The sequence below is a fragment of the Cupressus sempervirens genome, chromosome 2, assembly GCF_028749045.1.
Source record: "Cupressus sempervirens isolate cs-2001-9-10 chromosome 2, ASM2874904v1, whole genome shotgun sequence".
NCBI classification, from domain to species: domain Eukaryota; kingdom Viridiplantae; phylum Streptophyta; class Pinopsida; order Cupressales; family Cupressaceae; genus Cupressus; species Cupressus sempervirens.
In genome coordinates this window covers 644394329-644466417 of record NC_143119.1, presented here as the reverse complement: position 1 = coordinate 644466417, position 72089 = coordinate 644394329, and the positions used below count along the sequence as shown (strand labels likewise).

Here is a 72089-nt window from a genome sequence, read left to right as displayed (position 1 = left end):
TTTCATACAAAAAAGTTCTCTTTTCTCTCTGGTGAGGTGGAGGGGTCAAGTAGTTATTTTGGTTTTGCTATGAAGTTACCACTTTAAGGGAAGTTGTTCAAACTATCAGCTTTGAGACCAAGATTTAGGGAGAAGGAATAATAGAAATCCCAAAGGTGAAAGAAAGAAACAATAGTACTCCCCTTATGTTTTACTTTTTAAGGACCATGGCAACTGGTTTTTGTGTGGTAATGGAAGACAATGTCTTGTCCATGGAGGGTTTAGTTTCATTGTACCTGGTCAAAAATTGTGTTTCCTCTTTGAACTTCAAGTAAAAATTTGACCATACACATCTCTAAAATTTTTGGGGTTGTTGGCATGGGTTGGGTGGAAGAATGGGTGTGTGCAAAATTGAAGACTAGTCAAGCCCAACCTGGCATTTTTTTTGTTCTTGTTATTGTTGGAGGAAGTTATTGAAAATAATTACACTTATTAGGGCATTCAATAGTCATCTTCAATTTGAATTATAGTATTGTTTACATGCAATTTCTCTCTTTTTTTCTATTGGTTTCAAGCCAAAGATAATTATGATACTTGGATTACTTATTTTTGATTCCTTGTAATTAATGATGGTTATTTGTAAGTTTGTAAAGATCATGTAATCACAATTACATGCATATATTTTGATCCAAAAGGTTAGTTAGGTGGTAGGGATCATTTAGGATGGATTGTTACTTACGAAATCCATTGTACTTAAAATTATTAGTTTCCTTTGATGTACTTCTTCATCTAATGTCCTTAATGTTTCAATAAAATCTAGAGAGCGAGAGAGAGAGAGAGAGAGAGAGAGAGAGAGAGAGAGAGAGAGAGATTTTCTAGATTTTTCTTCTCGTGTCCTTTCAATCCTTTCTTTGGTTTCTAGTTCTTTTATATATGTAGTTATATATATTTATATGGTTTTCATACATTTTATCTCCTTTTAGTTCTCATGTCTATTAGATTCTTTGTTTGGTTAATTATTCTACTATGTTTATCAAACCCTTTACTACAAGTTGTTCCACTTTTCTTATTAGTCCCTGCCTTTGTAAAGAGGCAGGGGACTTATGTTTTTTTGTACCCACCCACCCCACCCCCCACCCCCCCTCGCCCCCCCACCCCTGCTAATTAAAATTTGTAGCAAAGTATTTAAATGTCATAAAGTTTAAGTGCATATATTTAAAAATTCTATTTATGAAATGGAAATTCTAGAATTTCTATTGGTTGAGAGGTATTTTACTAGGGTTTTAGTGATTTTTATTCGCTATTTATTTTATGGTTGTTTTGTGGGAATTTGGACAAGGGTAAATAGTCGTCGATGATAGTAAATAGAAAATGGAAATAGTTGTCCATCATTAATACGCATTAATTGCATTTGAGAAATGTGCAAGTTGGTGAACAAAAAATCTATGTACTTAATAAAATGGTTTAATGGACAACAAGACAGCCATTGTATGCAGGAAATTGAAGAATTTGAGTATGCCCATTACTCTGGAACAAGTGTTAATAGTGTCCAGATAAAGCAGAAGACCAGGTACATAGATAAAGCGGAAGACCAGGTACCTAGCTATTGCATTTGTGCATTATTTTCCAAGTCTATGTGCAATGTATAGAATTAGGGTTAGATTTATCAATCTAACAGCCATTGGTCTCGTTAGTCTTAAGCATTTCCCTATCGTGTCGTATTTCTCTAGGTTATCATCTGGTGTGGTATTTGTTTGAAAGACTTGCGGCATGTTTTTAGCTATTTTTGTAGAGGCCAAAACGTTTGTCAACAAATATAAAACCCTACAACTCATTCTCTTTCATGGCCTCTTTGGTCGCCAGCAGAGTGTTGTAATGGTTTGGGTCATTCCTTGCCAAATACTGCAACAGTGGCTCCATAGCCTGCCCTATGAAATAGTCCCCCAAAGTCATTGAAACCCCTATATTAGCCCCCTCAATCATAAACAAGGGAACCCCCATGGGACCGACGACCACAATGCCGCTGCTAACGTTGCCATTTTCTTCCTGCTTGCTGAGATGCATGTCTGCCATTAAGTTCTTCCTCTTTTAGACACACTAATGATTGGAGTTCTTCCTCTTTTAGACACACTGATGATCGAAATTCTTATGCTTTTTAGATTAAAAAGAAACAAAGAAAACCCTTTTGCGCTAGAAGATATTTTGTATGCTGAAAGCGATTTTTGTATTAAAAAAAACTAGCTATCAATTCAACTATAAAAATTTGACATAGAGGTGAATGGAAAACATAACCTTAACCAGAGCCCTCTCTACCTATTTTACCATTAATTTACAATCTTTTTTTGAAATTCTTCATTACGACGGGTGCTACAATTTGCATATCTTAAAATACGAGCTATACTTTGCATCTTGTTGCAATCACGCATTCACTAGTAGTTCATTTTGAAAAATGAATTACTTTTGTAGAAAAAAATGAAGGAATTAATTGAATATGTGCAGATGTTGAGTTTGCAAGCATTCTAATTTTTCTTCTCGTGAATGGTGAATAATCAGGGTTTGAATAATCAGGGAACAGGAAATGATAGAAAGGGAAGAAAAATTCATCTTCGAGTTTGGGATGGATGGAAAAGAAATCTTCACTGAAAATAACGAAATAAAATAAATTCCAAACATGTTAAAAATCAACAAGTGAGAGGAAATAACTATTGCGCACTGTCTGTCTCAGGTCCCTGTTTAACCTAGTTTAGTTGTTTTGTTGGTTTCAAGTTTCTTTTTAACCTGGTCGTGCTTAATGGTTTATCTTTCTCTTAGATGTAAAGGGTTTCGGGGCCCCTTCAAAACCTACTTTTACCTTAATCTAAAACTATTGCGCACTGTCACTTAAATCATGTCGCTTTCAAATCTTTTAGAATATGAACATAATTATATTAATAAAAAAAGAAATGTTCAACCAATGGCTGGCAAGGTTAATGGCTTTAGAAAATGGAACAGAACAATTCCTCTTTATTCTCCTATACGAATTAAAAAAGAATGCTCAACCAACAGTACAGAGAAATTTTCTCTTTAATAATAATAATAAGTTCATGTTCGTTCATGTTCTTTTGCTTTTGCTTTTACATTCCGTTTTCCCACTTTATCACAGAACCTAAATAAATAATAAAATATATTTGATTATATTATATGGGTAGAGGATATTTTATTTAAATATTATTGTTGATATCCTCGCTTTTGGTTTAAATAAGGTCATATTATACAACCACAAAACTAACATTATTATTATATTATAATATTTACTACAAATATGGATGCGCAATATTTAACAGATAAGAGGCACATCCCTCATTAAATAGTTTTTAAAAATATATATAGATAGTAAAATTTATTTTTTATTAATCTATAAATTTATTTATTATTTAACTAAATTAAAAAATTAAAATATTATATCTATAAAACCATTCAAATTTTGTGTTGTATTCAGAATTTTCCAATATTTATAATATTTATCAAATTTTAATTTTTGGTAAAAAATAAATATCAAGACAAATAAGTCTAATATATTTGTTCATATTTCACAATCAAAAGTGAATGAAATATAAAGAATATGCATTAAGTAATTAAATACATAAACAAATATTAGACATATTTTCACAAAAGTGATCAAACATTAGATCATATAAATATAGTTTTTTCATTAAATGATATTTAAAATAAAATATTTTTTTATAAATTTTATTATACTATTAATTATTTCTATATTTCAAGTTATGTTGGACAAGAGAAACACAAATTCATAAGTATTGGAACATTGCATCGAAATTACTTTTTCTCATTAAATAAATGAGATCTGAGATTATATGGTTACAATTATATAAAATAAATTAAATTTGGTTTAGTTATAAATTTTCTAGTGATGTGCATATTGCATCGTATCTAGATCTTAGTTTTAATATCTACAATTTTATTTATTTTGTCATTTATAAATCTATTTGAAAATTGTGTCATGGTCTTGTTTTATTCGTTTTTAAGATATTAAATATTCAGAAAATAGTTCCATCATGCTTGTTCTAGACTTTAGGCAATCAGTACGTTATTATTCAGTAAGCTTTTATATTTGAATCATATTTGCTGATTATTTTTTCTTTCAACACATTTGTTATTATCCTTTCTTTGTTCATGCTAATTATGTTATTTCTCTTCTCTCATATTGCTTTCTTACTTCTGCAAGTGATAGTCGTGCAATTTTCTAGGTCATAATCAAAAGTCACAAGCAACATAGAACACAATTTTCCTTTAGGTACATTACCTTAGCAAATCTCACTTGCTCAACGTCAAAAGTTTCATTTATTTATCATCTATTGCATTCATGCTTGTGTTTTTACTTAGTTCAACAAAGCTTTTACCATTCAAATCACATAACACTTGAAAAACATTGAAATTATGATTCTAAAAATTCTATTCTTTTAATCTATTCTTTTTGCAACAGCTTAGTTTCAATAAATTCTTTCACTTTAATGCATATACTCTGCTATTTTCATCTATTTTATTCATGCTTGTGTTTTTGCTTAGTTCAACAGATTAGGATCATAAAACGACTAATTTGTCTTTCACTCATAAGTCTATCAAAAAATGGATTGCATAATACCTATAGTGAATACATCTCATCAGAATGTAACAGCGTACAAACAACACTAGGTACAATGGTACCTGCAACATCATTCACTGTCTCACAGAACATAGAATTGACACCAACAACATTGCAGCCTACAAAAAATGCAAAGTCATTGGGATGCTTAAAACATATAATACGTCGTAGCATGGGCAAACAAATAACAAACAAAATTGTTAAAGAACAATCAGAATCTTCTAGGACAAAAACTAGTGCACCTCAATTACAGTCTACAGCAACATGTATCCATGTATCACAAATAGGCCTACAAGCAACACAATAATGTCATCATGAAAGTAAGCATTCATTGCATCACTTGAAAGATCTAATATGCAGGACTACAAACATTGCCACTGTAGTGCAGAACAAAAACCATTCGCACATGCATTTGAATGAAACTCCAAAAAAAAAATGTAGGACTACAAACATTGCCATTGTAGAGCAAAACAAAAACCATTTGCATATGCATTTGAATCAAACTTCAAAAAAAAAACATAAACGACTATCACTACATAGAGAAATCTTGAAATCAACACAAACATATCAACGCATCATAAATGACACACCGATAAATCCATGCAGCATCTGTGAAATGTTGCACTTCCAAAAAAAAAATGCAAAACATCAACCAAACATTTCTTGATGCTTTCAACTATCTTCCAATATCACATGAACAGAAGAAAATTGAAATCACTAAACTAGTATGTATGGAATGCTTCAAAGTTGTTATATCTGGCAAAGTTCCTCCTTTTGCCACACCTTGGAGGACACAAAAAAACAAATGTATTGATGCAGTGCACATATTAACCTCATTAGAAGAAAGGCTTGTCTCTTTGTGCATTGAATTTGCACAAATAAGGCAACTAGGTTACAAAAGTTCACAACATGGCCTAAATGGAACAATCATCAATGTTCCTGTAGATATCGATAAAGTACAACGAGTATTGCCTCGAGAACTTGATGACAACAAAACAATTGCAATAAGATTAAAGCGCAAACTAGAGTACCAAAATGCATATGCCCAAGGCAATATAAGACCCTTATGTGTAATGAACGCATTAGCAAGTCTATCAAAAACACCATTGTATATTAGAGAACGCAGTCATAAATGACCATTGGGAAGCTATTGTAAGGGAAAAACAACATTAAATGCATCTACTAAACAATATAGAAATGGAAGACTCTAACGACAATGAAGAACTAAACAATGAACCTATCTCAAAATCTCTTATCCATTGGTTCAATGACACTCATTCAATTAGAGATCTTGATACAATGATAATTGAAATCACACCATCTAAAGGAATTAGACCTCTTGGAATATTTCAAGATGAAAACTCAGAGGAAATGAACTTCCCAACTCTCTTCTATGATTATCCAAGACCACAACATGTTGTCTCTAATTTCTCCTTCCAAAAAATAGTGAAATGGGAGCTTATGAATCTTGCTAATGACTTTAGTAGACATATTACAGACATTTTCTTAAAGCAATAAAGCTTATCATTCAACAAATCTCATCCATTGCATGGGTTTGTATAAGGAAAGCTAAGTTAAAGGGTAAAACATTGTTGGCAAAAGACGTCCACACCCCTACAAACATTGAAGAAATACTATGATCACCAATTGGTTTTAGATCATTGAAAAGTATTCGTACATCTCCTGATTACTTGGACAATACAAGGAAGAACATATTTGCCATGATAAGAGAATTAGAACCACCAACATTCTTTGCCACATTGACAAGTGTTGAGCACTTGTGGACACCACTAGTTGAAGCATTGAACCATACCTATGTTGAGTATAACTATAAAGACATTGAGACTGTAGAGGATAGAAATTTAGACTTTCAAGTAAGACAAAATCTAGTTCTATGCACTCAATATTTCAATCATCAACTTAATGCATTCCGTAGAATGATGTCAACAAACATAAAGTTGTTTGGAAAGGTGTTTGACTACTTCTTTCTCACTGAATTCCAAAATAGAGGAAACGAACATGTGCACTTTATGGTTTGGACTCAAAATGCACCCATATATGGACAGTCCACAAATCAAAAAATTGAGAACTTCGTTGACAAATATATCTCTTCTAGCTCAACACTCCTAGATGAAACACTTGTCAAAATTCAAACACACCATCACACAAAAATCTGCAAGAAGTATAGGACATCAAGTTGTCGCTTCAACTTTCCTATGCCTCCAATTAGAAAACCAACTATTCTAGAGCCTCTGCCCCCAATAGATATAAGAATCAAAGAGAAAGCAAAAGAGTTCTTCAAAAAAGTTGAGCATAAACAGTACTCAAGAGATGTGACATTTGACCAATTCCTCAATGACTTTGACATGACTGAAACCAATTACATCTTAATGCTATGAATGACGTTGAAAAGAAGAGTGTTGCTACTCAAAAGAAACCCAACTAACACTTGGACAAATGCATTTTCAAAGCAAGTGCCATCGCTATGGTATGCAAATACTAATACATAATTCATTCTAGAGGCTTATGTTGATGTGTCTTATTGTTGCTCCTATATGACAAAGCAAGACACAACAACAACTGCTTATGACAACGAAATAGAATTCATACACAAACTTGGAAACGCATAAACTACCAGCAAATGTCCAATCATCAAGTTGTACATATTGCATTGTCACTACCATTACGTAGATCGTCATGAAAAACTATGTTCATCAACACCGCACCATCAGAGAGCAGAGTTGTTATGCTTAAAAGTCCAAAACTGCTAGTTAAAGAACATGACCACTATGAGAACATCATGTATCCTTCTGCAATAGACAAGTACATATCTAGGCCAAGCACATTATAGAATTTATCACTTGCTGAGTACACTGCACTCTACCATAATAGATCAACTAATTTTCAAAAAAGACAAAAGGCACAAATTATACGCTTTGTCAAATATAATCCACATATTGACTATGACAACTATTGCAGAGAGAAACTCATGTTGTGCATACCCTTTTGAGTAAGTGAGCAAACTTTGTTATTAGAGCACAAGACATGGCCTGATGCATTCAATGCTAAAAAAGCAAAAATAGAAAACATTGAAAAAATGTTCAATGCGCAAATTGGTTATGGATGGGGTAGCATAGATGAAGTACAAAAAGAGCTAGAGAACAATGAAAATGCAACAATGATATTCCATTGCCACTTACAATCCAATGACACATCCACAACAACAAAACAATATGACTTAGGCATTGACCTAATGAACAATAAAAAATGCAAACAAAAGCAAACTATCCACAACCCACTCTTTTCACAAATTGCACATCCATTCTTGCAAAGCACCCAAGAATACTTACAATGCGAAGACAATCGAACAAAGAGCAACAAACAATACTAAAAGATGTTATGACAAAAAGACTTCTTCCACATAAACCAATATACTTATTCGTAATAAGAGGACCTGGAACTGGCAAGACCTTTACAGCAAAATTGTTCTATAAGGCTTTAATCTGCCTATATGACAAACAATTGCACAGTGATCCACTCAAACCAAAAGGCATTATTGTCGCACCAACAAGAAAGGCCGCATACAACATAGGGGGTGTAACTACACATTCCATATTTCACCTACCATGCACTGCATTGAAAATGGTGCCATTAGACTTATACACCTTGGACAGCTTAAGCAAGAGACTAGACCAGCTTCAACTTCTCTTAATCAACGAAAAATCACTAATAGGCTCAATAACCTTATACAATATGGACAGAAGACTACGTCAAATAAAACACACACCAAATCAACCATTTGGTAACATAGACATCATATTTTGTGGTGACTTCTACCAGGCACAGCCAGTATGTGATGGCTGGATTTTCGAAGCACCAAGAATTAATGGCGAGAAAATTTCATACACATTTTGGACAGATAACGTCAAATACTATAACTTGGAAACTGTAATTAGACAACGAAATGAACAGTTTATCAAGATTCTCAATCGTATACGAATCTGTGAGCAAACAAATGAGGACATCTGGTACATAAATAGAATATGTCACAAGCCTATACCTAACGACCCAAGATTTCTAGATTTGTTCCAACGCAACCTTGTTTTTGATGACCACAACCAAAAAATGTTAGACCTCCTACCAACAAAATAATACAAACTCGAAGCAATTGATTAAAAAGATACAAGTTTTGAGAAAAACCCTTATCAACTAGAAAGAACAAGTTTACCATCAACTATATTCGTAAAGCCAAGAATCCTGATTGAGCTTATAGCAGGCAATCTTGACACACAAGATGGCTTGATCAACGATGTTGATAGTACATTCCAACTACATACAAATGACAAAGAAGACATTGTTTGGATCGAGGATCCTAATATTGGAAAACTAAGAAGACAACAAATGCAACATGTCTACAAAGATACAACACCACTTACATGGACACCATTGACATGAACTACAAGAAGGATGCGGACATTAACAAACATAGTTATACGATCACAATTCCCTATACAACTTGCATCTGCAAGAACTATTCATAGAGCACAAGGTCTAAAAATGGACAGTATTGCTTTCGACCCCACGAAAGTCTATCATGGCCTTTCCTACACTGCTCTATCTCACATAAGAGACATAGAAAAATTGTACCTGATGAACAAAATACACCACAATAATTTCAAGATCTCCTAGAAAGTTACACTAGAAATGCAACAACTAGAAACAACACGACAATGGCCACTATGCTACACTCTATCGCCTACATTGCCAACCACCATTACAATATGTACTCTAAATACCCGAAGCCTACAACTCCATGCACAAGAAATAGACCACGATCATGATTTACATATTGCAAATGTAATTTGTCTCCAAGAGACAAGAACTAAGCACATTGACCAACTACCACTGTTGGACAAGAAATTTGTCTTCTACCCATCGTACAATATTCATGGATTGCTAACATGTTGTAGCAAAATTAGCACAATCAAAAACATTGAAACATATGCAACAAGACATCTTGAATCAATCATAATCAACATCTTCCACATTCGAACATCCTTAGACATTGTAAATATATATATGACACCAACAGCACCAACAAATGAACCTTTCACTTTCATGCATGCCATCACTACAACTCTACCCGAACATTCAAAACTACTAATCACAGGAGACTTCAACATTGACACGCTAAAGACATCAAGAAAAAAATCACACCTCTTCGACATCATGCAACAACACAATCTCAAACTTGCAACCGAGAACACAACAACAAAAATAGGATCCGACCTCGACCATATCTGGATACATAATCGCGACACTGAAATAACAAGAGCAACTATTTTAGAAACATACTGGGTTGACCATTTCGTAGTTGCACTCCAATTGCACATGTAGTAAATGACTCCATCATTTTTCTATTATATCATCAACCAAAATGAATGTCATAAATTACACCTAATCATTCAATACTGACTACATGTTCACTGTAGCTGCATCTAAGATGGCCATGGAAATACAACAGAGCGAACACTCTCCAACCACTATCCATGACAACAGGCAAAAGAGGCAAGTACTCTTAATGCTTTCATACTCATTCTCTTCAATGCATCAACATAAATTAATCATACTAAATGCAATTGAAGCTGATGTATCAAGTTTCACTGCAAACAAAAGCTGACCACCAGTTTGCAAAGTCCCATATTTGACATCCGTAACACACCGTCAGCAACAGTCTTTGAAGCTGACATTCTGGCTACATACAAACTAGCTTCGAAGAGCTCTGCACAAAATGAACAAAGATCATCAATCGCATAAAAGAAGACCATGACACAATTTTCAAATAGATTTATAAATGACAAAACAAATAAAATTGTAGATAGTAAAACTGAGATCTAGATACGATGCAATATGCGCATCACTAGAAAATTTATAACTAAACCAAATTTAATTCATTTTGTATAATTGTAACCATATAATCTCACATCTCATTTATTTAATGAGAAAAAGTAAATCCAATGCAATGTTCCAATACTTATGAATTTGTGTTTCCCTTGTCCAACATAACTTGAAATATAGAAATAATTAATAGTATAATAAAAAATTTAAAAAACAAAATTATTTTAAATAATATTTAATGAAAAAACTATATTTATATGATCTAATGTTTGATAACTTTTGCGAAAATATGTCTAATATTTGTTTATGTATTTAATTACTTAATGCATATTCTTTATATTTCATTCACTTTTGATTGTGAAATATGAACAAATATATTAGACTTATTTGTCTTGATATTTATTTTTTACCAAAATATAAAATTTGATAAATAATATAAATATTAGAAATTTCTAAATACAACACAAATTTTGAATGGTTTTATAGATATAATATTTTAATTTTTTAATTTAGTTAAATAATAAATAAATTTATAGATTAATAAAAAATAAATTTTACTATCTATATATATTTTTAAAAATTATTTAATGAGGGATGTGCCTCTTCCGTTAAATATTGCGTGTCCATATTTGTAGTAAATAATAATGTTAGTTTTGTGGTTGTATAATATGACCTTATTTAAACCAAAAGCGAGGATATCAACAATAATATTTAAATAAAATATCCTCTACCCATATAATATAATCAAATATATTTTATTATTTATTTAGGTTCCGTGATAAAGTGTGAAAACGGAATGTAAAAGCAAAGGCAAAAGAACATGAACGAACATGAACTTATTATTATTATTATTAAAGAGAAAATTTCTCTGTACTGTTGGTTGAGCATTCTTTTTTAATTCGTATAGGAGAATAAAGAGGAATTGTTCTGTTCCATTTTCTAAAGCCATTAACCTTGCCAGCCATTGGTTGAACATTTCTTTTTTTATTAATATAATTATGTTCATATTCTAAAAGATTTGAAAGCGGCATGATTTCCTCTCACTTGTTGATTTTTAGCATGTCTGGAATTTATTTTATTTCATTATTTCCAGTGAAGATTTATTTTCTGTTCATCCCAAACTCGAAGAGAAATTTTTCTTCCCTTTCTATCATTTCCTATTCCCTGATTATTCACCATTATTCACGAGAAGAAAAATTAGAATGCTCGCAAACTTGGCATCTGCACATATTCAATTAATTCCTCCATTTTTTCTACAAAAGTACTTAATTTTTCAAAATGAACTACTAGAGAATGCGTGATTGCAACAAGATGCAGAATATAGTCGTATTTTAAGATATGCAAATTGCAACACCTGCCGTAACGAAGAATTTTGAAAAAAGATTGTAAATTAATGGTAAAATAGGTAGAGAGGGCTCTGGTTAAGGTTATGTTTGCCATTCACCTCCATGTCAAATTTTTATGGTTGAATTGATAGCTAGTTTTTTTTTAAACAAAAATCGCTTTCAGCATACAGAATATCATCTAGAGCAAAAGGGTTTTCTTTGTTCTTTTTTTATCTAAAAAGCATAAGAATTTTGATCATTGGTGTGTCTAAAAGAGGAAGAACTCCAATCATCAGTGTGTCTAAAAGAGGAAGAACTTAACGGCAGACATGCATCTCAGCGAGCAGGAAGAAAATGGCGACGTCGGCGACGGCGTTATGGTTGTCAATCCCATGGGGGTTCCCCTATTTATGATCCAGGGGGCTAATACAGGGGTTTCAATGACTTTGAGGGACTATTTCGTAGGGCAAGCTATGGAGTCGCTACTGCAGTATTTGGCGAGGAATGACCCAAACCATTACGGCGCTCTGCCAATGGCCAAAGAGGCCATGGAAGAGAATGAGTTGTAGGGTTTTAGATTTGTTGACAAACATTCTGGCCTCTACAAAAATAGCTAAAAACATACTGCAAGTCTTTCAAACAGATACCACACCAGATGATAACCCAAAGAAATACGGTACGACAAGGAAATGCTTAAGACTAACGGGACTAATGGTTGTTAGATTGATAAATCTAACGCTAATTCTATATTTTGCACACAAACTTGGAAAATAATGCACAAATGTAATAGCTATGTACCTGGTCTTCTGCTTTATCTATGTACTTGGTCTTCCACTTTATGTGGACACTGTTAACACTTGTTCCAGAGCAATGGGCATACTCAAATTCTTCAATTTCCTGTATACAATGGTGGTCTTGCTGTCCATTAAACCATTTTATTCAATACACAGATTTTTTGTTCACCAACTTGCACATTTCTCAAATGCAATTAATGTGTATTAATGGTGGACAGTTGTTTCCGTTTTCTATTTACTATCATCGACACTTGTTTACCCTTGTCCAAATTCCCACAAAACAACCATAAAATAAATAGTGAATAAAAAACACTAAAACCCCAGCAAAATACCTCTCGACCAATAGAAATTCTAGAATTTCCATTTCATAAATAGAATTTTTAAATATATTCACTTAAACTTTATGACATTTAAATACTTTGCTACAAATTTCAATTAGCGGGGGGGGTAGAAAAAAACATAAGTCCCCTACCTCTTTACAAATGCAGGGACTAATAACTAGGCCACAAAGTTAGTGCCTTTTTCCTTGGCCAAGATTCCAACCTTTAATTTATAAAGGCGTAGTATAAGCCTTGTACTATTATTTCTTAATTCAAGTAAACCACTTGTCACCATAATTGCAAAATGAATGAGTTGTCACCATAATTTCAAAATGAATGAGCTTTCTTTCATACAACTAGTGGACATAATTTAATATGCATTTAACTAGTAAGGGTGATATTTTTTTTGTGTGATTTTGATTAATTATAATTGGTAGGATGTTGTATCAATGTATAATTCATGTTATAGTTTTAGGAATTTTTTAAACATGTTAGTATGTTGTATTTTTTAATAGATCATATTTGATTTAAGATACTTTCTTAAATAGGTTCCATCAACATATATTTAAAGGTTGCACATGTTAAACAAGTTTGATGATAAATTAGATATTTCTATTGATTTTCTTGGAGGATGTTTTTGAAATATAAAGCGACCAAAACTAGGGGGTCGACCCCTACAAGCAAAAAGTTGGTAACCAGCACATTACCAACAAAATGTTAATGTACTAATACTATTTATATTTTTTGTGTTTTCCAAATATTCTCAATGCATATGTATATGTCATTTAAGAGGCATGTCTCTGTAGAAACATGTATCTTTAACACTCATTGGTTGTGAATAACATTTGTTTATTATGATTAAAAAAGTTTTATATATATATATATATATATATATTCAATGGGTTTTATCTGGAGGATGTTAATGTACTAATACTATTTATATTTTTTGTGTTTTCCAAATATTCTCAATGCATATATATATGTCATTTAAGAAGCATGTCTTTATAGAAACATGTATCTTTAACACACACACACGCGCGCGCGCGCTTCTTATAGAAACATGTATCTTTAACACACACACACACACACACACACATATATAATGGGTTTTATCTGACAGAGGCGACAAAACATTAACACTCCCTCTTAGCTAGGGAGGATAAACACAAGACATATATTACACCATTGGTAATGTTAAGAATGACACATAAAGGAAATCTTTGATTAGAAGGTTTTCATTATTCTAATATTGCATTTGACATCAAGAGTATTGGTCTTCTAGAATATCAACACAAGATATTCACCAAGTGCTCAAAAGGTTTGATATCACATCTGATATCATGATTATTGGTCTCCCAGAATATCGATATTCGATATTCACCATGTACTCAAAAGTTTTGATATCATGAGTTTTGGTCTCCCAGAATACATGATATTCACCAATTACTCAAAAATGTTTAATATCATATCTAATATATGAGTGTTGGTATCCCACAATACCAATAATATTCACCTAATACTTTTTTATTAATGGCCTTATAAAATGTTGAAATTCAAGATGTTCACCAAGTACCATAAGCAACATTCATCCAGAACATCAAGTCACATGATATTGACCAGGTACTCTGTGTAATGGCCTTCCAAAACATCAATTTGTGTAACATCCACCGTGTACTCAAAAAATGTTTATAAGATATGTGCACATGCATTTTCATTATGCTTACCATATAAACATCCACTATGCAAAGTATAATCTAGCATAGTGCAAGGGAGGAGAATCCCCAAAGGAGATGTCCAAACCCCTGGCGAATCACCACATAACAGAATACAACAACAAATAACAATAATGCAAGATCTAATACCAAGAAACAACTTCTTTATTCATAAAATGATTGATTGCATGCAATATGCCCGACTATAAGGTCTTCTGAGTTAGGGCCAAATACAAACAACAATTACAATATCAATTCTACAAGATCCAACTTACAACACAAAACCCAATCTCAGCTAGTCCAGATCCACCAGTGGATAAGAACACCAAGAAGAATCCACACTTGTACTCTCAGGTCCACCAAGCAATCCTCTGGTTCTTAAGCCACAGCTACCAGCTCTTCAAAGTTCGCATCTACCCTTCATCCTCTTTTCCAAGCTGGATGATCATGCCTAAAGACTCTACAAAACCCCTTACTTATACCCAACTAAGCCACAAGTCTGCTACAACAAAAATTAAATACCCATACATAAATTTTATGCCAAAAGTTGGCCAACAAACAACTTGGCACAAACAAGAATGAAGACCAAACCGAGAGTCAAAAAGACCAAGCCAAGTGTCAGCATTCTTCCAGACATAACCAAGGACCAAGCTAACTTGAGCATCACTACAACCCAAACTATGTAGACCAAGCCAAGTTTGCTAGTTCAAGCCGAACCAAAGAACACGCCAAGTCCTCCAGAAGCAACTCGAGAAACACTGTAACCAAGCTTCATCAAGATCCTAGTGTGTGTTGAGTTCCCACAAGCAACGTCAAGCACCTTCAACAACTGAGTGCCCATAGTACATGTCGAGCACAATATATGTTGAGCGACCATCATATGTTGAGCATACAATACATAGCGAGCACATAGAACCACAACTCTTAGCCAAATACCACCAACCATGCAGGATTTATGGCAAGTCTAGGATGCTCCTGCATCATAATCTATCATGATCTTCATAGACATTGTAAGATATCCATCATAATAGAGAATTTAGTTATTGTAAGATCATCACCTTTCAATAACTTATGCAAATATAAGTGACATCATTTGCAATTTGTCACTTCCTCTTGATGTACACAGAGGATAGGCCCATTAAAATCACACAGTCACGAGGTATATTCATGAATAATAGTTCTCTTGACTGGTACAATTTATTGATCACTGAAGGATCCATCTCAACATGGTTTGCTCCCTCTAAATCAATATGATCGAGATCACCTAAGCTTGGTTGAATCATATCCTCTATTCACTCCTTCTGACGGATGTGTCGAACTCCCTCTAAATCTCAATCTTTTGAGCTCATTTACCTTTGAAAAGTGTCAAACTCCCTTTGAATCCGATATCAATCCTCCTTTTCCCACAATAACATTCTCAGAGGAAAAGATTGAGGCACGTAGCTCTTATTGAAGAATAAAAATAAAAAAGAGAAACTACAATAATACTCATGGTTAATAAATACTCATGTGTGCACATCAATATCCCTTTTCATTCCATTAAACATTAATATTGTAATCGAAAATAATTGTATATATTAATTCATTCCATTATGATAATTAATTAATTTTCTACATAACTTTCCATAATAACCATAGGTCATAGGTATTGGAATGTTCACCTTTCATAATAACAAAATATGTTAATAGAACAATATTAGGAGATAAGCATACTAGTATTAATATTTCATAATAATTATATAACCTATATACTTACCTTCTATGAAGGGGTCCTTGCCATTTTCAATGGTATTTCTTCCCTTGTAGTCATTGTTGAGTCACATATTTAATTAAAGTTGAGAACAATATTCAAAGTCAATGCAATCCTAAAATTGCAATGATGATGTCCTTTAACACCCTAAGGGATATACAATCTTAACTTCCAGTGCTTTACAATATGTAAGTCGATATGTATAGGTGTACTATTAACCAATACTTCTACAACTGACGGAACAATAACTTTACAAGTGGCTGAAGTCTACAATACTTATGATTATTATCTATTTTCCAAGTTTCTTGGTAAGTCCACCATCCATGTGGAAAATCTTTATTTTCTACACTCCATATACTCTCTCCTTTGCATGTAGTTTATGTTACCTTTTATAAGTGAGTTAGATATCTATTCAACCTAACCCCACTCTTTTGTTTGTCACTTACATGCTTGGATTCGATATCTCCTTATCAACAGTCTTCCAGGTCCCACCTTTTAGTACTTGTCATGCATCTAAGTGCAATGGCCTTCAATCGTATGTCTCATTGCATATTATGCATTTGGGAATATTTAAAACTTCAAGGCCTGGTAATGAACTTGATATGGTACCATGTTGATTTCCTAGACGATGTAAATGTAGTAACATTGTTTGTAATTTTGTGTGTGTGTGTGTGTGTGTGTGTTCAATGAGATTTATTCAACAGAGGCTACAAGACATTAACAATTTCAAATCAAGTTTTGGTAAAGAAAAATATGATTGTGTTCTAATTTTATCTAGAAGTTGACTTCATATAATGTTCTAACCTTTGTAGATAAAATAAGATAAGATAAATTTATTAATGTTCAACAAGAGACTGCAAGGGTCTATGGGACTGAAAAGCATACAAGATACAAGACTACTAGCAGCAAGAGTGCCAAATGATGCCAAGGAAAGAAAGCAAATAGGAAAGCAAGGTGCTTGGAGCAAAATAGATTTGATCAAGAAAGGTCAAGAGGTAATGAAATCCCTTAAAGACTATCTTCAACATAGGTAGATCTTAAAATTGTAAAAACAAGGTGCTTGGAGCAAAATATGTAATATCCCTTGCCCAAACTGACTAATTTTAGTTCAAGGAATATTGTCAGACACTTGTATTGTTGCCTTTCAATGCTAAGAAATTTAGAATGTTCGCAAATGATATTACAATGCCTCTTACAATGAACTAATATGCAGTGCAGTTCTTTTGATATTTTCAATGCATATACATGGAAACTAGATATAGAATGCATACCTACAGCCAATTGGCATTTTGATAAACAATTGACATATAACTATTATGCTGATCATATATGCTATTAGACGAACATTTCGTCAAACAAATAGTATACAACATGTATCTCCTTTATTGAATTCATCTCATGTACAATGTTGCTATGAGTTTGCCAAGACAAATGGCTTACAATAATGACTACAATAATGCCAAAATCTAATTCTGAATTATCACAGCAAAATCATATGCCCTACAAAAAAGTACAATGTTAACTAGTAATAGCTGCAAGAGGAACTTGATAATAGTGATGCCCAAGGATGGAGATGAATCAAGCATAAGTATTGTAGTGTGGCATCGTTCTTGCGTACTGTAGCAGCCAACAATAAATGTATGCTCCAATTTAAACACAAATAGAACTCCTAAATTGAAGCTCTCATAAATACTAAATTCAGTGGATATTTCACCACCTCAAATGGTTGCAACACTGAAGAGTTAACATTCTCTAATGGCTGATTGAAATCGAAAACCTTAGTTTCTTCTCCCAATTTTATATCAAATGCAATTCACAATAATCAGATGATTAACAATGAAGCTCTCACCTTTATTTATTCTTTTCCTTCACCCTTCTAAAAGGAAATAAAATATTATTTAATTGCATTCTCTAAAAGTTTCCCTCTTTCCAATACAATAATTAGTTGTATTTCTAGAAAATGCACTCTCTAAAAGCTTCTCCCTTGCAATACAATAATTAATTGTGCTTCTATAAAATTAAATTAATTAAATATAAAATCACCTTTTAATTTTAATTTATTTAATCACTTTATAAGAAATTAATTTAATCAATTTTTCATTATTTCTCCACTTAGCCTTCGGAGAATGTAAAGGCTAAGAGCTCCACTGAGATGCTAAAAAGATGGGGACATTATAAAATAGATTTGATCAAGAAAGGTCAAGATGTATTGGAATCCCTTAAAGACTATCTTAAATGTGCATAGAAGCATAGATGCTCTATATAAATCAACATGATGCCAAAAGAATTTCTGAAAATAGCCTAAACCTATAACCCTATAGGTGGTTTTCATTGAAAAAGAAAGTTGTGGAGAAGTTGAACCCTAGATTCTATGGCCCCTTCAAGATTCTATGAAAAGTGCGAGATATAGTCTATGAACTAGAAGTGCCCAAGAATAATAGAAATTTGCTACATCTTTCATATTTCTAAACTTAAAAAGACATTGGGAAATATGTAGACCTATAATAAGACTTATCACTTTCGGAAAACAAAGACCCATTATGACTCCAAAATCCATTGTGGATGCTCAAGAATGAAAGTTAAAGAATAGAACCATTTGCAAGTATTTGTTGAGGTGAAAGGGTCTACCAACTAAAGATGCTACATAATGAGATAACATTTTGATGCACTTAAGTTTGATTTGCTTAGGGGGGAACAATCTCAAGGATCGAGAATTGACATGTTCTCTTTTCCATAAGACCACTAGACATTCCTTGAACATATTATTTATTTCTTAAGGACTCTTAAGGAAATGATTTTGTGATAATTTGGTGTGTCCTATTGTATGTATGTATTATTATATGGGGCTTAATCAGACCCAGAGGTTAATTTTTCCCCGCATTTACCAACTTAGTTTCCCTTGAATTTTTCAATAGGGGTCAAGTAGAAGTTTTCATTATGGGGCCCAAGAGAAGCGCCCTTAACGCACCCCCTATCATAGTACAATGCAAGGTCAAGGGATAGCGCCCCACAAAGCTCAAGAAACTTCTATTATTGTACAAAAGTGTCATGAGTTATCTTTCTATTAGTTGACATATTCTAACCCTATTTTATAACTGACATGAGTCTTGTTAAAGTGGCTTAGGGTTAAGATTTTTTAGATTAGAATTGGTAACATCATACAGTGATATTGAGTAGCAAGGGATTGCATATTGTAATCAATTTGATATAATCGATAATAAGATTGAACTCTTTATTTTGGTGGATGTAACTTGAGATTGGGTGAGCCATGTTAAGTTCTTTGTGTCTTCTTGCTCTATTTCTATTTGTTTTATTTCGTTGATTTATTAGTTAATTGTATTTAATTGTTAGATGTTTATCTTCTAAACCCTAACAGTATGTACACTTACATTAGTAGGTCCTTTGGATATCATATAATCAAGGTTTGATTTAGAGTGTTGACAACCAAGGGTGCATGCATAGAGTTTCATTGATTTATTGTTCAAGCAACTCTTTTTAATGTCTATTTGTCTAAGTTAGGGCTCTCTCCTAGTGCCTTGGGATTGTGATTCAAAGGTAGATTATGTAGTACTCCCTTGTATGTGAATCTGTTACAGCTTCACTAATCATATTGTTGTTATTGTTTTAGCACTTGAATCAACTATAAATGAGACCTTACTTTGTAATAAGAGGAATAAACAACTATTAAACCTTGTTATAAACTTGCAAGTATTTACATTCATTTCTATATGTTATGTCAAGCCTATTATCTATTAAGGTGGACCAAATTTGAAATAAGATCTAGTCATTGATTTCTCATGGAGTGAAATTAAATTGAAATATTGAACATCCCTAATCAAAGATTACATAAGATCATTGCCATGCCAAACCTAGACTTTGATTCAATTAGGGAGAAAGCTATTAACAAGGAAACTACCATTCCTAAGTCAAATGACAAGCAACTCTAAGGAGGATTAGGAGGATCTAAATGAAGATAGTGTTTGTCCCACTCGTATGGATTGTATGTGCATAAACATCTAATAACCCAATATGTTTATGACAAGTACCAAATTATTGAATGGCAATTACATTGTCATTCAATATGGTTTGAAAGCCCTATTCATATTTAAAATAGAGGCAATTATACCTATAGTGCTTACAGAATCAACAAATTTCTTAAATTTCACCCTTCAAATGGCCTAGAAATAAAGAAAATCATATTCACATGGGTATGGCTAATTATCAATGCTCCTTTTATAAGCAACACAACCCATTCAACAACTAGGATGATGGTAACACATGAACCCTCAACCAACAAACAATTTTAGTTTAATAACCTAGGTATGATATCAACAAATTTCTTCAATTTCACCCTAGAAATGGCCTAGAAATAAAGAAAATCATATTCACATGGGTATGTCTAATTATCAAGGCTCATTTTAGAAGCAACACAACCCATAAAACAACTAGGATGATGGTAACACATGAACCCTCAACCAACAAACAATTTTAGTTTAATAACCTAGGTATGATATGGTTTGCAATGAGAACAAGGTTGCATGCTCTTAATGTCATCAATTGTATGAGTAGTTCAAACAAAGTTCTCTTTCTTAAAATTCCACAAATTCACTATTTGAAAAGTGCAAATTCTAGCATTGTAGATAGTCCCTATAGATTTCATAATATCAAAATACAACTTCAAATCAACACTAGTGAATCCATTTAACTTTTTTAAAATTAATATCTTTTATTATAAATATGTTTCTTGACAAATCAAAATTTGTTCAAATACTTATTTAAAAATGAATAATTTAATTGTCATCCTAGTATTATCAAAAAGATACACTCGTACCAATCAAAATCAAACATACATTTTTTCTAAAAAAATATTAATCTTAAAAAATATATAGAAAAAGATACTTTAAAATTAGTAGTCCAAGTACAAGCATATTTCCCCCCAACTCTCACCTATCATTTATTTAAATAACCTTAAACTAAGTCATTTCCTCACAATATATTTGTTTCATTGTTGAAATAATATATGATAAATAGAGAATTCTCAACATCTATAATGCAATAATAAATAGAGAATTCTCAACATCTATAATGCAATATTTATTCTGTAAATATTTGTCATGGCTCAATCACCACTTACAAATTATTATCTATAACTACTATCACAAGTGGTGTGTGTAATCCACTTCAAACCCGTAAAACTTCATATAACATGTAACAAGCTCTTAATCATCATTATTTAGAATTTTTTTTTAAATGAAATATACAACCTCCTATTCAGCTTATTTTATAGTGGTACGAAAAGGCATTTGAATCCTTAAGATAATTGGATCATTCATTACCATCATACAAACTTTATATTTATTACAGAGTACCAAGGTTATAAATTTACGACATCTTTTTTTTGTTAGTTTTCTTATATATTAAAAAGAATCATAATACTCTCCTATATTTGAAGCATATTATATAAAAATAATTAATCTAACTAATAATTCATTAGTGTTCAAGCCTTAAAATATTCTTTAGTCAATCAATTTTGACAATTCTATTTCAAAAAAATTTTGAAGACATCAATTCTGCTTTTTGGTAATATATATAGTAAAGATTATAAAAACTCAAAAACAGATTCAACAAACAATTTCATGGGTCTACACTTCTTGCTCTTCAATTTTATGGAATTCATTTATGTATCAAAGACCAAAAAAAAAAGAAGTCAATTCTTTTTCAAATTCACGAAAACACAGCAAAATTTTCTCAAAAAAATATTGTTTTTATCACAAAATATACAGATGATGAAAATCAAATGCTGAAATTTTCTAAGGAAAAATCATTGCATTTTTGTTTTTTTGAAATTAAGTCAATGGTACAATTTGTAAGAAGGATAGCCGCATCCATACCTTATTGGTCTTCAATTTATATGAATTGCATCTTTCCCTAAGAATTCCCCTTGTGGTTTCGTCCTCTTGTGGTTTCGTCCTCCATTTGGTGCTTGGCATCTTAGCCTAAGCTTGATTACCCTTACATGACACTAACAACTCGAAACCTTATTTGCTAATATTATGCTTTTTTGCCTTTACTCAAAAGGTAATATGTAGGTTTCACTCTGTACTGCAAAAATACAATATAATGCATGATAAATTTTTTAAAGCTCAGAATTAGTAACTCCTACATTAAAATCAGCTAAAATAGCTGAAATATATTCAGTAATGACTTTGAAACATAACTCTAAACTGTTCTCGACTGATTTACCAAACCAGGAAAATGCTCCGCCTTGAATTTTTTTTTAAGTATAAGGTACTTCTAAAACTGTTCCTATGAGAACTCGATTACAATGTTGATAGGTAAAGTGAACTTGTTACATCATGTACGAATACTCTTTGGACAAAAACTGGCCGGATACTTATTCAAAGTCTAAACCCAACACTCCAAAATTCATTTCCGCTCAAAACAGTAACTAGTTAAACCAAGATTGCATCTTAACCAGGAGAATAATGCTTTCCCTTACATTAGACCTGTGAATCGTATCTTTATCTATAACCCCTTTGGACTGGCTTAACACCCAATTACAATATACTTGTTTGCCATGAAAACACCAAATGATTCCTGCAACCTGAAAACTATTTGGTACCCATATATTTGCAAGACATGTTCTCCCAGTTATCTTGCCAAAAATACTTACCCATAATATCTAGAGTACATCATTAGCTGTACATTTTTTATGAAGTTGATGACCTGAGATATTATGGAGAGGACCATATAAAGGCTTTTTAATATATGTAGTAAAATATACCAGGTCACAATCCTCCACATTTGAGAGAATTTGCAACCGCAGCATTATAGACTTACAATTTAAATAGAAATAGAACATTTTGGCAACTCTAATCCAACATTTCCAAATCTACAAAGGTCACTTTCCCCCTGAAATCTGGATAATGAAAGCATGGATCATTTGTGGAGTGTTTTCCATTTCTTACACTCCATTAACTTTCAGAAAACTATTTGAATGCCCTTTCAGGAATTTATCTGTGACCTGCAAGAAATCCCAACAAGATGAGCTTCTCTGAAAACCTAACTACTCAACTATCTTGGCTGTAATGCTCACTCCAACTTCCCCTGTAAAGATATGCATGAACTATTTTGTAGTCAGCTATTGGCAGAACAAAACAACTCACCCTCTTGTAAACTCTTAACAATGCTAAGAAATAACATCTGCATATATTAGTAAAACAATGCCCTCTTGTTGACCAGACACAAAACCCTCAATAGAAATCTACATGACCTGAATATTAATGGTCAAACCAGACAAGAGTAGAAAATACCTGTGTACAACCAAATAGGACAAGTTCTTGTAAACGAGGACAAGAATCAGCAAGTAGTCCAAGAGCCTCATCGGTCAATTTGCGGCACCAAGACACATCCAGCCTAAGCAAATTCTCAGAGGAATTACTTACAAGCGAAAGAATAGTATTATTATCGACCTGTTAAAACAGAAATCAGTAATAGGAAACATTAAACTTTACATTCTTATTCATAACCTTGCAAAATCCTGCTAAAAATTCTCCCACAAACACACATGTAGCAGGTAATTTTTATAACATTGTTATTTTTGTCTAAAACTCTATGACAATAATAACTTGAAATAGAGAAAGGTACAGCATGCATTTTCTGCAAGTTGATTTTGAATTTAAACATTCAATTAAAGCACCACATAAAATTGTGTCCAAATCATAAAATTGCAAGGTTTTACTACATAGATTTTCCTAAGAATATATACAGCAAATAGTTTCTACTACCTCATTTTTTGTTTGTTAGCTCTATGACCACGGTACATAATAGAAATGACCCAACATGTCTTTTGCAAAAGGCATTCGGTGAACAAAGAAAAGTAGATTCCAAAACGCTATATAATAAATGTGAAAAAATTTTGTATATGTTGTAAAGCATGTCTGTATGCAAGGTATATCTAAATAGAAATAAAAATGTCAGTTTTATCATTTCCTTCATGGGTTCCAACTATATATCACAGAGAAAATTTGCACCAAATATGCTTATGAACCCTGGTGCATGAGAAATGAACCAAAAACAGTTTCTATGCCCTTTAATACCTCCAATATGTTGCTCCTAGCAAGAATTTGTTTCAGATCCAATACAAGGATTCTAATAATCTCCACCAGAACTGTTTCTCTCAACTGGTCCATCTTCTTCCCAACCTCTCTTACCGGACATATTCACTCCTCGGGTGCTGAGTCCTCCATATTAATAAGGTTTACAATCCCTTTTCTACATTCTGTTAAGTCATAATAGGAGTCTCTCTTGGCTTTTTTTCCACCCATGGATATTAACCCACTTAGCTGTCTTCATTGACCTACCATTTTCATAACCAGGAGCTGTCTTTCTAGGAGTTTTATGCATCAAAGGTTTGTTCAAATGCATAACTTCTGTTCAAATCCTCAATCCCTTCCCCCACCTGACATCTTTCCTCCAGAACCAGCAACACAAGGAATGGTGACTGATAGAAAAGCGGCACAGGCCAAGGTTGAGGAAAAAAACAAGAAAAAAGACAACTCATTTCTTTAAAAGCTTTCTTTACAAATTGATATTTAATTTTGATAATGTTTATTAGTCTAGAGAGCAGACTTCAAAACATCAGATTTTATTATGGTCTGAATACTAGGGGATCTTTACGCCATTTTCATGCTTTCCACAACTTTCAACAGCATTACCGAGTCCATAACCAACAAATGGAAAGACTGTAAGCATCGATGAAACATCCTATCTTCTAAATTGAATAAAACAAGCTCCCACTCTACAGTCAAAGAACAAGTAAGCAGACTTTTTAGTCTTGCAATCGAAGGATATGGGCAGAACCCAATTTCTAAATGGAAATTCGTGCAAATGGTCAAAGAAGGGAAAAAAAAAAGTCATGTTGCCCCAACTGGATCCTACAAAGCTATCTTAAACTGATGCAAAATTAGAAAAGGCTAGGATAATCCTGCAACAGTTGGATTACAAATATCAAGACAAAAGCAAAGCTGCCAGGCAATTGCTTCAAATCAGTTAAGATTTTGCAAAATCTTAACCAATTTGAATATCTTGAGCATGAGGAGAAAGGAGCCCGCACCAGGACATTTGCATGGAAAGCAGCAACACCAAGGTCCTGTGCATAATCAAGCATGTCCAGGAGCAAAATGAAGAGTAGATATATCGAGGAAGGACAAGAAATGAACGTCCAAATATGATGTTGTCTGATCCTTCCAAACCTTAAGACATGAATCCTTTTCAATTGTGAAGCACATCTCAGAAGTGTAGAAGAATAAATCCACAAAGAGAAGCAGGTGATAAAAAGGGAAGAAAGGTGAACTTTCTCAAAAAAAAAAATCTATTAAAAGTAGCCGATCCCCATGCAACTCTGAGGGACACACATGCTACAATTAGTTAAAGGTATATGCTGTCGTAAACCCATTCTAGGAGATAGGTAATAAAATGCACTCTATGAAATATTATGTAATCTTAAATTTAATAATTTTCCAAGCTAACACATCTTTGTTGAGCTTGACAATCCATTAACTATAAGATCAAGGATGTCCTTCAAGGGGTGATAGTCACATATTTACAACACCCCCAACTTCCTTCTTCATTACTAAACACAACCATCACGGCTACCAAATCAAACATACTATTGCCTCTAAACTTGATATGCCAAATGCATATGTTGTCCAAGTTTTTGCTGTCCTTGAGGCCTCTTCTAAAGAATTTTTAATCCTTGCATCTCATATCCACTTATTCAAAGCATCAATTCATGAAAGAGGGAAAAACTAAAACTGGTTGTCTGTCCCAACTCCTAAATCATATAGCCTCCTCCAGCTGCTCCTAATTTTGAGTCTTGACTCGTCAATATTCAAGTTCCCTAGAATAGACCCTTCTAGTTAGCCACAGGCTTAATAATCCTATTTGAGCTCAATCCATCGTCAAGGAATTGAATAAGATACTTAGTACAGAGAACAAAGTTATCATGTGTATTGTTCCCTTTTTTAATCTGGGCACTAAACTGAATTTCTGTCAGCAAGTAGTTAGGAAATTAAGGTTCTCTCGGCCATTTAGTCAGATCGGAACTAAAATCTTCAGTCTTCAACTAGAATAAATAAAATCCTGTCAGCAGTTAAAGTAGATTAAGACAAATCTTAAGTCGTGAGTCTTCTGCTGGAACAATGCTAGGTAGTTCCTGTTAGTTGCTAGTTATCTTAGCAAATCAGTGGGGATTTTGTTTCAGTTACAACCACCATTTAGTGTGAGGGCTAAAGAAGCACTTGATGCACAAAGGTAATGTCTTTTAAATTGAAAACAAAAAATACTTAATTTTCAGCTACGGGTAAAAAGGAATGCTACTAAAACAATCTGAAATCTGACATTCACCCTCAAGTTTATACCTGTTGCAGCCTTGGGGATAAAAACACTTGTGTGGAACCTGTGGATACTCTGCAGGACATCAAGAACCAACAGGTAATGCTACCAGACTCACTCCTTTCCACTAAGCATATAGACTCTAAACTGCAGTTTGAACCAGTGGTTCCTCCATGAAAGCGCTCCCCCCCCCCCCAATTACCAAATATGTTCACATTCCATTCAACTAAATTGACTTATCTTTGATGGAAAAAAGATTAAATCTATAAAATCTACCAGCTGTTTGAACTTCTAGCTTATCTTTTACTTTGTGTGACAATGGAAAATATTAGACTGTCGAAATTGATGTGTAATTTTATGGAGAGGCGTGTCAGAATATGGGGAAATAACCATCAATACAGACAACAGACTAGAATAAACAACCCAAGTTGCACAAATTTATGTTGCAGTAACTATTTTCAGAACTAAGCAACTTATCATAATAATAAGATGATGTGTACCAATACATAATCATACTTTAGACAAAAATTTGAACTACCAAACTACCTCTTTTACGCTGTTGAGTGAAAGATCAGATAAGTTATTCCCAGAACCCGCAATGAATGCAGCAACAGCTTCATCACTGCCAAGAAAATAGTAAATTAAACATGGTTAAAACAACCAAGCTTTGCCTTAAAACTCATGAAAAAGACAAGCTTAGAAAAAAATTAGTCACCAAAAAAAAAACTCGAAACAGTATCTGACAATCAATAAGCTAGTATTAAATAGAGTGTAGTTATAAAGGCTTAGTAATTATTAGTTACACAAACATTTCAATTTCAAATCTACAAATTCCTTGGACAGCAGTCCGTCTTCACTTGCATTCTCCACAGAAAATACATCAGATACATTAAGTCTCAGTATACTAGAGAATATTAAATATCACAATCTAAATGTCATCCGACACCTCCTAAAGATTTGTTTTCACAGATACCTTTTCACACCTTCACCCTGATAAAATCAAGCGAACGATATCCCAAATATCCAACATACAACTTTTTTCAGAATTTCCTCGAATCCAGTGCAACAAACATAGATCAATTTGAAAATGGCAGACGGGAGGAGTGGCGGGAATTGTGGACAGCCCAAGGTTTTTGGAGGCCTGAATAAAGCCGAGGCTGATTCAGGTGATGAAGAGGACGATGGTGCTCCCTATCCTCTTTGGGGTTCTAGGTTGCAGTCTGATCCTGGCATTGGCAATCTCACATGCAAGGAAACTGCTCTTGTTCTCCTTTTGTGGTGTTGGAAATTGGTCTCATGTTCTGTGTGGATGGAGCCGAACTGCAGGTTTGCTGGTCTTGGTGTTAAAGCGGCATTGTTTGTCCCATGGAGAGGGACGTCTTTTATCAAGGATTTGATTCTGGTAGTTTGATGGGTCCCATTCTTTTCTTTTCAGATTTGGGGTTTTCCTGGGGGGGGACTTAGTGAGACTTAGCAGGAGTTTTGGAGGGTCTATGTGTCGCATTGTGTCAGAGTTTTCGGTTGCACCCACTAGGAAGGCTTATTTTGTACCCTACTTTTTGTGGTTCCTCTTGAATGTGATCCTTCTCCAGTCATCTCTATGACTTTTGACCTACTTTGTTAAGTGAAGATGCTCCGTGTTGGTGCTATCTAAAGTCTTTTGTTGTGGCCAGAGGCATCTTCTTGAAGTTTTTGGTTGGGTCCACTTGAGTTGGAGGGTTGGTTGAGAAGATCTTGGTCATTTCAGAAGGTGGGTTTTATTTGTGGGTGAAAGACGCAAGGTTTTGGATGTTTTTTGATGGAGCTCTTATGTGGGTGAGTGAGGCAAGGATCTGGTTGCTTTTTGATGAGCCACAGTGCTATTCTGATCCATTGTCTGCAGTTGAAGCCGTGAGGTTGGCTTCTATTACAGCATATACTTTACTTCAGTACCCTTCGTGAAGCCTATCTCTTCTAGTTGTGTATCTTCCCTGCACATGGGTGGTTTCCCTAAATGGTGTGAATCCAATTCCTCTAGTACCGTTGGTCCTGCTTTGTTCAGTGATGCACCGTCCATGCTCTATTTTTCTTTTGCAGGCCTCTTTGTTTCTTTGTTGGTTGCAAGATTAGCATGAGTCTTACAGCTGAAGGTAGATTTTTCCTTTCTTTGGTTGTTTGGTTTTTCTTGTTGCCGCCAGTTGGACACTGAAAATTTTAAAGGGCCCACTCTGGCCTCTGGGTGTTTTTAGTTAAGGAAGCTTTCAGGTTTTCGGGTAGCTTAGTCCCTGAATGGAGTCTCATGCATCTCTTTCCCGTTGCTTTGGTGGACTTGTATGGGCACACTTCCGCTTCTTCCCTTGGAGACTTCTATAAAGGTGAAGCCTCCCCTTGTTTTTATGAGGCTTCTTTTTGCAACTAACTGGTGGGCTGGGTGCTTTTTTGTTGTTTTTCTCCTTTGCTCTCATTTCCTATTGAGCTAGAGTCGTCATCTATGGAGGTGGAGTGTGTTTTGGGGGTGAGGTTGACCGTGGTACAAAGCGGCTTTCTTTTGTAGCTGGTTGTTGAGGGGAAGGGTGGTTTCAGAAGTGATTTTCAAGGAGGGCAATCCTTTCTTCCATCTATTCTATAGTGGTGGAATTCCCTTCTATTGAGGTGAACGGGAGTTTTGTTGGGGGATTAGATGTGTTCTTTTGGGAAATACTTGCTGCGCATAAATGGTTGCTTTGGGTTCCATGTTAAAACCCTATCTTCTAGCTGTTTTTTACAATGACCTCTGTTAGCATGAATGTTTATGATACTACATTGGGGGAGTATCCTGAGCATTGGAGAGTGTTGATAGGTTGCATTCATGACTGCGTTTGTCATTGATGTCAACATAGCATTGTTTCTATAAAGACTGGCAGAGTAGTAGACAGAGTTCTTGATGGTATGGACAATGGTTTGATTGTCTGGTCATGCGCAGTTATGGACATGTACAGCACAGTTCCCTGATGACATGATCAAGTGCACAGAGTCTAAGTCGATGGTGTACAGGAGTTGCACCTGATTTATAGAGAGCAGTTCAAAGACAAAGTATTGGGAAAGCAAATCCTGATGATTGTTGTCTATCTTACATCCCAGATGTAATGAAGTGATGCGTAGTCAAGCAATGATAGAGGACAGTTAGATGATGACATCAACGAGTGTGCAAGCCTTAGTATCGCACATGTGAAGTTTTGTATAGACTATGAGCCGACAGTGCTATTGGAATTGTAATTTATTTATCTCATTTTAATTAATTGGGAATACCTCAAGGCCGACTTAAGGAATTATTATGAAGATATGGTATAAAGGAAAGATGCTTTCGTTGATTGTAATGTGTGTGAAAGTATTGTGATCCTTATTGAAGTGCGAAGTGCGAAAAGGAGCAAAGTGCTGACTGAATGTGTATAAGCAATCCAAGGGATTATTGGATGCAAGATTCAAGATCTGGTTGTAAGATCTGAAGGAGCAGAGGTCTAGTTGACAGGACAAAGAAAGAGAAAGGAAGTATATTTCAATTCTAGATCATTTGGACAGTGGATTCAATGGTCTTGCCCTTAAAGCTGTTTGGGCAGTGGGTACAGTTGTCTTCCACAACTCCTAACAGGGTTGGAATCTCCTAACAGGGATTCAAAGTCTCCTAACAGGGACTCATATGTACTGAATGTTGTAACAGACTCCTAACAAAGTCTATCCTCTAACAAGGAAGATTTATATCAATACATCATCTTGTGGGTACCATCCCCATCAGGATTTTCCCTCTGATCAAGGGTTTCCCTAGTTAACATATCTGGTGTTATTGTGTATGAATATCTTCTTGTGGTTTCAATATACATTACTCATATGGTTAAGATTGTTTAAGATTGTTAATTGTGCTATTAGTTGGATAACTGATTCAACCCCCCCCACCCCCCCCCCCCCACCGCTATATTAGTGGACTATATATTCTAACAACCTCTTTATGTGGCTAGTTTTTGTTTGGAGATTCAAACTTTGTTATGGTTTTGGGAGCCATTTTGAAACCCAAGGTGGTTGTGGGAGGCAAGTGAAAACCCAATTTGGTTTGGCGTGCCTCTCTAAACCCATAGTTTCTACTAACTCTTTGAAGCTCTATCATTTGTGGCAGTTTCTGATCGTAGTTTTGGAAGCCGTGTTAAAACCGCATTATGTTTTGGGGAGCCTTCAAAACCCCATGGATATCCTTGATTAGGAGATTTTCTCTTTGATACAAGGCTTTGGGCTTGTATGTTCAGTTCTTGGGGGCGGCTAGTGCTTTGTATGCTAAATGATTTTGAGCTGTTGTCTGTTTGCTGGCGATCTGCAAATGCTCTATCTGTTGCAGCATCTCTTCTTAGTGGGGCTCCAAATCCCCCTCAAAATCTGTTTGTAAGGGGTTTCAAGGTCCCCTCAAAACTTGCTTTCTCCTTTATTCAAAAACATACAAGTTTTTTCATAAGAACAAAGATTTTAAAATAAAGTTATAAGGATAGAGATATAGCATAAGTAATTACATTAATGTCCAATACTGGCAAAATAAATCATTAAAACTTGTCGCAAATTCACCAATTCTTTTTAAAAATTTGAATTCATGCGGACAATATGAGAAATGTAGGACAATCTTCCAAGATTTGAAATCAGTGGCCAATATTCTTCCTATATTCATGATTCTCTTTCAAGCGTTTTGTATCAAATATCTCCAAAAACATGCAGGTGTTTCGGATTTTTTGAGTTTGGAATCTGAATAATACAGGTATTTTCGTTCTCTTTTCTGAACTTTGGCTTTTTGGAGTTTTATAAACCAATTTTCTAATAGAAAACCATCAAAATGACTAGAAAAGATCATGTGTGATTGCTTTGCATACACTTTGGTAGTGGGAGTGCACATTAATTATCTTACTAGAATACTGAACCAGAAGTCCTTTCATGTTTCAACAAACCTGAATGAACATCTTTTCAGTGACAGCTTTTTAAGTGATCTACAGCCATTAGTGAGGTATGCAAGTGATGCATCCGTCAAAGGGTAAAGATTATCCAAGATGAGGATCTTTAGTCCACAGCACACAGCACCAATTGCTTCTATAGCACCATCAGTCAACTTCCTGTATTCAAGTAAGAAATGAACATCAGCAACTTGCAAAAGCTATTAAAAAAAACTGATGTCCGCCACCACACCATTCATTAAGCTTTCAAGAAATCCTAAGTGTTTTTAAGGCATTAGAAAATAGTAAGGGCATTGTAATTCCAAGTTGAATCAGATTAAATAAGAGAAAATGTGGTTTAATTTACTGACCCACAATCTGCAACAGAAAGTTCTGTCAGATCACAACCTAAATAAGCAAGGATTTCAGTCACAAATTCATCAGTAACACTCGTTATCCCTGCAACTGAGAGTACCTCCAACTTATGCATCTTCTTTAATGCAGGCAGAATTTTGATTGCATCTAGCTGATTGCACTCCTCCAAACGTAATTCCCTAATCACCGGAACTAAATGGTCAGCTAGAGCATTAATGCTAGCTTCTGACAAGAATGAACAGCGACTTAAGTCGACGGAACTTAGTAAAGGAGCAGCCTGTATAAGTGCCTTTAATCCAACATCTGATATGCGATATGCACCATGTAATGAAAGACGGGTTAAACAAGGCAATCCCACGGAAGGGAGAGCAAAAGTAGCTTGTACTAAACGATCTGTTAAACCACGTCCACACATGCCTAACTGAAGCACCTGTTAAAAATAGAAATCCTGCCAAGTCACTAACAATTTTCCTCTTTAAAAGCCAATACATAATAAAGACCACAAAGACATAAAATTAGTCCATGATATTTCTACATAATGAAGCAACGGCCATTCACAACAATCTTCATTAAACTTTTCTGATAAATATAATAAAAAATAAAAAAATAATGATATTAAATAGACAAAAAGATTCATTGAAAAATTAATCCTGCAAATCTGGAAATCAAATGCCATAATTAGATTTACAAAATTTCCTGAACACTATTTCCAGTACTTCTCTGCCTATGGAATCAAAGTGCCGCCCTCAAAACAGGCATTAACTTCCATCATGGCCGGTGATAATATTCTACAGGGTACAGATAAAGTATACTATATCGTAGAGCCAAAGAAGTTGGAGAATATTAAGTAATACAACTTAGTACAGTATGTTTTATAAAAAATATAGGAATAAGTTCTAATGCCTGATACATACATAACAGGGTACCCAGATTGTGTTAAAAATGTAAGGTGTTAAGTAAACAAGATATATTTAAGAAGCTGCAATTTCTATTGGGAATTGAATCACAGTAAAAATGTGCATATGGTACAAAGTTTGAGGAGTTGACTAGTGGCCGGAAATATTTGTTGGTATAGGAATTTTATCTCCGCGCCAATTCGGACAAGCACTTTTCAGCTTCTCCTGATTGGATAGGAAGTCAAAAGGTTCATTTTGGGGGGAAACCACCTTTTGAGGGGAAACCAACAGTGAGCCATCATGAAAATACTGTACAAACTCTACTACACTAAAACAATAATCACAAGATTTAATAACTACAGTGTGGCAGGATGAAGTGTATAACAGAAGTACCAAACAGAAGCAGGAACCTGTGATCTCCTAATGTTGAGATTTGTGTTCACCTAAATTTGAACTGTGAATGACATTTCTTAGAAGCAGGTCATGCATGTAGACATAATCAATTGGCCAAGACATATAGATTCCAGGCAAAAGTGAAACAGTTATCAAGGTGCTCCCCATGTCAGCTACCCAAATAAAGAATCAAAGAGACAAGTTACTGCTCAAAAATTAAGCAATTGAGACAAAAAACTTCTAACTTGTTGTATCCAGATAGAGAAACTTAATCTCAAGGGAAAACCAAGCCTAAAGAGTTCCATCTAATGGATAATTTTGAAGTGAATGAAGTTAAAACCTTTGAAACAAAACTGCCATCAGAGATTATGTGAAATTAGAAAAATAAAAAATATAAAGAGACAGTAGCAAACCTCTAAATTAGTGGTTGAACATTGTGACATCAGCTCATTAAGCTCCGCCTCTGATATAAGAGAACAATCTGGAACACATATTTCTGTTTGTGACCCTGTGATGAACAATCGTAGAACCTGAGCAGTGACCTTTCGTGATGCACAGAACGCACGACAGATTTTGTTCTTTGTTGCATCAGGGATTCCTTCCAGTGACTCAATGAACTCAACATGTTTACACAAAACTCCTAAGCACAATTCTTCAAGTGGAGGTGGTAAAGTGTGGATTTTGAAATCATTATCTCGTGTAGGTGCCCACTCAATCAGAGAAGCAGATTTCCCAGTTGCAGCAAGCTTTTCATTCCGAGCAGCTAATACTGCTGCTCTTTCTTCTACTAAGCGCCTGGCAGTAGAAAATGGACCAGGCCAATCCCTTTTCTCTTCATGGCTTCTACCTTCAATAGCAGACTCGGGCCTTATCTGAGAAGCTGAGTATTGTTCATCATCAGGCTTGAAGAAAGCAAAATGTGCAGCCCTTTCTCTTGCTATTGCAAGAAATCTATCTCTGGCCAAAACTCTATTAACCGGTTCCTGAATTTGATTTTGGTGAATGGAATTCTCTTGCATCAGATTTTGCCCTTCTTGTCTCGTATTATGACCCTGGTTTCGATTTACAGAAGCTGCATTTTCTGCAACGTCAAGTTCCACATCTCTGTTATTACGATCCTGGTTTTCATTTTCTGGAGCATTATCCACTTCCATTACATCTTGCTCTGGAGGTTCATTATTTTGTCTTTGTTTTTCTCCTGTATTTTGTTGGCCATCTTTACCAGTTGGATGTGCTGGTTCAGCAAGAAAAAGAATTTTATCACCTACATGGCGTACTGCATTTGAAATAATTTCTTTATCCCTGTAACATTCATCTGCATGATTCCTCATTTCCACACTGTTGTTAGGTTTACCTCTGGAATTCATCATACTCTGCATATCAGATTCATTGTCTGAAGAATCTGTTTCTTTCTCAGACTCATCCTCTGAAAAAATCACTTCACTGGATTTCCCAGCAATTAATTTCCTTTTCCACTTGTCTCTTCCCACTTTACTCCCCTTGCTTGTCCCTGCAGTCTGATCTTCTTGAAAATCGGCAGGTGTGGTTGATAATTTTCGCTTACCCCTCCCTCTTACTTGACCTCTACTGCTTACATCACCCCTACCTCTTTTGGAGCTTGTTACATTATCCTTGTTGACAGGAGTTTCCTGATCCTCAACAGTATCTATTGTGATTCTGGGATTAGCATCATCTGTTTTTATGGCCAAGGAAGGTCCAGCTTCAGCACAATTATCTGGCACCAACGATGTGCCATTTAACCTATTACTGATTCTTGCGCTTCTCCTGATGCCGCCTGGAGTTGAAAAATTTGGACTTTCATTCTGACAATGCATTGTTTTATTAGATCTAACCAACAGGGTTCTGTTGTCAATTGCGGAGGGCATGACAGTTTCTTGCAGAACTGGAGAGTTGTGTATCCTGAGGTTTGGCATGCTGCTTCAAAGACCCTGGCCAATTAGTTCTAGCAAATTATCTTTCCTTTGCATTAGCACATGTGATTAAGATTCGAATTTTTCTGCAACATCGCACAGTTTCATAAACAAAACTTTATTATCCATGCAATGCTCCACAGAAACATAAATTTTCAGCGCTCCAGCATCTATTTAACAATCTCTTTCCTAAAATTTAAAACACTATTGTAAGTCCACATAAACAGTAAGGAATACTGTAAATATTCCAATATGTGATATGCATGGTAATTTACCTCAAAAAAAAAAAAGGTTCAATTCACAAAGAAGCTGTCGCAGAAACTCATAAATTTGGAAAAGTGCGCCGTCTTAATGCCTACATTGATCTACAAAATTTCTCACATATTTGACAAAGTTTCAAATAGATGTGAAGAAGTAAGGTCTCTTATGGACTTGCGTTGATTTCAAAAATATGAAGCGTGGAGAGCCGTAACCAGGTTAGCTTACATTGAATTTAAAACGAAACCTAAAAGATTAGACGTGATTTTGAGGAATTGCGTTCATGAAAGCTTGGGCAGAGTTTCAACCGATCAAAACCATCTGTGATGAAGATTTAGCTAATCTATTTTTGTTCATTTCGTGTAGATAATTCGTGTGACAATCCATATACAGCGCAACTCCAATTTTAAGCCGTATTAGACTTGGTTAATGATATTATGAATTCACTGGTTAATTTCAAACCAATATTTTTCAATTTAAATTTGTTGTTTAATAGGTATTTTTCTGTCTTGAGAACCTGGTCAATGCCCTTATAGCCAAAAACATTTTAACTGATGTTTTGCACATAGTCGAGAAAAATGTGGATTATTTGATAAAACTAGAGAGCAAGGATACATACGGAAAAACATGTAAAGAATTTCAAGAGTAAGAATTCATAGGTACACAAAAGGCTCGGAAAGACAAAAATCAAATTTTAATTCGAAAACAGAAAAAGCCATATGAAAGATAAAATCTGGCACGGATTATCTTTCCATAAATCAAAAACAGGAAGACACACAGTACAATTTGACCTCCACTTTACTTCATTGTTAATATTTAGCCTCGTATTATCAGATGCGAAGTATGCAATTGCTTAAAACTTCGAAAAATAAGTTGCAGTAAGGGAGAATAAAGGAAAACAAAAATGGGCAAAAAAATGTTGTACAACGCATCAAAAACGACTGCGTGAATTGCAAAAACCTGGTAGAGAGTAGTCTTACCTTCTGAAAGATCGTAAAATCTAGGGAGTCATTCTGAGCTAAATTCACATTAATTTTGTTCTACAAAAGTAGGGTTTTTAAGGGCCTAATGTTCGATTCCCGGGAAGATTTTGTTTCCCGCGTTTCGTAACGTATCTGGACCGTTGAGGTTGTGAAATCGACGGTAGAAATTTGTAGAGATTCTTTGCCGTAGGAAATTAAGATGAACGGGCGAGATTCCCCGATTAGATTGTCCGGTAATATGGGGCTTGTTCGACAAGCTTCCTATGTATAGTGTTTTGGTCTTTCTTTCTTTTTTTAATACGAAAAGGAAAATACCTAAATTAGAAACACTTCGATGTTCCTCATTGAAAATGTCTATTTATTTTCTAATTATTTAGGTTGATATATATATATATATATATATATATATATATATATATATATATATATATATCAGTCATTATGGATTGCTGATTGTAAGCTATTTTGTTACTAGTGAGACCATTCTGTAATTTACTATTATAAATCAGGTGCAAAGTGTTAAAGGTTATGCCTAGTTAAATGTTACTTGTTAAGCTAAATTGTATGAAATAGTGGCAATTGAAATATTACTTCTGAATACAAAATATATAGTAGAGTAGAGAATGAAACAATATGAAATTAATTTAATGTCACTAGTAACATAATGTATTTTAAAGATATGCGGGAAATGTGATGGCAGTACTGAAGCAATCATGAGCAGGAGAAGGATTTCAAACTTGTAGATTTGCAAAGAACGTTAGGCCTGGTAGTAGTTGAGTTTGTGCAAGTGTAATGGCATGGAATATTGAGTTGCAACAAGTCAAAAATATTTTTCGTGGTAGGGCAATAGTACAACCAACAAAACTTGTCTTCATTAATCCATAGTTTGAAATTAGAACTCACAAATGCCTTAGCAAAGTCAAGCAATTGTCATTTGACATTAGTGGCGATGAATTCAACTTGAAAATGGGGAACCACAAGCAGCTCAAGAATTAGGGAAAGATATTGTGTCTTCCCAAGGGAAAGCTATTAGGGATGCATGAGGCAATATGATATACGAGCTTGGTGAATCTTCACAAGTTGCTAGTTACAAATTTTATGTTCAAGATGTAGTAAGACAATCAGTTTTGCATGCAAGACCTCACTTAAATCAAAATCCACACATACAATGGTTGGTGGGGTCTCTTCCCAATGGCAAGTAACATGCCCCGACAAAGGGCAAAATAGGGTTCACAATAGATAAACATGTAAGGAATTGTCAATTTGGAGTGTTGAGAAGTATAATGTAATGATCCCATCTTTTGGCCTTCACGTTCTTTTAGTAGTTGACCAAGTGTGTGTGCGTTAGCCTTGTTCTACATGGTCCCGAAGGCTAACGAAGGGTTTAATGGGATCCTGGAGTGTTTTGGCTTAGTCATTTCCAGTTTGGACCAAAACGAAGTTGATTTACTCAGTTTCAGGCATACTTACTATTTTTTAGTAAGTCGGTAGGACACAGTGCAGGTCAATTTTGGTGATTGGATTCGATACTCTTCGGTGAGAGCTTTCCAATGAGCTATCACTCACATTATTCGGAGTCTGATTGCTAATACATTTTAATGCCTGAAGTTTTGTTAAAGTAACATCTAATTTAATTGTAAAATATTAAAGTGTTACTTTAATATTTATTTTATGGTGATGTGTACCCAAGGGAGACATAAGGGGTATTTTAATATATGTTTTGTATATTACACATCTTTTATCCCACATTGCCCATATGAGTTGAGCGGACCCTTGGAAATAGAATAAAAGGAAGCATTTGTGACTTCATTAGACAGGTTGAATATGAGAAGAAATTGGTGTGTGAGTTGCAGCTCCGTTCTTGGCATTTAAGGACGTCTATCCTCTCTTGTAACATTCTAGACGTCATTCCCTTGGGGTTTGGCCTTTGGAATTCTTTGTTATTGGCTTCATTATCAAGCAGTTTAGTTGCATTTCCGACTACAGGCAGATTTGGTATTTTGCTCGTATCTTCTTCACTACTTGTCCAACGCTTATGCTGATTGGAGGGAATGGTATTATGAAGGTAGTGGACTGATTGAAGGACAAAGTATTGTAGCAACAAGTTCGTAAGCATGGGCTGGAGTATTATGTCAATACTGTTGAAGTAATTAGTGAGTTGATAAATCTGCTATGTATTTGGTTTTATGAATTCTGAAAATAACATTTTATTAGCAGTAGTTCATTTCCACTTTGCATATCATTGTAGTTCCTTTCTTGTTTATGTTGTATGATACCAATTCCATGCACGAAACACAACAAACAATAAACGTTTGATTTTCGGAGTTATAAGGGGTTTAAACATTAAACGGAGAAATAAGAAGTTGAATGCAAACTGTTTGACATAATTCCTTTCAGCAATTTGGTTTAGTTTTTTAGGACATCCAGGGGTGCCCATTACAGTGGTATCAGAGCTTGCTTGCAAAGTGTTTCACGAAGTTATAACCAGTAGGTGGCCATTACAGTGGTATCAGAGCTATAAGTCCTGCCATCCTGTGGAGATCATATTGATAGCTAGATAAGATGTATATTAGTCCAGATCAAGATGTGATGTTCAGACAGTTATTGGGTACATTAGAGAAGGGGCAACATATGCAATAGGAGCAGAATAGGCGAATGGATATGATGTTGCAGCTTATGGCTAGACAGATGGGCATCAACATTGATGATTTGTATCTTGCTCCAGAGCAGAAGGTAGTCGATTTCTCAGGTGGGATCGAGAGACGTATAGAGCCAGCTAGCTATGATGTTGGTGATGTGGGCATTTCGGCAGAGTTAGTAGAGACATGCGTGCGAAGTCAGGAGACCACATATGAAGCCTTGTCAGGGGATGATGACGTAGCAATAGTGGAATTAGGAGAATGCGAGGATACTATCATATCAGCAGCCACTTCTATGTCAGTTGAAGCATCCAATGAGGAGTCTAATGGTATAAATGCAGTGGTTGATGTATTTTCTAATGAAGCCACACATGTTAATGATTATGAGTTTTCATCAACTACAAATTCAGTTCAGTTTTCTGTTGCAGCAGTTAATGTTGTTCCTATGTCCATATATTTCGATGCGGCAACACCTATTGTTGATACAGTTAGCATGAGTACATATGGTTCACCTACAACTACATCTTTTTCAATGCATGATGGTGATAATATGCATTCCAGTCCAATATATATTATGTGGATGGATAAAGGGAAGAAGACGTTTCATAGATCTTCTATGGAGTTGCCTTATGGTGACATTCTGACTTCATCAGCACAAGTTTTGAATGCTAGGCTATAGAGGTTGGTCCTGAGGATGCGGATTTGCAGTTGGTTTAACTTTCATATGGATATCACCTATTGGGATCCAGGTGGAGGTTGGAGTCCATTATGTTACTTAATTGCTTGAGGACAAGCAATTTCAAGGAGGGCGGATTTGTAATGATCCCATCTTTTGGCCTTCACGTTCTTTTAGTAGTTGACCAAGTGTGTGTGCGTTAGCCTTGTTCTACATGGTCCCGAAGGCTAACGAAGGGTTTAATGGGATCCTGGAGTGTTTTGGCTTAGTCATTTCCAGTTTGGACCAAAACGAAGTTGATTTACTCAGTTTCAAGCATACTTACTATTTTTTAGTAAGTCAGCAGGACACAGTGCAGGTCAATTTTGGTGATTGGATTCGATACTCTTCGGTGAGAGCTTTCTGATGAGCTATCATTCGCATTATTCTGAGTCCAATTGCTAATACATTTTAATGCCTGAAGTTTTGTTAAAGTAACATCTAATTTAATTGTAAAATATTAAAGTGTTACTTTAATATTTATTTTATGGTGATGTGTACCCAAGGGAGACATAAGGGGTATTTTAATATATGTTTTATATATTACACATCTTTTATCCCACATTGCCCATATGAGTTGAGCGGACCCTTGGAAATAGAATAAAAGGAAGCATTTGTGACTTCATTAGACAAGTTGAATATGAGAAGAAATTGGTGTGTGAGTTGCAGCTCCGTTCTTGGCATTTGAGGACGTCTATCCTCTCTTGTAACATTCTAGACGTCATTCCCTTGGGGTTTGGCCTTTGGAATTCTTTGTTATTGGCTTCATTATCAAGCAGTTTAGTTGCATTTCCGACTACAGGCAGATTTGGTATTTTGCTCGTATCTTCTTCACTACTTGTCCAACGCTTATGCTGCTTGGAGGGAATGGTATTATGAAGGTAGTGGACTGATTGAAGGACAAAGTATTGTAGCAACAAGTTCGTAAGCATGGGCTGGAGTATTATGTCAATACTGCTGAAGTAATTGGTGAGTTGATAAATCTGCTATGTATTTGGTTTTATGAATTCTGAAAATAACATTTTATTAGCAGTAGTTCATTTCCACTTTGCATATCATTGTAGTTCCTTTCTTGTTTATGTTGTATGATACCAATTCCATGCACGAAACACAACAAACAATAAACATTTGATTTTCGGAGTTATAAGGGGTTTAAACATTAAACGGAGAAATAAGAAGTTGAATGCAAACTGTTTGACATAATTCCTTTCAGCAATTTGGTTTAGTTTTTTGGGACATCCAGGGGTGCCCATTACATATAAAACACTATTTTGGCTGGAAGAAAATAACTAAGGTATTGAGGAAAAAGAAAACAACCACTAATATACTTGATGATCCAAACCCTAAGCTTGCCCTTGTCAATCCAATCTTGGAAAAGGAGGGCCAACATGAAATCACACTTCTAGAGATCTCCATGCTCCTCATATCTCTTTCCTTGGGAAAAACATCGCTCATTGGTAAGTTATTGACCTCTAATTTATAAATTGATGAGATTGGGAATTGGGCCAAGGATTGTTGGAAGGGATTTAAGAATGTGTTCCCCGTTGAATTAGATCCCTCTCATTTTATTATTCTCTTTTTTACCAAAGAGTGTAGAGATTTAGTGCACTACTACAAAGGTAAGGTTACACTTTGTATACTCTAGCATGGGTCCCAAATTTCAAGCCAGATTCGTACATCTATAACTTTATGCCCTTTTAGATCTATTTTCCACCCTTGCCTTTGAAATACCAAGACCCAAAACTTGTAGAGATATATGCTAATAAATTGAGCAACTTCATTAAACATAATCTCATCCCATTTGAATATTGCCCATTTACCACTTAGGTTTGCTACTATTAATCTTAACAAAAACTATTCCTACCTTTTTAACTATTTGGTCAAAATGGGTCATTGGAAGCCAGAGTTATCAATACAAGATGTACCTATTGTGGCTAAGTATGTGAAGTATTTGGTTCATTATAATACTCAATGCCAAAAACACAAGTAGACAATGATCTTAGTTTGTAAAGGCTTTTCCGTAGATCTAGAGCAATGTATTTTTATTCAATTGGAGAGAGGTAGTGATAATGTCATTCAACATCTTTCTATCCATCCTCCTTTTCAAATGAACAAGTTATCAACTTCAATGTTGGGAGAGAAAGAGCAAGTTCCAAGTACTATCTCTGAGTTGAATATTGCATTCAAGGGGCATTGGATGAACTCCATTCTTTGAGATTATCTACACATGTTGACCTCCCTTACCCTCTTTGCACATCTCGGCCATATTTTAATACACTTCATTCCAAAGGGGGAGCCTAAAAAGAGACTCACACTTGTAGATACATCGCATAGGCATCCATTTTTACAATATACAAATAGACTCTATACTTGTTCATTAATAACATACAATCAAAGTCTAGAGAAATTAGTAAAATAGATATTGCTTTAGAATTCACTAATTAACATTAGAGTTGACCTAGTGTATTTAGATACTTCTACCAAACTTTCTAATGAAGGGTTGGAGAGGTTGGCAGAAAATCTTGCCATTTTTATAGCATCAAGTTTGTATGATGTCATTGTAGAACATGAAATATTTGGGGAATTTACAACTTGTACTAATTGTTATAAGTTTGGAGAAGAGAATCTTGATGTCAACAATACATGACGTAAATGTAATCACCTATTTTTGGCCTAGTAAACTATGAGTCCCCTTTCTGAATAATTAAATCCAAATACTAGACCCTATTATGCATTCAATCAATTTTGCATAATTAATTAATCAAAAATCTTTGAGCAAATCATCACACAATCATTTATTTGATTATAAATTAAAGTTTGATCACTTATCCTAAGTTTATTTGATTAAAAGAGCATGTCCCCTTTTAATCAAATAAAAAATCCCCTTTCTCCTAAGTCCACATGAAAATGCATTTAAAAAACAAAAAAAAATCCCACCACTTAACGTGCACTTTCCAATGAGTGGAATCTTTGTCTTTGCAAAAAGTGTTTTCCTCTTTATCTCAACCACTTATTGTTTTGTCTCTTAACCATAGCATGTGCCTTTGCCTCTTAAGATATAAGCATATAGATCAACCAATAATCGATCTCCACCATTTCTCATTATTTTCCTCTTAATCGTGACTGTCCTCTCATTTCCAATCTTTTTAAAAGGAGATTCTCTTTTCATCATTTAATACTTGCTTACTTTATGTTGTTGTTATGTTTTGCTTTGTCATTTGAATTCTTGAGCTCTTGCATTATCATTTTAGCTTAGTTTTTTTATTTCCTTTCGAGCATTTAACATAGAGAATCTAGCTTAATTAGAATGCAATAATTTTTCATCCATGTTAGCTTAGCCTCTTGCATTCTTGCATCTCATTTAGCTTACTATTTACTTTGATCATGTATGCATTCATGGAGATTTCTTGATGCTTTCAAACTCATTGTTTGGCATCGTTTGAATCTTCCATTTCATAGTTCACCTTGTAAGGATCTATCGTAATCAGTTCATTTGAGAGCCACTCAAATCATCTATTTGATTCTTGGACTCTATAACTAGGAAGCTATAAGTTGCCTTTCAAGACTTGAAATCCATTGAATCTCTTGGATATAAGGGTTTATAAAAGTTTCCATCGTTTTTGGTATACATTCCTAGTGCCCACCATGGGGCTAAAACCAATTTTTAGCTCTACACTTTTGGATTTTTCAAATTTACATATTGCAGATTTGTTGTTTTAGTGCTTGGGTATGAAATATCATACAACATAATTTTGTTCTGGCTACAATATTTCTCTGGTTTGTATACAACATACTTTCATTGTAGTTTTTTGTTTTGCTTCTTCAAGATTATCACTTGGCTTCAATAGTTTTATTATTTTGGTTACAAACTTTTTTCACTTATACGAGTTCTTGTTACTAAAATTCTACACATGCTGAAATTTTACCTTAATAGTAACATTGCAAAAGAAATCATCCAAATCATTCACTTTCTATTCATCCACATTTCATAATTTTGCAATATATAGAAATCATGAGAAATAGGAATACAATGTTCATTGTATAAATCATCAACTGATATGTACAATTTTTAGTTTTACAAAGTATGGAATGAATAGCAAATGCTGGAAGTGAAAAATCTCACACAAGCCGTGAGTCTAACTATTGTCTTTCATACATATTGAGAATGAAGAAAAAATATAACACAGGAAGATAGAGTTAGTGGTAACTAGTCATTGCCTTTTCAACGTTTGACTGGTTATATGATCTTCGATGCTTCTCCCAGTTCAGCTCTCAATCTAACAGCTTCGGGTCTTCGTTCTCTTGCATAGGAAAAAGTGGGGTTAGATCTTAAAAGATCTAAGCAATGATTGATTACCTACAATTATGTACCCACACATGCAATATTTTTCCTATTCCAAATACATATCAAAAATAATAAAGTGTATTCTAAGTGCTCAAATAGTAAAAAAGTAGAAAATATGATGTTAAAGGGACATATTAATTCTGATATGAATAGGTACAGATCATAGGAGAGTAGTTTCATGAGTGTCATGAGTTCGTGCTCGAACCTTGTGAAATACTTTTTCAAATATAATGAAATAAATGGGTTTTGAAAGATGGAAAATCATGCCAACCTGCTAAATGCCATAGACAATCAAAATATAGTCTTGATTAGACAAGTGGAATTCATGAAACCGTCCCTTATAACAGTTATAGCAAAATGCATCTCCAAGAGCTTACACAACTAGATGGCATGGAAAGATTTTGTGGAGACAAGCTTTGGATTTCACCAAGAGAGATAAACCTTAGCAATGGTATCACCTTTAATGATGACATTGATTTGTTAGGGAGGGATGAATCTCGTGAAAAGCAAGTAGTTATGAAGACCAACAGTGATAGTTCTATAGTTACTGAATCGATACATAGTCAAAACAATGTTTTTAACCACAAACATGAGCAAGGAAAATAAAGAAATGGTAGAGGAAGTCCTAACTGACGGGAGATTTCCAGATTCCCAACTCGTGTGAAGATAATTTTGAAAACCATAGGGAAAAATATATAATGGACAGAAGGTCAAGGATTCTAAAATGTGTATGTAAACATTATAAGATTGGAATGGCAGATTGTGTAATGGTGTTTCAAATGATGTTAATCTTGACTCAAGTCTCTGCTTCCTCTCCAAGTTCCAAAGACATGCTCTGTGGTATTGAAACAATGCTTGGAGAATATGAGGGATTAGAGAATATACATTGTTCGCTACCATCATTGTCTATTTCTAATTCTAGAGATTTCTGTTCTAGAACTTGTGTAGAGTTTGACTCTAATGAGGAACCATTTTCTCACTCTGACTTATCTTCATGTTTTGGCTACTATTATGGTAAGAAAGATGCTACATCTACATGGGATGATTGAGATGCCAGATCCTCTAGCACAAAGATTCATCTTTGAGCTTTTTGTTGAAACTGATGACATTGTTGTCACACATAAAGTTCAAATGTGGGGAATGAATGACCCTGTTTCTTATATTTTATCAAAAGGGGAATTTTCTTCCAAATTGGAAATGTATGAAGCTATGTTTAAAATACATGGAAGGGAAAATATCCAAGCAATTCAAGAAGCTTCTAAATTTGGTGTAAAACAGTTTACACACATATCTGCTGCTGATTTTTGGCTTTGCAAATTTCTTGAAGTAGGGTTACTATGAAGGAAAGAGGGCTATTGAAAAAGTTTTACTTAACATATTTTCATATGGAGGTGTTATTCTAAGACCCAGATTCATCTATGGGACTTGTCAGGTTGGAAGCTTCAAGATTCCACTAGGGATTGTTGGTGCTCCCCTTGAAACAGTCTTAGGAAATGCAAAATTTGCATCACAAATCCCAGTCATAGGACCACTATTTGTGCCACCAAGAAATACATCATATATTGCTAAGGTTGTTGTGCAAGCAACGACAAATGTTGTATTTCTTCCTGGGATAATTGATGTATGGGGTATCAGTCATCTTCCCGATCACTGAGAAAAAATCTTTCCAACAGGAGTATTCATATTGTTGGGTTTTGCTAAAATGCTAGATACATTTGAAAGTTAATGGAACCATTGGAAAGTTTTAAAAAAGACAGTAGATAAGAAGGAATCTACAATCATTGAGCCTAGGAACTCAAACTCACACGGGCTCCAGAACATTAGCAGTGGGATAGAGGAAAGTGTTTCTTTGATTATTAGGACTATCAAGCTCTATTAATATATGGAAAAAAGGCAGTTAGAATCCAAGGTTGCAAAACAATAAGAGAAAATTAACAACTTTACCTCAATGCTGGAAACATTGGAAACATAGCAGAATTCTTTTGAGAAACAATTGAGAACCATGGTAACCTAGAAGGGAATGATTTGCCTTCATTGAGAAAAGCTCTCTAGGATATGTCTATGGAGAAAGATGTTGCAATTATTGCACGAGAGGATTTGTTAGCACAACTTCAAGCTATAAAAGATGTCTCAAGATAGTGGAGGAAGAACAATATAAGGCCGAAGAAGACATTGTTGCATTAAGAGTAGAACTACATTTTTCTTGCAATGGCAACAAGAACAACAAAAGATGCAGCAGAGAAGATTGGTGGCACAAGTTCTTTTAAAAGCAAATACTCACAAAATTACAGAAGAAACCCCACCTAGGTTTTTGCTAAAATGGAGTATAACTTCTAGAATGTGGTTTAACAAAAACCTTGTGTAAACATTTTGAAAATTGGAATGTATATGTTCCATAAAAAACAACAAACCCTTTTAGGCGGCTCAAATGGTATTCATTCAACAAAGAGTAAAGCAAGAAACCCATAAATGACATACCTTCCAACAAATAACAATGGCAACTTCAATACTTTGCCGCTTCATCCTTGAAGACCAACAAATCCTTCATAGTGGCAGCTACCAAAAAAGTGGTGAAACCCTCATTTTCCTCTCGACCTTTCCAGATTCTTCACAATATAAATGGGAAAATGCAAACCTTTTTAGGGTATTCGAACAATATATCTTGCCCCAAATTCCTTTTAATAATTTTTTGGAGTCTGTGGGTTGTTTCATCGAATTTTAATTCCCTTTGAAAGTTTTTGTATTTGTATCGTGTGAAGGGGGGAGGCTTCTTTGTTTCGCCTTAGGTTTTATGTGAGATTTTGTGTTTAGCTATGTCTTTTTTGCATAATTAAAATGATGTAATTATGAATCATTTAATATTTTTCTATTCTTAATGCAAAAGAAGGGTGAGTTAATTCATTTATGTATCATGGTCTTAAAGGGAGGAATCAGTTGGGAAACATGTGTAGAGAATATAGGGCTTTGGGGTCAAATTTGACTTCACCCTGGCAGTTAAAAAGTCTTTATAACCAGTTGGAGTGTTTTGGGGTGGTCTATGATGAGTCATGGGGGCAATTATGTGCTAGTGGAGTCTAATGAGTGATGAGACTTCACTTTTAGAAGTTCCCAAGTCCTCATTTCTAGGCTATTTTTTTTGCATTCGACCTAAAAGTTGAGAGTGTATTTAGTGAGTTTTTGAACTCATTATGAGGGAGTTCTGATTATGCAGAGAAGGTTTTTGTGACTTCTTAAGTCCTTATCTTTTGTTTGCAAAAGTTTGTAATTCACTTTGGAAGTTTAATATAGTTGACAGTAGTTGAGTCTATGTTATTTGTGTCTATTTTTTAACCGTCTTTTCTTTCTGCAATTTTGTGTGCAGTGTTAGAGTGATTTGATAAAAAAAATTACTGAATGGTTATTGTTCCTTATTGTTTTGTCTCATTCAAGCAGCTGGTTCTAGAGGAGTAAGTTTATTTGCAAGTTGTAATCTATGTTTTAGAAGGTGAAACTGAATAGAGAGAGGCATTTCTTTCCCTCCTTTTACAAGTTCATTTTTCAAACTTTATTACAAATTATTTATGCAAATATTTATAAAAAAGAAGTGTTTTGTGTTTACAAGTAACTGAATAATCCTTCTCTATCATTTATACCCAAACTTTCATATCACTTTTGGTGTATCACCTATTTATTTAGCTTAGACTGTAGGTTTTTAGGATTATTTTCAGTAATCTCTATCCTTTTTCCCACAAGTTTAGATTAGATTCATGGAAATTTCACTGATTATTTAATAGGAGTCAGCCTAGAAACTGGAGGTTTCACTTCATTTGCGTGTCTCACCAAGAAGTGATTCCCATGTTATGCTAGAATTATTGAACTCTTTGAATTCAGTATAAGGTGCAAATTCTGGTACTTAACAGTTCTATTGTGTAACTTCTCGAAGTCTATTGTGTAACGCCCTACCAGGGAACCCAAAAGAAGTTAACCTAAAGTTTCACTAAGTTTGCCAAACATTTTTTTTAAGATAAAGATACAACAACAATTATAGAATAGCAGAAGCAATTAACATACCCTCACACCTCAACAACACATAAACAAGTTACAACTCTTAAGGGTCTTATGACGATGAATCACATTTAATTTTAATTAACACTAAATCCAATATATAATAAATCTACATTAAAGAATAATTGCAAGTACAATTCATTTAAATAATATACAATTACAAGATGCCACTTGGCAATAAACATAATGCACAATCATCCATTGTACAAGTCATAGGGTATGAGAGGCTGAAATAATATACTTTGTGAAATATATTACATCATCTCTTATGATTAATAAATTAAAATAAAATATAATAGGTTTAACCATCCATCATAGAAATGCAAGATCAAATAAAAAAAGGAACATCTATACAAACACATCCAACAACGACATCCCACGGTCAGATCTCAAAATGCAGAACAATAATATCACAAACAAGGGTTTCAAATTCAATTCAATTCTGAAAATAGGTTTGCAAATATGAAGAAGATAGAGAAATCAAGAACGAGCAACTACTGCACAAATAAACCACTAGATCCTACCTGGATCTGATGCTAAAGCGACAATCGCACGAAGCACAAAAATAATCCCCTTTCTCTGAAATCCCTCTTCACCAAAACTACTCCTCCAAAACCTGTGTAATCGCAAAATGAGCTCTAGATCTCTGATAAATAGTTGTCCCCAAAATTTAGGGCTTTGATTGTGCAATCACACGAGGGAACTCAATGATCAGTTTCTTTTTAATTATCTTATTATCTTTTACATCTACATGCATACTTTTAGCACTTTAAAATATCTTTATTAAATTAATTTTCTTTCTCCCTTCAATTAATTTTTGAAGTGTTTCTAATAATATATTTATTAATTTAATTAATAACATCATTTAGAGTTTATTATTAAAATAAAACTCCTAAATAATTATCATTAAATTAAATAAATATAACTATGCCACAATTAGAACCATAACTTTATCTTCAAATTTTCATTCTTTTATTTAATTAATTCATGAGACATTTTTAATAATAAATTTACTAACTTAAGTAATAATAATACTTAGCATTTATTTAAAAATAAACTCCTAAATATATTATTATTAAATTAATTACATATCATCATGCCCAAAATTAGTATATAACTTTGTCTTTAAATTTTCATTCTTTTATTTAATTAATTCACGAGACATTTTTTAAATAATATATTTACTAACTTAATTAATAACATTATTTAGAGTTTAGGCAAGAGCCTACAACACAATGGTAAATTGTGAGCCTCTTGATTGGGAGGTCTTGGGTTCAAATCTACTCAAGCTTAACTAATAATTGAAATAATTAATCAGAATAAATAATAATAATTAACCTTAGCTTCGGCCTCTTACCGATTAAAAAAAATATTATTTAGAGTTTATTATTAAAATAAAACTCCTAAATAATTGTCATTAAATTAAATAAATATAAATACGCCTAAATTAGAACTTTAATAAAATTGTTAAATTTAATTCCTTTATTTAATCAATTTCTCAATTAATTAAATATTGAATTTTCTTATAAAATTTTCATTAAATTAAATCATTAAATCATCTTTTAACTTGATTTAATTATAATGAAAAATCACAATGGGCCCACAAAACCAAATATGACAATTCAACTAAAGACAAAGAACATAATCAAACTCCAGGGTAAAATCTCGAATTCACATTTCTTGATGAATTCGGATGGGTAAACTAACTCAAATACTTGTCCTACTTTCTAGGACAATTGGCTTAGGGTTTAGGATTCTAATTCAAGAGTTATCTTCCCACTTATACCATTGAAATGTTGTGATAGGGTATGCTCATCCTAACAATTCAGGGAAGTAGATACCTAGTACCTACAATCTGCATAAAATCCACGCATGTACAGACACAATATTCTAAACTAAATAGACAATGGCAGGAAGTGGTTCATCATGTATATCTCGACTAGCAGGTGACTACAATTCCCTTCCTCAACCATATCAAAAATGTCAAACATAAAGAAAACATACACACACACCATACACATGCAAGTATGGGCTAAGTATCCATAGAAACTGCATAAAAATCATTCATCTAACTAACATCATTAAATAACTAAAATAACTAACTAACTAACTAACTAACTATAAACTAAATATGAAGTAGTATCCAATAATCTAGAAAACAAATGTCACTGATCATCAAGCATAAACATAAAGCAACATTAATTAGAAACTTAACCTAGGTATTCTCAATACTTATGCCTCGATGGATATGTTAGTTTCCTACATCTTATCCAACAATGATCATATTCATGTCTTCATGGCTTCATTGGCATTGGTGATTATTGTGTGATTTTATGATTCCCTTTAATAAGACTCGATGAGAAAAATAAGGATCAAATAAAGATCTTTGCACTTACATTTTCATCCTAGATTGCGTCTTAATCTACATCTTTAAAATCTGCATCTAGTGAGGTTAGAGCCTTCATATCATCAAAGTTAGACATATTTAATCATCACTTCTCAGTGATCAACTGTAATGATCTCATTATTTCTTCAATCGTCTCTCATCGCTTGATCCTTCTTGATCGCACTTTATCTTGCGATTAAAGAGGTTAGTAAATAATGATAAGAAAACTATATGCAAAATTTCATATGATATAACCTAGAAATGTAAATGATAAAGTATCCTATTGCATGAAGAAATGTTGAAACCCACCTAAAACATGCAATAGTCTAGCCAAAAATGATAAAATTGAACTCAAGTTTCAATTACTTATCGATGGTCTATAGTCTTTAGGTTGATTATTCCTTTGGCTCTACTCAAATAAGTAATCTCACATTTGAACCTGTATCTTGGTTCTTGAGGGCTCCACACTGGCAAAAAGATGAATGAAAAACAATTTGGAAATGACCATTTGGGGCCCCTTATATAGATTTTGACCTAATTTTCAACTGTATCAAAATTTCACAAAAAATACACCCATTCCTACTTTTGATGCTCTAGATCCATTTTCATAATCAAAATCAAAATTCAAATTCATCCCTCTTGTCAAAATCATGATATAAAATTCATGTAGTCAAACATAGTTCACCGATCTTCTATGGCACATAGTTTCATCAAAATGAGGCAAAATCGTTTGAATTTCTTCAAAATCACCTAATTTGACCCAATACCAATGCTATATAATTCCAATAAACCTTGGTTGAACTATTCAAATAGGGGCAAGTTCTAATAATTAAGTGATCAAACTTGGTACAAATGTTATTATAATCTCTTTGAATTGATTATCAATCATCTTGGACCTTATCTAATCTTAATTTGATAAAATCTATCTCATGTTTGCATCTCCTCAAAATTATTTTTATTTTGATCTTGAGGAGGTTGGAATATCCTATCTACAAATTGGTTGTGGTATCATCGCTAGGGCCATCTCAGCTTCATCGCTTCACATCAAGTTGACATTCTTCAATCTCCTACACAAGTGATTTCATCGCATCACATCAAATTGTTCAGGACATGTTATTAATTCAATTAGGGATATATTAGTTCTCATTGCACCACATTAGTCTGGTGTTGTTTGATTACCAGTCTGGTCTTGTCTAATTAATCAACTAATTCCTAATATTCAGTTTCATCCCTTCATATCAAACAGTGCATTCTGACATTACTTTCTAGTTCAATGTTTAATCAGGTTCAAAATTATTCAATCTTGATAACTTTCATTCAATTAGGTTTAGAGTTAGTTATCTTATAAAATCAACTAATTATACTTCGTTCAATTAGGTTCAGAGTCAGTTTTCTCCTATAATAGTTTATAGCTTCATATCAAACATTTGACATGATCATATTATTTGACTCAATGTGTTACTCGTATAATAAATCAAAGAGAGGCAAATGTAATCACTCATTTTTTGCTTATTAAACCAACATCCCCCTTTCTAAATAATTAAATCCAAACACTATACCTTATTATGCATTAAATCAATTTCACATAAGTAATTAATAATTTTTTTAATCAAATTGCCACATAGTTATTTATTTGATTATATCCCAAAGTTTGACCACTTATCTTAAGTTTATTTGATGAAAATACCATGTCTCCTTTCAATTAAATAAAACATCCCCTTTTTCGTAAGTGTACATGAAAAGACATTTTAAAAAGAAAACTAAAAACCTACCACTTAGGTGCACTTTCCAATGAATGATATCTTTGACTTTTACAAAAGGTTTTTACCTCTTTCTCAAATACTCATTATTTTTCCTCTTAATTGTAGCCTGTGATTGTTCCTCTTAAGATGTGAGCACATGGATCAACCAAGAATCAATCTCCACCATTTCTCATTTTCCCACCTCTTACTCTTGAATGTTTGCTCATTTCTAATCCCTTTAAAAGGATGTTCTCTCCTAATCATTATACATTTGCCTACTTTGTGATAGTATTATGTTTCTCTTTGTCCTTTGAATTATTGAGCTCTTGTATTATCATTTTATCTTAGCTTTTTATTTTGTTTATTGCATTCAACATAAAGAATCTAACTAAAGGAGTAATCTTTCATCCATGTTAGCTTAGCCCCTTTCATTCTTGTATCTCATTTGGCTTACTATTTACTTTGATCATGTATGTATTCACGAAGATCTCTTGATGGTTACAACCTCAAAGCTTGACATCCTTCAAATCTTTCATCACATAGTGTACCTTACAGGGATCATCCTTAATCGATTCATTTGAGAGCCACTCTCATCATCTATTTGATTCTTTTATGCTATGACTAGGAAGCTATAATTTGCCTTCCAAGAATTCAAATCCATTTGATCTCTTGGATATAAGGGTTTAGTGTCCAACATTTTTGGTGCATAGTAAAGAGGTGATCACACAATGGGAAAACATGGAGATCTTGGGGTGTAAGGTTCATGAGCCTTCACAAGAAAATAGATCTATTGCCCATGCTAGTGTTAGACACCAAGATTTACATAAAAATTAATAAGTCCATTAGATTAATGGAGAGAGTTGTGGTAGTCAGATGAAGGATCATAATTATCTTGACATTAACTTATTAATATCATTGGGTATCAACATACCAACACAATATTGTGGTCATCTCTTGCTGTAAGAGGAAAATTCACGCACAACCCCACCCCCCCCCCCAAACCTATATTACCTTCATCTTATTGGAAGAATTTGACCTTTCATAGAACCTTTTGATTTCTCAACCTCCCTATATTAAAACAATGGGAAGTAAACTCCTAAACCCAAAGGTAGAAAATATAAAAGCACAAAAGGAAAAGAGGAAGTAGAGGCAAGGTTATACTCTATAATTGAAGAGAAATTCATAGTTTCAAAAAGAAAGGCTAGGAGAACTAAGTCTTCTCCTCAAGACTAATGAAGATAATATCATTTAAGGTTAGAGGTTTAAATGCCTCTGATAAAAGTAATGGAATCAAGGAATAAATTGATTCTTCACTAGTAGACATTATTCTCTTACAAGAAATAAAACTTTCAAATGATAACTATCAAAAGACAATAGAAAAAGGGGCACAATGGAAATTAACTCACTCTCCTAGTGTAAGTGCATTAGGTAGCCTTACTATTATGTATAATTTGAAATAGTAAAAGGGAAGATGGTTAAGCAAGGAATAAACTCACATCTTGTAAAATTTGTACATTTTTACTTGACATTTCATCTATTGAATATTTATGGGCTTTATTCCACATCAAATAAATAAATATTATGGTCAAATCTTACACACCTCATCCAAGAGATAAAAGACTACAACATCATCCTTGGAGGTGACTTCAATGCAATAACCTCCTCTACTCAAACAAGGTGAAATCTCCCTCCCACCCTCCCGAAAACTAAGGAAGATTTATGAGCTTGCTTTGATGACAATAACTTGGTTGATGTTTGACCACAAATTGGAAAGTTTAGATGGATTAATGTATGGTTTGGCTTTCTCCAAAATTTTGAGAGACTAGATACATTTCTCATCTCTCATTTCTGGAAATTTCTCAGTTATAACATGCAATCATTCATTTTGGCTTATATAGGATCTTATCATTTCCCCATTCTTTTATATATCGATAAAATTTCTACAATATCTATTAGAAGACATAGGCCCTCCTTTAAATTTGAGAGAATGTGGTTTAGGCATCCTCATTTTCTATCATTACTCAGATGATGGTGGGTTAGTTCTCCACCGCTAAAAAGCACCATGATGTTTCAATTCCACACAAAAATGTACCATGTCAAAACCTAAATCAAAGTGAGGAATGAATAGATATCTTCCCCCAAAAGGAATTGATTCAAAAGCAATTAGTGGAAACTAATAAGCATATTATCTCACATGGGTTGGATGCAAATACATATGTCAAACAAAATAGTTACAAGAGAAATGGGAGGAATTATACAAAAGAGAAGAGGGGTATTGGAGACAGTAATCTCAAGAGTTACGGCTTAACAAATGAAATAAGAACACAGAGTTTTTCCATATGCCATCAAGGAAAATAAGAGCAACTTCTATAATCTTTTCAATTAAAGAATTTACATTAGATAATGTAGTCTTGGATCCCCAAGCCATTCAAGAGGAGGCAATTATTGTAGGAGTTGATGAAATCCAACTCTGCGGTCACCAAGATCACCTGCAGTGCAAATAGCTTACCGAAGAGAAACCTAAGGAGCAAGAGGTTGAAGGAAACAAATCAAGAGAAAATATTTCACAATAGGAAAATAAAATTGCTATGTGAATGGATGAATTTACAATGTGAGAGAGACCGAATATAAAGGCCTCAAGGAAGCTTGTAGAACAAGCTGGAAAGTGGTAGAAGATAAGGTTGACAACTAAGCACACTTCCACAAAAAGGTGGAACATGCTAGAAGGGAACAAACTCCCGTGTTGTCAACAACTAACCACTACAACTATTAAATATTAAATATTAAATAAATGCATTAACCTAAGTAAGCTTAAGTAATATAATAAATAATTACTTATTTACTTTAACACCCCCCCTTAAGTGCAACTTAGGGGAATGCCTTAAGCTTGCAAAACTAAGATGAAAATGCAGAATGGGTCCCAGCAACGAGGCCATGATAGGTACCCATGTACAATGCAAAGAGATGCAACCTCTGAAAACAGGGAAAAAGAGAAAACCACATGGGAAAAACCCTCCCCCCAAAAGAGGTAAGAACCTAGTGAAGAACCGAAGAAGCCTCTAATTGATGAAATCCAACTCCACAGCTTGCCAAGATCACCTGCATGTAAATAACTTGTCGAAGCGAAACCAAGAAGGAAGAGGTGGAGCTTGGAAAAACCCTAAATGAACATGAGAGGCCTAGTCATTTGTGCTTTCTAGGTGTGATAATTGTGTGGTGTGAGATGGGTCATAGATGGATCCACCATTGAGAGAAAGAAGAAGACAGAAGTAGAAGGGTCTTATTTTGAAGTAAATTACAAAAAAGAAAATGCTCCCCCCACAATGTATAAATTCGGCACTCTTTACTTAGTGTAATTATAATAGCCAATTTAGGGCCTATTTCTGAAAGTAGTATTTCTATCTACAAAACCTATAATCTAATTGTAGGTCTGGAAAGCAGACTAAAAAATATACACTTTCAAAAAAAATAGAACCTAATTATGTGTCGAGATGAGCCTGTACTAAGCATTTGAAGTGGCAAAAATTGGGAATTGCGAGTTGCAGAAAAATTCGGGAATAGAGATCTCAAACCATATGCACCAATGTGTAGATCATGAAATCCTACTCCAAAACAAAAAAAATTTGCTCAAAAAAATGAGTCCGTATGAGGGAGATATCGTTGTTTGAAAATCACCTCTGTAGTTATTTTTTTTGAATCACCGCCATTGCACCTCCACAAAATAAAGAAAAAAGCTCAAAAAATGATAGATCTGTTATGTCAAATCCTCTTTCTCATTTTTCTCCAAATACTAAAAAAATGCTCTTCCTCTCGATTGAAGAAAAAATCACAAACAAACTAGGGTTTGTGTCTCCGAATCGCGGCTTCAAAAATCCTTCAGACCAAGAAGTAGCAGGGAGGCTCTGATACCATGTAGGAGTTGATGAAATCCAACTCCGCAGTTGTCAGGATCACCTACAGTGCAAATAGCTTGTCGAAGAGAAACCTAAGGAGCAAGATGTTAAAGGAAACAAAGCAAGAGAAAATATTTCACAATAGAAAAATGAAATTGCTATGTGAATGGATGAATTTACAATGTGAGAGAGACTGAATATAAAGGCCTCAAGGAAGCTTGTAGAACAAACTGGAAAGTGGTAGAAGATAAGGTTGACAACTAAGCACACTTTCACAAAAAGGTGGAACATGCTAGAAGAGAACAAACTCCCGTGTTGTCAACAACTAACCACTACAACTATACTAAATATTAAATAAATGCATTAACCTAAGTAAGATTAAGTAATAGAATAAATAATTAATAATTAATTAATTATTTACTCTAGCAATTATATTTTTCAAAGATATCTTGCCCCACCCATAGGTAACTCCTCCAAGTATAACAAAAGAAAACCAACTCCTTAATAATGTCCCTAAATTAGCATATCATCAGGACAATCAAGGTTTTGTTGGCCCCCTTCACAATCAAGGAAATTCAAAAGGTTTTCTTCTCATTGTCATTATATAAGGCCTAAGCCTAGATGGGTTCATGACTTTCCTTTCAAAAATGTTGGTATGTCATATGTATTGACCTTCTTGTTGCATTTGAAGAATCAAGGGAAAGTGCATCAATTCTTAAGAACTTTAATGCCACAAACATTACATTGATTCCTAAGGCTAAGGACCCTAATACATTTGCATATTTTAGACCAATGTCACTATGTAATATAGTTTACAAAATCTTTACCAAGGACATCTACTTAAGACTACAACCTCTCATTAAGAAAATCATTTCTCAAGAATAGGGTGGTTTTGTGCTAGGAAAAGAAATAATGGAAGACTCACTAATAGCTCATGAAGTAGTGCACTCCATCAATGCAGATCAATCTACAATATTTGTAGCTAAGTTGGACATGATAAAGGTGCACAATAAACTCAATTGGTGATTTCTTTTCAAGGTTCTACAATGTTTGGGTTCACTAAGAAAAGGTGCAAATGGATTAGAGCTTGTAGGTTGATTTTACTATCATTGTACAAATGGTACCTTGACTAGTTGCTTTCCCTCAACACAAGGAGTTAGGCAAGGAGATCTTTTGTCTTCCTCTAAGTTATTTGTGATAATGGCAAGAAAAATTAGAAGGATCATTACCTTTAGGCATAATCAAGGTAGATGGTATGAGGTCCTCATTAAAGGTGATTCACTTTATATAATACACTCTTTATTTGCAGATGATACTTTTCTATTTGGCAAGTCAAATATCAAAGAGGGTAAAGAAATTTAGAATACTCTAGATTTGTACATAATGGTCTCAGGGAAAAAAATAAATGCTCAAAAATTGAAGATTTACATATTCAAGATCAATGTGGTTATTTCAAAGAGAATAGTTTATATCTTAGGCTTCTCACAAGAAGTGCTCTTTCTATGTACCTAGCCTTACTTTTCTTTGTAGGTTTGGATAAAGCTAAACATTGAAAGACTACCATAGATATAATTAAAAATAGGATCTCACCTTGGAAAGTGTGTTGGTTCTCTTTATCAAGAAGAACTCTACTCATCAAATCAATATTATCTGCAATTTCAAATTATGACATGTTAATCCTTAAGGATCTAATAGGGATAATCCAACAAATTGACAAATTGATTAGGGATTTCATATTGAAAGGCAATATGTTTGAAGAGAATAAGATTCAATTAGTATCATTAAATGATATGGAGGCATCTAAAGAGGTTGGGGGAGTTGGACTTCATTACTTGTCAAAAAGAAACAAAGCTTTTGGTGGCAAGTTGGGATGAAAAATGTATTATAAACCATACAATAAATGGTGTAAAATAATGCAAGCAGAATATTTGGATTATTAGTTCATGCTAAAGGCGTGAAACTATTGGAATCCTTCAATCTAATTCTACAATGAAATCAACCAATTATACTAAAGAATGAAAGCAACTTCTATAGTTCATATTTATTTTTTATTTTTCATGAATATATAAATCTTATTTACTTTTCATTTGATTGGTCAATCCTATTTTTTTAAGGAGAAAATTCAATTTTGTCTCACAAAAAATCTTCTTTTTTTTACAAAGTGTACTATACAAATGTGACAAGAAATAAATTTGATGAAACAATGGTGATTAATACTGTCAATTAATAAATGTGAGAAGAAATAAATTTGATGAGATTAATAATGTCAAATAATAAATGTGACAAGAAATAATTTACTAACAATTTCATGCATTTTGTGGGATTATCATTTTTACTTGAGAACAATAGTTATTTTTTTGGCACCTTTCAAGTTAGATAGATTTGTTGGTTTTAAATGTGGATGTGAAATGATTATGAATCAATTGTTGTTTTTATCAAGGAAGTTTTTTTTAATGATTTAATGATTTTTTTTTCAATATTAAATATTTTATGTTATAAAAAAAATATTTACTATTATTTAAATGGTTAATAATAATTGAATGTATTATTTAAATTTTTTAATTTGATTTTTATTGATGAGTGATATTATGTTTTATTTATTTATAATTGTTAATATAAGATAATGACATTATGTTAATCTTACATGAATAATATTTTTTTAAATCTTGAAAGAGTTAGTTTTTAGTTTTTTATTATTTCTTTCTACCATAGATAAAAAGTTTGAAGAAAGACAAGAGCTAACTTGTGAGCCTATCATCTGGGAGGTTGGGGTTTGAGTCTAGTCGAGCTTAACATGTAAACTTTTATTTTGTTATGTTATTTTTGTGACAAAAATACATACAATCAAATATAAAAAAACAATGACTACAATTTAAAACAAAACAAAGAATAATAGATCAATATATTAAACAAAATGGAAGTAAAATGGTGGTGAACCTTTTATATTAATAATTTTAAATGCTCTATTACCTTAATTCATTCAAACACTCTTTCAAGTCAACATTATTATTTTTTGTTTATTTTAAATTGGACATTATCACCCCTTACATTAACCCATGTGATTCACCTATCGCACCATATACTTAAAAAAGAAAATTAAAACTTGTCAAGTATAAATATTTAGTAATTTAATTCTTAACAAATATCAATTAGTTTATTATTTAAATATTTCATATAATTTATATTACATTTATTTGTAAAGTTATTTTATTTTAACAATATAAGCATATTGATTTCACCAGATCTATATTTAGACTATTGGCATGAACTTTGATGCTTTGCATCTCTTGTACATATTCTTTTTGGATCATAACCATTTTAGATCAACCAAAAGGTTTGGATACATGGGATTTCATGATTTCTTCCTGAGATGTGAACTTGAAATATGTTTCTTGGGAGGTTCACAATGGTGAAAAAGTTTAGTTCTAAGACTCTTAGAATGTGCTACCTCCACTGATCCTATGTGATACATTGACAGATACTTTTTGAATCTTCAAAGAATGTTGGGGAAGTTATCTAATAGATTATGTTAATTTAATTTAAATAGTTTAGGCAAGGTTATTTGGAAGGACCATTTAGAACTCCCTATTAATATCACCCAAACAAATTGTTTTTGCAAGTTGTTGACAGATAGAACGATAAACATTACTAATCAACATGACAAATTAGTTTAGGATCCTTTAAAAAATGGGTAATATTTAATTAGTGTAAGAATTTGCCTTATAGAAAAATTCACCCAAGAACTAAGAACTCAAACACAAGCACAACTGTAGACTAGAAAGGAGTATGATCATAATAACAATGTATTCAATTCAATATGTGCATTAGAGTACACTAGGAGTGCCTATATATAAAGGTCTCTGAGATGCATCTTGAATGCCTAAGAATCAGCTACATGATAAGTCATACAACCAAGCACATGTCCACCAGTTATGGGTTGTCCTCCATTAAGCACGAAAGTAAGTGCGATGATGAGAGGATAAGCCTACAAGGTGTAACACAAATCAATGTTGTAGACAACATGTGCTAAAATAGAGTTGCGTACTTCTGTGTTGTCAACATGACAACTCAAAAAGGTACACAAACTCCTAAGTGTCTCACAAATAAAATAACAAAATAATGCATTAACCTAAGTAAACTAAAGTAAGTGTAAATAGTAAATACATATTTACACCAACACCCCCCTTAAGTTCAACTTAGGGGATGCCCTTAAGCTTACGAAAACTAGGATGAAATGCATGATGGGTCCCGACTAATAGGCCATGTTAGGTACCCATGTACATAATGAAAATGCAATCTCTCGTAAAGTAGAGAAAGAGGGAAAACCTCATGGGAAAAACCCTCCCCCAAAAAGAGAGATGAAAAAGAGCAAGATGCATGGATGGATGGAGTAATCAAGCCCCCCCATTATGACATACATCAAGTATATACAATAGTGACGAATGAGAAGAGCAAGAACTCATAAGAGGAAAAAGTTCCCCCGATAAGAAAGAAGAGGAAGAGAGATAAGGTAGTCCCCCGCCCCACCCCACAAAAAAGAAGAATAATAATGCCAACTAGTGAGTGTTGTTCCAAGGAAGAAGTTGGTCTAAGAGTGTTGAATGATGGTACTCCCCTTTGGAAGAAACAAAGGTGAAGGTACAATCCTAGAGATGTATGGTGGCCCTGAAACTTGCTCAAGTATCCCTGTGTCGATTCTAATGGTTGCCCCTTCCAACTGTGCTAAAAAGAACGAATGCAAATCTGGAAAGGATGTCTGTTGAACCTGTTCCAATGAACCATTTGTCTCCTTAACTGATAAAGAGACTTCTAACAACTACTATTCATAAGGATCCACAATCATGCCAATCTGTGAAGATTGATCATGTAGAGAATGAACATGAGGGTTAGAGTAAGCCCTTACAACAATTGTAGAAGGATCATCTTCGTCAAAGAGAAGATGTAAATCATCAAGGTTGTCTCCCAAATCTACAGTGTGTGATTCCATGAACAAACCTGCAATGTCTGCCAGGAAGTCATCAACTAAAGCTGGAGTTGGAAGATGAGATGTACTTGTTGTGTTGGACCTTTCATTGTGGCAATATAAGCATGTGGACTATACTGATGCTATGACCTCTCATTGCAACTGTCGATAGAACTCCACGTGTCTAAACTTGTTGAAGCACTATCATTGTTGTCATTATCAGTTTCCATAGTGTATGAAATGCGAAGAGCATTAGAGGATAAGTTGGGTGAACTTTCCTCAAAGTGAACATCCTTTTCCACAAAAATCTCATGTTTCTCAAGATCCATAAGTCTGTAAGCCTTAGAACTATCTTCATATCCAATGAAAGTACAAGGCCTAGGTGTTGGTGCCTTGCATCCTTTAGAAGATAGGTTTTCCCATGCTAGACAACCAAAGACTCTGAAGTGACTCACAACTAGTTTTCTAGCGCACCATGCCTCAAAAGGAGTCTTCCCATCTAGGGCATTATGAGGAGACCTGTTAAGTATGTGAGTGGCACTGCTAATGGCTTCAACTTCAAGTGTTGGATCAAGAAACTTGGCTTTAATAATGTAACTTGCCATGGTTTTGAGAGTCATAATCCTCAGTGCTACAACATCGGTCTTGTGTAGACTAAATGCTGGTGAATTCTGAAGATCAATTCCCTCAAGTTTGCAAAAGTCTCTGAGTCTTCTGTTCACATATTTTTTCTCATTGTCCATCTGTAGAACCTTGATGGCTTTCCTTGATTTGTGTCTAACATGAGTCTTAAAGGCTTGAAGCTTATGAACCACTTCACTCTTATGATGAAGGAAGTAGACCCATGTGAATTGTGAAAAGTCATCAACAAAAGTAAGGATGTAGCAGCCTTGGCTGACTGAAGTCACTATAAAAGGTCTTGCTAAAACCATGTGAATGAATTGGAGAACAACTAGTGCTCTAGAAGACTTTCCTTTATCATACTTCTCCTCGAGATGCATATCCACTAAACATGATGAACGCTTACGCTTAGAAAAGTTGATGTTAGGTAGACCTTTGACGATGTGTTTAAAGCAAAGTTGTTGAAGATGGCAGAAGGCAAGTTGACCAAACCGCTCATGCCATAAAGTGGTTTGTGAAGTAGAGTGAATCAATAAGGCTTGAGAAGGAGACTTCGACACAAAGTGGGAGAAGGAATAAAGCCTCTTGTCATGATTGATTTTTCCCACTACAACCAATGAATCATCTTGAAGACTTCGCACCATCATTGAATCTAGAAGGAACTCAACTTTATTGCCATCTCCAAGGTGAGTGATTTGGTAAACTAATAGGAGATTGGAGCTAAGGTTTGGAATGTAGAGAACATCTTTGAATTCCCCATTTTCCATTTCCACATCTCCTTTTCCTTCAACTTCTATTTTAGTATCACCTCCCACGAAGATGTGTGGTACCTTTGACTGCTTTAATGAAGAAAAATATCCCTTTGAAGAACCCATATGATAGGAGGCACCTAAGTCAAGTATGCATTCCAATGAAGAACTTGAATTTTCCATAAGTGCTTGCCCTTTTCCCTTTGAAGAGGTTGGACTTGAATCCTTGGAAGTACCTAGCACTTGAATTTTTTTCTTCTTGAGTAGGTTTTCCAACTCATCGATTCTTTTAGTCTGCAATGATACTCATCATGATTTGGCTTTTTGCAGTATGAACAAAAAAATTTGTCCTTCTTTTCATTACTTCCCTGCTTGTTGGAAGAAGAATTGCCTTGCTATGAGGAGGATTGTTGTGTCTCAGATTGTGATTTTTGCTTTCACTACTTGTTGTTGTTGTTGTTAGAACTTCTCCCTCGTTGACTTGATTGGAGCTCATCGCTAGCCACCAAGGCTTTGGTCTTTGATGTTGTGAGAAGTCCTAAATCCATGAAGTGAGATTGTTCAACAATCAACATCTCTATAAATGCATCAAATGTAGGCTTCTAGTAAGCAATTCCCATGGTCAATCTGTGAGTATTGAAACTTGAAACAAAGGAAGCATACTATGAAGGTAGCCTCTTCAGGATGTGATGAATCAACTTGTCATCCTTCATGGAATTTTCACAATCTTTAATTAGTGCCCTATACTCATTGGCTTTGTTGATATAATCTTGAATTGTGTCAAAGTTCTTTGGATCCAAGAGAAGTAGACTGTCCTTAATATAAAATCACTTTTCCTCATCCACTTTACCATACAATGTTGCAAGTTTATCCCAAGCTGGTTTGGATTTTGTACAATTGGCAATGTGAAAGAAGAGATCTCTATGTACACAATTCCTAATAGCTCCTAAAGCCCGTTGGTCTTGTTGTTTCCAAGTAATGAGTTCTTTAGCATCAGTGGGTTTGGGTATTGTACCATCAACATAAAGACTATAAGCTTTTTCCATTAATCTACTCCATGCAATTTATTTCCATGTAGAATAATTATGTGAAGTTAGAAGTGGACATTTAGGTGAACCCATGATGCAAAAAATGAAAAGAGCACACAAGAGAGACACAAAAACATAGTACACACCCCCACTTTTCACTCAATCAAAAGACCTCCCTCAAAAAAAGATGCTTTTGGTACTTTATAAGTAGTGCGTGTACAATAGGCCACTTGTCAAAATGTATAAAGTGGCCTTCTGACTTTCCTTTTTACAATTTCCTTTTGAGGCCAAAATTTGGAACTAAGCACTATAGCTTAGATATACAACAATTCTAAAAAGTAATCAAAGCTTTACAATGCAGAAAAAGCCCTAGTTCTAAAAGTGAGATTTTTGTCCACACAACCTTAGAATTCAACCGTCAATCTGGAAATTAGACAAAAAATAACACACTTTCAAAAAAAATGGAACCTATTTTTGTGTCCAGATGAGCCTGTATGGAACGTTTAAAGTTGCAAAATGCAGGATTAAGCAGGTATAGTTGCCAAAAAATGCAATTTCTAAAAAATACTTGCACCAAAACTAGAAATGAACACCACTACTAAAACGTTCAAGAAATTCTACCCAATTTCAAAAAAAATTGCACATGAATAGGAGTCAGGATGACCAAGTTATGGGCTTGCAAAGTTAAGCTGCCAAATCAAAAAGCAATCTAGAGAGGGGTCTGGAAGGAAAATTGCTAGCTTACATTTGATGGTCAAATGACTATCATAACAGTTGGAAATGGCCTAGAAATGACGGTTAGACAACCATCAAATTTAGGCTCACATAATGATGACATCAACAAACTTCAAGCCTTTGATGATGTCAACACGATGTCAACATTGTACAAAATTGTACAGATGCACCTAATTGTGCAGGGTATGACTATCGAGTTGGACTGTACAAAAAATCACTTGTGTATGTGCTAACATGGTACTGTCAAGTTGGTTGCTACGTGGCGTGACAAAGAGGCATTGCGTGTATAGGGTTTCCACTGCACGTGGCTTGCGTGGCGAATGAACACAATGTTGCGTGGCATGTTTGTCGTTTATTGCCATTGCCAAATTTTTCTGTTTGTGCGGGCTAGAAGTTGAAAAAAGCTACCAAAAAATAGTCTATAGGGGGGCCTGGAAACCCTATCACAGCCATGAAAGCGTGCCAAGAAAGTGTATTTTTGTGCGAGCCAGGATGTATTTATTATATATGCTACGTTAGTATGTTAGAAACACTAAATTAAACAATCAAAAAGCATTTGCATACTAATTTAACATAACTTCATGAGATATAAAGTGAAGTCCTCAAATGAGAATATGAGCCATGGATAGGCTCTCTCAATGAGGATGATCACTTGATATAGAGGTGTGTTTAATAGCTAAGATGACTTGATTATGTATGTATGGTCAAATGCTCAAATGGGCTTCAATGGAGGATTTTTGACAGATTTTGGTGAATGGATTTGATGTAAAAATGGCTTCTCAAAATGGCATTATGGCTTTACTTTCTAGATTGTGTTAAAATGGCTTGGGAGAGGATTCCTTAAATAGGCAAAGGGCTTGAGGGACCAAGGGCTAGGATGTAAGGATGGGAGAAAGCTTATGGAAGGTTTAGATTGAATGAGAGGAGAGCACATGGATTGTGCTTTCTTACAGCCAATCAGGGAGTGACACATGTCACTGGGTCATTGGTTAGAGCAAGAGGGGTTGAGGGGTCAACAAAGGAGGCTCAAAGCTCATAAAGACCCTCATAATGGCTTGTAAGAGCAATGAATGGGCTTGTAAGAGTCATTTATGGCTTTGTGGGCTTCATAAAGTTTTATGGTTGGGATATTTTGAGGGGATAGACTTTGGCTTGGCTTAGGAAAGTCTTAAGCTTGTTTAGGATTGTGCAAATGATTAAGGGTAGGATTAGAGATGGCTTAGGATTAAATTAGGGATGTTAGAGATGGGCAAGTGGATGGCATTTAATGAGAGTGGGTGAAGGAGGAGATATTTGTTAACTTTGGCTTGGGTTAGCAAGTCTTAACCCATGTTTAGGGAATGTGACAAGGTTAGGAGGGGATCAGGATTATGATTAAAGATAAGGATTGACATTTTCTAGAAGAGTCTAGGCTTTGGATGAGGATGAAGACTTTTTAGAAGAGTCTAGAACTTCCTAGGATGAGGATAAATAAGGTTTTTAGGAAATAAATAAAGTTTGATTTATTTCAAGGGTTTGGGTTGAGGAGATATTTATTAAAATATTTTTAATAAACATGAGGATTAATATTTAATCTTAATTAAATATTTTGAGTTGGGAGTAGGGGTAGGAAATGATGGGATTAGCCTTTAATCAAAATTAAAGAAGGATTAGAAGATTTTGGAAGAGGTTAGTGGTCTTAAAGAAATTGGCCAAGTTTTGGGAAAAAATAAATAAATAATTTATTTTGGGATTTTTGGTCAATTAATTAATTAATTAATTAATTAATAAGAAAATAATGTTTAAATAAGATTTAGACATTTTTGGGAGGGATTCCTTAATTAAATATTTTAAATTAAGATAAAGTGATTTAATGGCATAAAAATAAAATTTTTAATTAAATAATTAATTAATTAATAAATGATGATGTCATCAGGGACTTTTTTCAAAAAATAAAAATATTTTATTTTCTAAAGGATTTTTAGGTGTCTACATTTATGGGTGGCCAGAAACTTAAATGCATGGCCTAGATTTTGTTTTGGCATCGCCGAACTTAGAGTTTATAATCCCACATTCATGGGGAAGCAAGCTTGAGAAATGTACAAAGGCCTGCTTGCACGGAGTTCAAACAACGAACTGCCCTACTATGCCAAAAATAGGAGAGTGGGCCACCAGTTTTCGATGGATTTTATGTCTACCAGATTATTGGGCTCTTGTTGATTTGCTGTGAGTTGCTGAAATTTATGCGTAGACTCGTCGAATTAGAATTGTGTGGTGCCCAGTTTGATGTAAATATCAAAAAAATGGAGAAGTAATGCCCGACGAAAGTAGAATATTCCTTTATGCAGGCTCGGGATCTGACAACTCGATTCTACAAAAAGAAAATCTCTACTAGCTTGATTGGGCAAAAAAAAAATTTGAAATTTTTGAAATAATACAGATGAAAATTTCAAAAAATTGCAGAGAATAAAATTAATTTAGATCTGAAACAAGAGATTAATAGATCAATTAGATCATACCCAAATTTGTAAATAAGGGCCTTCGAGTGCCGATTTGCAAAAAAAATTTTGCCTCGCGGTTGACTTTGGACTAACGTAGTCAAATTTATAGTTGATTTGCACCGAATCAACATTCTAGATGCACTGGCGAGGTCAGATCTAGCTCTAGACACTCCCAATTTCTATAGTACTCCAGATTCGGGTCAAGGTGCTGAAGCAACAATGGTCTCGAACGAATATGTGAAGAGAAAATGTCCAAGCTCTAATACCATGTAACAATTTGTCTTAGGGAAAAATTCACCCAAGAACTAAGAACTCAAACACAAGCACAACTGTAGACCAAAAAGGAGTATGATCAGAATAACAATGTATTCAATTCAATATGCGCATTAGAGTACATTAGGAGTGCCTGTATATAAAGGCCTCTGAGATGCATCTAGAATGCCTAAGAATCAATTACATGATAAGTCATACAACCAGACACATGTCTACTAGATATGGGTTATCCTCCATTAAGCACAGAAGTAAGTGCGATGATGAGAGGATAAGCCTACAAGGGGGTAACACGCAAATTAGTGTTGTAGACAACATGTGCTAAAATAGAGTTGCATACTTCTATGTTGTCAACATGACAACTCAAAAAGGTACACAAACTTCTAAGTGTCTCACAAAATAAAATAATGCATTACCCTAAGTAAACTTAAGTAAGTGTAAATAGTAAATACGTATTTATACCAACAGTTAGATTGGGGTATAATCTTGTTAGGCAAATGGATATACAAGCAACTAAGCATATAGCATTTAAGTATTGTTGGAATAGTGTTGTCTTAACCAAAGCAGGTTGTTTTGCACAACTAGCCTTATGAAAAAGGGTTCTAAAGTTAGTGATAGGTTAGAAAAGTTTAATATTTCTCAACCATTTTGATGTTTTCTTTGTAATGAAGAGTTTGAGATAATAGATCATATATTCTTACATTATTCATTTTCCCAAGATTGTTAGTTGTTCATTACTAATAAATTAAGTTTGTCCATGCCATTCCCAAACTATTTATGGAAAAAAATTCAATTATGGAATGTTCTCATTCATAATTCATTTTTTTGCATGTATCTACAAGTGTATTGCAACAACAATAACAGGGTCAATCTAGTGGGAAAGGAACAAGAGGATATTTAGACAGACTGCTTCATCATTGCTTAAGGCTATTAAGGTTGTTGAGGGAATTGAGAAGTCTATATCAGAATTGGCAGTTACACTTTTACACAATGGGATAGCTACTTGGTTAAAGAATGGAAGCAATTATCTCTTTCTCCCTTGACTACCTCAACGTCGGGGTGCCATATAAGTGCCAATGATAGAATGAATATTAAATGGCATCTCCCTTGATGGTTTTGTTAAGATTAATTTTGATGGCTTTTGATAAGGTAATATGGATGATTCTAGAATATGCACTTGTATCAGAGATCAACAGGGGTGACTTGAAATCTTTTAAGGTTGCACCTATCCCTCGTGGGACAAACAATGTGGGAGAGGCTTGGGCTTTTCTTTGGTCTAATTTTGGAAAAACATTTTAAATATTCCAAAGTACAAGTCGAAGGGGATTTAAACATGATAACCTTTACATGTATACATAGAACATCACACAATCATAAAATTGCTTACATTTTGAAGAAAATTTGGAAGATTATAGATTCATTAGTTGAATGAAATATCTCACATACATTTCAAAGGGAAACAAGGTAGAAAATCTTTTGGAATGCATGGGTTATGACAAAAGAGTACTTAACTCATTGCAAGGGAACTATATTACTACCAACTTTCCAACATTACTTGAAATCATACAATTGGAAAAGAATAAATAGGAGAATCAAAAGGAAGATAAATAGATTCACATGTAATCATAATATGATTAACATTCTAGACTGTCGCCATCTTTAGAGATTAATATGATTAAAATTCCCAAAGTACGCATGTATGCATTGTATGAGATCACAGTCAAATAGAATCACTTCATGTTATGGGACATGTGGGAAATTGTATCAAAAATGTTACTAAGTTATCTTTTCAAGCACCGGCTATAGTGCAACTTATTTGCACTGGATGCCATGCTTCTCATCATTTCCTAACATGCATGGATTTGTCAACAGCGTACTCAAATTGGTCTACCATCTAACAATGATTGTCAAATCAGTTGCAATGGGTAAAAAATGTTTTTTTTTTTTAACTTTCCCTTTGTATATTTTAAGGCCAATACCTTTCTAAGTCAAACTTAAAAAAAAATATCCATATATTTACTCAGTGTCTTTCACATTATTTACTTAGTATATAAATATTTTAAAAAAATAATTTAAAATTAAAATTTATTTTAAAATTTTATTATTTTAATTTAAAATATATTAAGACACTAATTTAACTTCAAAAAATAATATTAAATATATAAGATAAATTAGGATAATGTGATTTCTTAATTTATTTTGTAATTGATTTAAATAAATAAAAATATATAAGGTAGGGTTTCTAAATTTTATTAACATATATATTATTTTAAATATATACACTTATGGTAACTTAATATTTTATTAATTCATTTCTTAATTTAAAAATATAAGATTAAGATAATTATAAATTTACTTATTTTTTATTGTTGACAAGCATTATTTGTATTAAATATTTTTTAAGTTATTTGGTTTAGTATTGATTTATATTGATTTAAACCTATATTTTATGTGAAATATAACTAGAATTTTGGTTTTTTAAAAATTATAACCAATTTAATTGAATTAAGAAATGTTGAAAATAGAAACAAACATGACTAAAAATGATATAGGAGCACATATATTAGGCCTCTAACAAAAAAATCATATAGGAAATTATTCTTTTCAAAAAATTAAACCAATCAAATTAATGTAAACTAATTTTAATAGTTTTAAAACTTAAAAATCTCACACATAAACATTGAAAACAATTAAAACTAAAATAAAAAATAGAAATACTTACATTTAATTGATAGATGATAGTAATCACCAATTAGCAAATACAATAACACTATTTTTAAAGTGATCTATAATGTCAAATCTCTATGTTAAAATCATAATGAGAAAAGTATATTAAATTGTTAAAATTAAAAAATGTAATAAAAATCTATATTAATTTGAGCCCAATTTTTTTATTACTATATCTCAATTCATTAAAAAAATCATAAAATTTATATACAAAATTAAATAATATTTTAGAAACAAATAAATAATACAATATAAAAACTATATTTAATAATATGTTTAACAAATATAAAATATAAATATTTAAATATATTATACAACAGTACATATAATAAATAGTATCATATACTAAGTAAAAAAATTTAAATATTATTTTTAAAAAATATTTATATACTAAGTAAATAATGCAAAAGATACCGAGTAGATATATGGATATATTTTTTTAAGTATGACTTAGAAAGGTATCGGCCTTAAAATATATAAAGGAAAAGTTTTAAAAAAAAAACATTTTTTACCCATTGCAACTGATTTGATAGTCATTGTCAGATGGCAGACCAGTTTGAGTATAGTGCTGACAAATCCATGGATGTCAGGTGGCAGCGAGAAGCATGGCATCCGGTGCAAATAAGTTGCACCATAGCTGGTGCCATCTTTTCATAAGTATGGTAAGTCTTGTCTAAATAATGATTAGTCCTAGATTTCAAATCCCAAATTGAGGTTTACTAATTGTTCATACTTGGGGATTTTGTGCACCAAAACCAACATATTTCTACAGTTGGGCTTTGGGTTTTCAATTTGTGATTGTCTAGTAAAATATGGATGGACCCAAAAATTACTAAGTCTACCTCTAATTGGAGGCCTAGGGGTGATCATTTGAATTCCACTTTACAAATATTAATCTTCGACAAGCATAAAGATTGACTACCTACATTGCAATCACAACATCAAATGAATCCTTGGAGACAAATCCTCTACCCCAAGGAAAATAGGTTCATCTTCCCATCTCAACTCATTTCTATTTACTTGTCCAATATTATAGATGTACTACAAGTGTAGGTTTGTTAGAAAACATTGCTAAAATAACTATAAAGGGAATTTTTTTTAGGGGAGACAAATTAATGGGCATTATTAAAACTTATGACCTGTGGTATGGGATAGTACCATTGGGTGGTATACTTACTAGATACTATTTGTAAGAACATCATTAATTTGTTACAATAATGGACAACATAAAGAGTTATCTCAAACAACAGACAATTTGGTCCTTCTAACAAGCAATAAATAGAGTAGGTATAGCGCTTTAGTCAGAAACAAAATAAAAATTTACTTTAAGATCCACATCATCTTTGCAATCTTAGTCCACAAGCTTGTCATTGCCAACCTTTCATGCCCATCACTTCCTCGCCACTAGATTCACAGTGTTTCACTACCTGTCCCACCCTCTGTACATGATTTTGCAATGGCACAAGAGGTAAACAAAGGAGCTAGATTGACATTGTCATAGAATTTTTACTCATTTTGAGTACTGGAGATAATGTGGAAGAAAATGGTGCGTCCCTAACCATAGACAATGATATGGATTTAGCACCCATGGAGGAGTGACTGAATTATGCCATGCAATTTCAAAGTTTTTTAATTTTTGGATGTCATTTTAACATGAGGAGGACAAAGTTTAATATTACAATGATAGATTTTTGTGCGGGAAGCTACATTTATTGTCAAGACATGTCGTGGAGACTTGGATGTAGGTATTGGGTTCTAACATGGCTCTTCAATGAATATCAAGCATGGTTGTCCCATGCCACATAACTCGAGAATTTTAATGTTGTAATTTTGATGAGACATGATGCATTCCTTTAAGTGTTTTAAAAAGTTCTCGTTAATGTGTAATTATTGTTCATATATAAACATGTTATGTTGTGTATATTGTATTTGAATACCATTTTGTTTTTATTATTATCATTAAACAACCGAACCCTTTGTATTATATAAAGGAGTAAAAGAATAAAATCGTTTCAAATTTCTCCGTTCAAACGGGCACTGGTAGGAAAGAACAGAGTAAGAAAACCTCTAGTCTTGCCTGGGACCGAAGTCCTATATTATACAATTTAAAAGGGGCACCCCAATACAAATCTTTGTAAGCTTGTCTTTCAATGTTTATACATATTTAACATCATTATACTTT

The 72089-nt window shown here is 33.8% G+C and overlaps 1 protein-coding gene across 2 annotated transcripts; it reads right to left on the bottom strand.

The window, feature by feature from the left end:
- Nucleotides 1-22531: 22531 nt before the first annotated feature.
- On the bottom strand, nucleotides 22532-36618 carry LOC149575025 (DNA repair protein RAD7-like). 2 transcript variants are annotated; one of them, XM_089814884.1, is made up of 7 exons: nucleotides 36568-36618; nucleotides 33812-35415; nucleotides 32106-32539; nucleotides 31753-31914; nucleotides 27362-27437; nucleotides 23734-23892; nucleotides 22532-23527 (listed from the first exon to the last, which is right to left on the bottom strand). In XM_089814884.1, the coding sequence occupies exons 2-7, from the start codon at nucleotides 35330-35332 to the stop codon at nucleotides 23513-23515; spliced, it is 2367 nt and encodes a 788-aa protein (XP_089671010.1). In that variant the 5' UTR covers nucleotides 35333-35415; nucleotides 36568-36618; the 3' UTR covers nucleotides 22532-23512. The 2 variants fall into 2 exon arrangements, with proteins under 2 accessions (XP_089671010.1, XP_089671009.1); XM_089814883.1 differs by having other exon boundaries at nucleotides 22532-23444.
- Nucleotides 36619-72089: the final 35471 nt, after the last annotated feature.

Coding starts and splice junctions, on each gene's coding strand:
- LOC149575025 (XM_089814883.1), bottom strand. CDS start 35,332: ATGCCAAACCTCAGGATACACAACTCTCCAGTTCTGCAAGAAACTGTC. Junction 27,438..31,752: donor CTGAAAAGATGTTCATTCAG/GTTTGTTGAAAC, acceptor TTTTCTTGGCAG/TGATGAAGCTGTTGCTGCAT. Junction 23,445..23,733: donor TCCTATTTGGTTGTACACAG/GTATTTTCTACT, acceptor GATTTCTTGCAG/GTCACAGATAAATTCCTGAA.